Source organism: Agelaius phoeniceus, chromosome 2 (assembly GCF_051311805.1).
Source record: "Agelaius phoeniceus isolate bAgePho1 chromosome 2, bAgePho1.hap1, whole genome shotgun sequence".
Taxonomy (NCBI): domain Eukaryota; kingdom Metazoa; phylum Chordata; class Aves; order Passeriformes; family Icteridae; genus Agelaius; species Agelaius phoeniceus.
The window spans coordinates 81,470,184-81,542,272 of NC_135266.1; positions in this window are offsets into that span (position 1 = coordinate 81,470,184).

The window sequence follows — 72,089 nt, forward strand, 5'->3', positions numbered from 1 at the left end:
AGAAATTCTTTCTTTTAATGCCCTGCAGGGCTTTTCTCCAACGATAAAACACCAGGCAGAGGACAGACCCTTAATACTAAGTTGCATTGTCTGTACAAGGCCACAAGTTTGGTCATTGATGCTTTCCCAGAGATGAGCAACCATTTCTTTTAGTGTTGCTGTACATTAAATGAGCTGTTAATTTTACAATTGATTTAAAAGACATGTGTTTTGTAGCAATCATATTCTATGTCTCACCTTTACGTTAAAAACATAGCTTGGTAGCAGGTCCAAAGTTAAACTTAGGAATTTTTTCAAACTCTTTGCACTGTTGGATAATCCTTAAATTTTTACTTTATTTTCTTCACATGCTGCTTTCCTCTGAAATCCCTCCAGGCTGAAACACCCCAAACTTCTCTGCAATCTTGCACAGGAAGGGCTGGATTGGCCTAGTGGAACATTCCACTTGGAATTGAGAGCATTCATGTTTGTATATGTATCTGTGCCAGCACATGTCTGTGTGGACACATGATTTATCTTTTATCTTTGACACCTTTGTTCCAGCAATCCTTCAATACAAAACTGGTCTTGTGTTTGTACATGCATATATCTCTCCCATCACAAACATGTTACAAACTTTATTCATAACTTCTAGAGACACTTGATCTCTCCACCTCATGGGTGTGAGACAATGGCTCCGCAACAATGCAGCTACAAGAACAAATATTTTTGACAGAACTTAACAAATAATTCCTGTATTTGACATGTTTATTCATTTCTAAAGTTGTAAAAATTCATTAATCTCTTACTCCTCTAAGGAGAAGCAGAAAATAGATACCTGTCATAACAAGTTCAACTACAGATAAACTTGGAAAGGTCTCCAGCTAAATATGAGTTATTTTTGCTCCATATTTGGATTATTTTATTTTATTAGCACAAAATATTTTTAAAACTCAGGGGAAAATTGGAGCACATCACCCACATGTCTTCCTTAGAGCTGCCAGGATCCTCTCTGCAGTGGTATTCACTGATCTTTTGGATTGCTTCCTTTAACCCATATCACAGTGTCTTCACCTGTGTTAAGCTTTCAGTGATTCTCTGTTGCTCAGAACCACACTGCCCCCAAACCCTAGAAAATCCCACATTGCCTGGCTGTTAAGCAGTGTAGAGAATGAGATACAAGTCACATGCTGCCAACAGAGGATGAAGCACCCCAAAATGTTTTCCTCCACTCCTGGCAGTCTCAGAGATATTTTGGCAAACAGAGGTGACTAAGTGGGTCTAAATTCCCTGCCACAGTCCCTGGGAGTGAGAGATTAAGGAAACCATCACTTCTGAGTGCCTGGGAAATATCTTTGCCATCAGAGCACAGATAGCTTGCCACTCCCTGGGGCAGAGCACGTGCGGCATCCACCCTCTGACTTCTGCGAGGCTGAAACCCAGACCTGCCTTAACCATCTCAGTTAAGATGACTTTAAGCCAACCCAGATCTATCACAACCATCATCTCACCCCCACATTTCTGCATAAAAATTGTACAATTATAGCCAGAGGTGAGCTACAGTGTGAGAAACATGTAAATTTAGACACAGTAATGGCATGCAGGTATTTGAATCATCCTGCACATTGCATTGAGGTAGGCCATAAACAATGAACCAAAAATTCATGAAATAAAGCATGGTCACAGATCTTAATCACCATTCTCTTGATGTAAGAGAAAATTTTTAAGAAGTGGTGTGTCCTCAGAGGCAATGCATTTATTTTTGGGGCTAAGCTTAGAAGACTATGCATAGTGTTAGCACTGTTTAAACTTGCTCTGCTTGCTTACCTATGTGATCCAGTGTGCTGAAAAATATCTTTTTTTTCCAACCTCTACCCCACATAGCCTTGTCAAAACTGAGCCTAGAAAGTCCAACACAGCTAGTGGTAGTGCAATTGGGCAACCTGTTCCCATGGTATCTGGCAGCATTGCCACAGAAGAGAACAATGTATGAAGGGGAATATGACTAGAAGGACAATATATTTTATGGAAGCAGAATGCAATTATTCAGCTCAAAATTAATGAGTTATCAGCCTCAGTTGTTCCTTCATCACCAAGCTGTTCTTTACTGACAGCAAGCAGAGAGGCCTTGGGCTTATGTCATATCTTAAAGAAGCTGCTGTGTGTCTTTAAGGACCATAAAAGGCAGAACTGTGGTTTTATGTCTCAAGGCTGATGTCCATTTTCTATACATGATTAATGTGTTTTATGAACAGTACTTTAGCCACAGAAGTAGGAGGATATTTGTCAAAAAAAATCTGAAGAGCACAGAAGAATGAATGAGTCTGACTAAGATTTGGGAACAGATATTGCATCTTCCTTTGATGTTGTTTGTTCCTTTGTCTGGATTTGTCTTTCATGTGTTTGAAGACTAATGTAAAACAAATCAGGAATCATAATAAAAGTGCTTACCAACTTGCTTATGTAGAAGTCTGCAAGAGTAAATTGCTGCAGAATGACTTATACATTTCTGTGCTTTGTCCAAGTCAATTAAAAAGAACTCTTTCAAACATGTTCATTTGTTTGTATAACTCTTGTTCTGTACTATTTACTCATAATATGTCAAATCAAGCAAAAGTGGGTTATGACCTGGTCAAATGGTTTGTGAAGATAATCTTTGAATAGAAGATATAGGAATTAGAAAAAAAATGGGAATAAATTTGTTGAAGGCTTGATATATCTGACATTTGAAATTATTTAATTAATTCCTAGACACTTGTTTCAACTGACTTAAGTAACAGTGCTTTCTGAGCTGAGACTAGAAAATGTCTCCTTTTTAGCCACTCTTGTTCAGCTGTCAACATGTACAGGAACAATTGTTACTGTCAGAACTGACATGAAACATCAGCCACAATCCTGAATTAACTTCCCTTTGGATGTCTCTCAAACTGCTTTTACAAGCAGTGATCCAGTCTCTTTCTTAATTCCACAGACTTAGTTCTTGATTTTAAAAAAAAATTTAGAGATTTTTTTTGGGTGGTTTTTTTTATTAATTTTTTTTTCTTTATTTATGGCATTGTATTTGCCATTCTCTCTAGCATTTAGACTGCATGGCATCTGCAAATTCCTTTTTGAGCCTTGCAAAATGGGAAGAGAAAAGCTGTGGCTCTGCTAAATCTTTTGCAGACACCAATGCTGAGATGCTGTGAAAAGGAGGAAAGAATGGAAGCAGAATTTCTGCTTTGCTCCAGCAAGCATTAATGCCAGCCTTCTTTACTGCCTGAATTTATAGTGAACTCTTCACTGATAGTCTTATACATTACTTTGTCTGCACTCAGACAAGGGCAGGGATGATTCTTAGCCCTGACATCCTGCAGATGAGCTGTAATGAGCACCCACATCAGGCAGTGCATCCTGCATGGGACATGGTTCCTTGAAACGTTTAACTGCACCAAAAGAATCACTGAATGTGACCAAAGACAGCAAATCTTATTTTATTTGCTAATCTTGCTCTTAAAACAAATAATGCCTAAATGTGCTTCAGCAACATGTAGCCAATTAATCTGCACCTGTTGCTGAGTTGAGATCCAGTATGCATACCCCTTCTGTTCCATCTGTAGCTGGGCCTTGGAAACTGGAAATCTAAATATGAGAGCAGGTAGGGAAAGGTGGTGCAGTCCCTGGGATGCAGACAGCATGGCACAACATGCTTTCCCACAAGTTAAATGTTGCCAGAATTACCAACTTGATTGTGGGGTTAAAAAAGGCTTGGTTTAGTTTTTTTCATGATAACTTCAAGCTATCAACTCAGTCTAATGAGGTGATAACTGTATCCTTAAATCTATACACAGAAAGGTCAGGGACTCCATTTTTTACAGCAAATCATATCTGAGAATGATTGCAAAGTTGTTTCTTTTTAGTTGGATAGAATGACACATCCACAACTTGTGAGTTTAGTGGAAGTTTCTTCACAGATTTCTATGGCTTTTGGATTAAGAATGTGATATTTACCGGGCTAAATGGCATAACATTCTTATACTTTAGAAGGAATTATTGTCAGTTAAATGGTAGCAAAAATCCAACGTAAATTGGTATGTTTCTCACCCTCTTTCTGATGCCCTGATGGTTAAAGCAGGATATATATGTGTATATAAATTGCTAATGGAATTTACCTGCAGGACAAAATACATTTGCTCTTGAGAGAGATCCAGGTGCATCTCAGACAAGAAACTAAATACCAATATTGCCTAAGATGGCAAAGGAACTGGAGGAACATTTCATTCAGTCCATGTGTAACAATTTGGGGATTTTTTCCTCCCTTTCCTCACCTCTGCTGATGCTCATGCTCACTGAGAGCAAAGGGCTAGAGTTTCATAGGGAGATATTTAATAGCTCTCAGATGAGGTACCTTAGAGGAGCATGAGGCCTGATGGAACAACTGCTGTAAACTTCAGTGAGTGACAGGAGAACCAGAGCCCTTTGTGATGGTTAATACAAGTTGCTGCCAGACATTCTTTACACACATATTACATAAACACATATAAAATTAGATTTTTATATATATGCATGTTTTTTATATACATAGATCACACTTTAAATTAAACACGTACAAATCATAGGTCAAGCTCGTAAGAGGCAACACTGAAGTCAGTGGAAGAAAACTGGGATACAGAGACTTTTAAAACTTATTTCTGCTTTAACCTACTCGGATGGTTCTCAGAACAGAATTTGCTTCAGTGAGAATAGTCAGGTGACTAATGGCTGCATTCCTAAGGAAAATATTTGACAATAGAATGTTTGAATCAATAAGTGAGCAATCTTTAGATCTCTCAGTATATAACTAGAGAAAAAAGATGAAGCAACAATGATTTCTCATGCACTGCATTTTTGTTTTTCATTTGGATGAACAAGCACACATACTTTCAGAACTCTTTGCCAACAGCAATAAAAGACTTTGTGCCAGACTGTATTGCTGATATTATAATATTACATTGTGACTGGAGCTGTATTTCTTGTATTTGGTGCTTTTGTTTGTGCATTGTTAGGTTTGGCTGGCTACAGTACTAGTGTACTCAGGGCTGGCAGTTCCTTTCACTCATTTTAAAGTGAAAATATTCATTTTCACAAAGAAATTATGCTTTTTTTGGGTGTAATGAATTCAAAATCTAAGCTATGCCTTATACACAATGGTTAAAGAGAGAAAGAAGGGAGGAGACTTCTGCTAAGATTTTTTTTTTGTACCTATAGTTACTCTATGAAATGAATGAAGCTAATTAGAGGCCGACATTCAGATGTCTGTTGTAAGTACATGCCAGACACTTTTATGGAAAGAAAAACAATATTGAATAAGCAAATTTTTTCTTTTTTTAAATTAATTTCTGAGTGGAAAATGGTTTCAGCTGGCAGAAACTAACCCAGATTTATTAATGTCCATGGAATTTCCCTGAATAACAGGTTTACAACTAAGAAACCTATCCAGAACTTAAGTGTCTATTGTCTTCTTTTCATAAGACGGAAAAGCATATTTGGCCCTTTTTGTCCCTTCTGTGAAAATAACAAAAACACAAGAACAAAAAAATCTTACTAGTCTTTTGTCTAATCACCTAGATCAGAGGTATGCTGTCTTACATCTATTTCACTTCAAATATGTCTAAAACCCTAGGCACCACACCTTGGAGAGCCCTTTGCACTTCTGCAGCCCAGGGCTTGGCATTTATTATAATTTGATGTACATTTGAGGATTAAAATTGGACTCATATTTCAGGGAGTCCTACATCCCTACAGACTACCTTCCTTGCAATATGAGAATGTCTGTACTTCCTGCAGTAGCTTATCATCCTTTAGAAAGTTTCTTCACTAATAGGTTGTACCATCTGTTGGGCAATTTGCCTAGATTCCATTTTGCAAGCAGCGCTCCTGTATTTAGTCATGTTGCAATGTGCACTAATGGAGTAGATAGACACCTGTCTCTCCTTTCCCTGTGTTTGATGAGGTTGGGTGGCTTGTGTGTTTTATTTTTCTGTATTCCTTTTAATAACTTTAATCTCTTCTTTGTAAAGCACAAAGAAGGTTCTGAGACTAAGCATCTAAATATATCCTTAAAATTTTTTTTTTCCTTCAAGTTCTGTTTATTTAGAAGAGGAGAGGGAAGGTGACAGTAATTGGAATTTTAAATTTGTCCTCTTTCCCTTAAAACCATATCAGTATACTCAGAAATGTCTCTGGTTCATGCTGCTTTTTAGGGCTTTTTTCAAATGTTAGTGTTTCCTTTGCGTCTGACAGGTCTATCTAAAATCCCAAGGACTAGTCAAACAGGCCTCACAGAGAATTAAAAAAACCCCATGGGTTTCTTGCTGAAGCATTAAGACTGAGGGCAGCTACTGCCATTACATGTAGCAGCTGGTGATCCCAGATCCATCAAACCCTGCAGACTGTGAGGGCTTGGGACTGTCTGTCATTCTTCACAGTTGCAGTGCCACATGGGTGTGTGTCTTCTGGCTCTGTGATGGTTCTAGAAGCCTCTGGAGGATACCCCGTAACCCTTTAAATTGGTGTAATCTGCTATGAAATACATGTTACCCTGGGTGGTAACATCTGCAGTGAAACATGCCAAGGTGAGAATCCTGTGTCCTTGCTGAGTAGCTGGGAAAAGGGCTCTACATAGAACAGCAGGACAAACCTTGCTGGAAATTCATCCCCTTCTGTCTTTCTGGATAGTTTTTATCACACCATGCTTCTTTGATCTGGGAAAACCAACCAAAAAGATCATTTAAACACCCTGTGAAATGAAAGTATATCAGGACTTTAAGGTGCTAACAAGGAGGAGCAAGAAAGACAGAGTTGGGGCAGATGGAAGACAGAGGAGTACACACTTATGGACTCTGCTCAGGACAGATGTCCCAAACACTCTTTCTTCCATCAGCTAAAATGCTACTTTAAGTTGCAGTTCGAGCTGTAGGTTCTATAAACATAGCACTGCCCCCAGCTTTGAGAATCCAGACAGGTCAAGAGGAAGACACAGTAGTCACAGCTGACCTTTTGGAGCACTGTATGTAAAGTGATTGACAGTTTTCATTTGGCTTAAATCTTCAAGGGCTAAGAGATAGTGTAACACAAAGTCATTTCTCATTCAGTCCCTATAGGGACATTAAGTGTTTCATATTCAGTCAAAAGTCACTGAAGTTATAAAACTCATTACATTCTAGTTTAATTATATCCATTTTTTTCCTTTTCTTCACTGGGTAGCAATTATTGGTGAATATATATATATTCTAGTTAATCTGCATTTTCTTTCTAGTCTGAAATCTAATATGCAGTTGCATTAAAATTAGTCTGTTACCGTCTGTTACCAAGAGAATACTACAATAAAAACTGGTAATAATGAAATAATTCGGTTTGGATTTAATATAATTCCATATTAAATACATTAAGGGTTCTTCTGTAACCTCTTCCCTCCTTTGATATTTTTCTTTTCCCTTTTTGGTGCTGTTCACCAGTGCAGCTCATGAACATAAAATCTTATCATTGTCTTCAGGGTGTGAAGAACATTACTGCATACAGGCTTCCCAAAACGGGTTGTATTTTTGAAAATATCTATCCTGATACTTATGACCAGCCAATAAACCTCTAAAATGAAAGATGGTTGAGAGGAGATGGGTAAGAGCAATGTGCCCATGAAGCCTGGGGAACAACACAGGTTGTGACTGACCATAGCTGTAGCAAAGGATGTGAGTTTTATCTCACTAAGAAAAAGGGAGAGAAAGGTGGCCTTTGTTGTAGATAAACAACTATCAACAGCTGAGTAGATCAACTAGGTGTGTAAATATTTCTCTCTGTGGTCATTGGAGTGTTTACATCTCTCTGAGTTAGCCACACCAGCAGAGACAGAGGTAATATAAAAAGTGAGCTAATAGCAAAGCAATTTTGAAGAGAGCAATGGCCTTGAGCTGGCTTCAACTCATGTAGTCCTTTCTGGCAATTAGGAAGTGTTTGATGGTGGGTATATTACAGGGAGCACTTATGGAATCACATTACTATGTGGTTGAACTGTATAAAGCAATTAATATACATTTTGAAAAGTGTAACATATTTTTATTGTGTTAAACAACATAAATTTTACACTGTTAAATCAGGAATCCTGTACTTAAATTAGTAAATTTGATATTATACCTTAGTATTATACAGCTTTTTAATTTAAATATTTTTGTTCTTTTATAAGAGCAACAACACAGCCCTGCCTTTCCGTCTGTCCCCAGATGCTGAAGATTCATTAGGACTCATTGGGACCATGTTTTGTAATAATGTAACTTAAAGAAAAGGTTTTATTCACCTTATTCAGGGAGAAGAGCTCAGAAAAAAAAAATTGAAAAAAAGGAACACTCCAAAATATAAAGACTAATAGAGCAAGTAAGGGTAACACCAAACCTTATGAAGTTCATGGCAAAGGTTGATGGGAAAGGTGTACATCTGCCTTCCCTTCCACGTACATGTCCCTCATTCGTCTCTCTTCTTGCAAAAGCCCCAGTCATGACAAATATCTTTTGTTCCTCCTGTGCCTGTGGTGTGACTGCCCACTGGATTGGATATGTGTATGGCTTAAGGCCCCATGAAACCAGAAATTCCCACTTTTTTATTACTATTGTCTCTCTTGAAATCCAAGCTTATGAGGAACAGCTCTGAGGATAGTGTTAGAGAGTAGAATTAATTTGAAAGAGAAACTGATTAAACAATCTTCCTTTTGTTTCATGAGATTGAAAATGCTTTGTAACAAAATGTTGATTTTGACAGAGGTATATTGTTTTGGGAAAAAGTTAAAAAAATTCCCACAGTGTTGAAGTATTCCCTTTTGCTATCTGAGAAAATTCTGCTGTATTTTTTTAGAAGTCACATTGTGTTTTAATTTTTTCCTTCCATGATTGACTATGTATCCTTTTATGTTACTGTATTAGATTGATAAAATGCTATATTATGTATTTGTAAACACTTTGTACACATGATGTAGTCAAAAAGGATGAAAAGTCTTGAAATGCTTTGATCTGGGCAAAGCATTTCCAGTGAAACAAAATATAATGCCAGAGATAAGAAAATCTGCAGGGACTATACTGATAAATTGTTCACAAAAATGAAATTTCCATGCTCTGATATTCTCCTTTTTCACACTAAACTTGAGAGCTCAGTCAAAATTGGTCAGAGTAGCTTGAGTAGCTGAATAGGAAGAAATTAAATTTAAAATACTATTAAGATTATACTGGTATTTTAGGTCTCTTTTATACCTACTAATGGGATATATGGAAGATCTGTTAAACAGCATCAAGATTTTTAAGTTAAGGCTGTAGCTGCAAAACAGAACATTGTATGACACTCTCTTACTGAACCTTTTGCTAAGGTTCATTTCTTTGCACACTTCACAGCAGTTGAGAACATCTGGGTCCTTTTGTTCCCCTGCCTTCTGTGTTGTCTGTAAGCAACCTGAGGCAGGGTCTGTGCTACAATCTGCTTTTGCACACAGAGCTGGGCATGACTGGCCCTGGTTTGTGACTCAGGGCATACCTACACCAGCCCAGGCTTGGCAAGGAGAGCCTTGGGTTGACAAATCTGGTGTAGTGGTGGTCTCTCAGGTGTGGGGCCTTGAGAGCCCCAGGCTCAGCCTGCAGTGTAGATGTACTTGGTGTGTACAACTCATGAGGACTGTGCTGTGCAAGTGCTGGAAGGAGTCCCTGGCTTAAGAGGAAGCAAATATTTGTTACCACACATGGTCCCATCTCTAGTGTGGTTATAGGAAGAAGAGGCAATGGAATCACCTTACAGAATGTTTGCATCTTTGTTTTGCTCCATGAGAGGAATGCAATTACTTTGCTGGGCTTGGTGGACCTCATCTTTAGAGCCTATTGGAGCACAGTTAAAGGTGCCATCCTTGGCTCCTTTTAAGAAAAGGCAGGATAATAAATTGCCTGGCCCCAGGTCTGGCATGGTATTACCTGACATGGTAAATCACTGATGGAGACAAGGAACCCCAAAAACTGATTTCTAGATTCTTTCCTTTACTATGGAGATATTTTAGTGTGCAAGCTCTTTAACACAAAAATGGTAGAGGTAATTTTGAAGCTGTTCTCACCTGGTATAAGCCAGAGTTGTTTGTAAGTCCGTAGATACTCTAATGTAGTGCCTGAAATGCTGTCAGCTTAAATTATTTCTAAATGTGAGCTGCTATATTAAATAGCTAGCTCAATTTGTCATGAGGCTTTAAAATTAGGTACTATTCCTTTAGATATAGTACCTATTCATTGTATTTTTAATTTTTCACTTAAAAAAACCCACAGATTTTTCAAATCAGGAATAATTGGTTTTTGCTTTAGAAGAATAGTCTGAATTACTCCATAATTGCACTAATGGAAAAAAGTAGTGAAGACTGTGGAAACTGTAATTAAAGTACAACCTTAAAAGGATTGAAAGTTAATACCTCTGAATCAACGGAAAGTCTTTCAACCTATAGCCTTCACAGTCTTTACCTTACAGCCATTAACTTGAGAAGTGGTGTTAAAAAGTACCCTATGTTTTTATTCTAATGTACCTATGTCTAAATTCTTTTGAGTGCACGGTGGAGGTGCAGCTGTAAATGAACCCTGCAGCTTCCTCACCAGAGGCTGTGACTGCCTCTGCGCTCTGTGGTCAGTAGGTGAGTGATTGCAAAGCCACCTTCTGTCCAAATGACACAGCCACAAACTGAAATGCCTCCCCTGCAGCAGTGAGGTGCCACATCTGCCTTGTGAAACTCACCTATACCACTCAGGCCCTGCTACAGCCTGCCACTGGAATAATGGTGCCTTTTCACAGGGAACAGAAACCCAGAGCTTTGAGGGGCAGGAGGAAGAAGGTGCAAAAACCCCCTTTCCTTACTCCTCCCTGCCTGTACAGAACAGGTGCCAGGAGTGAGTTTAAGGAAGGGGTTTTGTAAAGGGAGAAACACAGGAACAGGATTGTAAAGCCCCCAGAGTGACTATGTTTGGTTGCTTGTTAATTTATCATCACTCTTCTCTAGCCTTTTTCTGTGAATGTCCTATTTCAATGGAAATGCTTCTGGATAATGTCAAAGCCTATCACACACCCTGTGAGCTACTGAGCACATTTCACATACTGGAAAATCAATGCCTTTGATGGGAAAACATGGAAGGACTTTACTGAAAGACCTTTCATCCAGGATATTTCTGTTGTCCTGCTGGTGTTATGATGAATGTCCCTTTTTCTCATCCTGGAACACAGTCCTAGAGCCTGCTCCTTATCCACTTTGAAAATACAATGGAGACTATTTGCTACACTCTCCAGTAGTATCAATCTCTCCATGTGTTTTCCAAGTAATTGGGTCCTTCCTACATTTCTCTATCATTCTCTGGATATCAAGCTGCTAGTTCTGATCATAGCCTTAGCTAGAGTGCACAGGGAAAAATCTGTTAGAGCATCTGAAGGGTGGACTGGAATCATACACAGAGTAGGAAATACATTATTTTGGCCACTGGAGGGCTCACCGTTTGTTCATCAGCTTTGTAGACAAAGAGGAAGAATGATGAGAAAAAGTGAGCAAAGTGTCCAGTTCCAGGGGCCCGTTACCTCTGCTCATGGACAGCAAAGTGTCTCTGAAAGTGTTTTACAAACTCAGGCTTTATTCTCATGTGATTCTCCTGCATCCATTACATGAGGATGTCAAGAGGGAGATGGGGTCATCTTGAGATAATGTGCAGTTTTAAAAAAGCTCTGTAGGAAATTACCTGCTGCTAAGTGGATCCTTCTGTGACCTGTTTCCTCATGCTGATGTTGCTTCTGGCTCAGGAGCTTGAGCTATTTCGTGTATTACACTGTGTAGACAAACTTTGTGCAGGTAGAGGGTTTCTCAAGTGTCTTGAATCACTTGGACAATGGAGTCATTGGTAATTTGGTTTAGAGGTCTCTGCAGTCACCTAGGAAATTGTCTGAGAAAGTTATTTTGGTGCAATTCTTGCAGGGAAGAGATATAATTGGTTACTATTTGGCTGGGGGAGGAACATGAGTCCCCACTACATTTTGGCTGTGGTCCATTGCTCACCACCAACACAATAGATAGTTTTCTAGTGGTCTGTCATGCCATCTTGGTTCTGCTCTGGTGTTTCACATTGCATTCCTAGAGCAATCAAAGTTTGATTTGGCTCAAACACAATTTTATGGCATCCAAGCAGAAATCCCACAGAAATATCTGACAGCTTGTATAGTGGAGGACATCCAACTAGATGCTTAAAATTACCATGAGCAGCAACAAACTCACCACAAAAATAGCAGGATGGAGAAAGCCTACTGTCATCAGGTTATTACATTTTTCTACCACTCAGAACTCCTTTCTCTTTTTAGAGATGTTCAGCTGCCAAAGACAGTGATACAGTCTCCTAGGAAGACAACTTTTTAGGCTACTTGCTGCAGTAAATTGTAGCTTATGATTCCAGTCCTCTTGAAGTCAACCCATATTTTTCCCCTGACATAAAGAAAAACAAACTTTGATTGCAGTGGTTACCATATCAACTTCCTCTTAATTTGAGTTGCACTCCCAAAATAATTTTTCTTTTTTTATGATAATGTATATATAGATGTTAATCTGTTTGTGTAAGAAGCTATTAAAATATCTCCATATTCATCTCTGTCTATCAGTCCATGACAAGCATAAATGCGTTAATACTGAGAGAGCTACAGTGGAATTCAATTAACTTATTAATAAGACATCAGGATATTTTAGAGCCTGCTAGTGCTGTGCTTTGGGATATGATCCATACTCTGATAAATCTTCTGTAGGCAGTGAGCAGAACGCATGTCCTTGTCAGTAACTTTGTGACCATGGACAGAGAAATGCTTCTCAATTAGTTACGAATGGCTGCTGCCATAGTTCTTGCCTTGCCAAGACTTCCAATGCAATCAAAGCTCATGTCCCTTCATGTACATGAGGTGACACAACACTCACGTGATCTACCCTCAATCTTTTAATGGAAGTTCTCTGAATTGTCCTTTGAAGACACCTTCCTCTCCAGTGTTTGATCAGAGCACTGGGTTAGGGCTCTCACAGACTCTCACAGACTTGTGTGGGCTGTGTCTCAGCCACAATCTTTGGTGTCACTGCTCCTATCTGGACCTAATTGAGGTAGGATTGGTCCCCTTGTCTAGTATGGAGAGCAAGGGGAAAGACACAGCTTGCACCTGGACAGCTGAGCTCCCTCCTCACCCCAAAGGATGTTGGACTCTGCCATGGAGCTTTCAGGAAAGAATTTAGTGCCTTGGTGATGTCCTGAGCCATGGCTGCGCATTCCCTGGAGGACTGCAAGCTGGAGAAAACTTCAGGAGCATGCTGATGTGGGAGGATGCTGATGTGGGAAAAAGGGATGTCATGGGGCAGGGCTTTAGGTTTCCTCTGGGCTTGTTTCATTTATTGCTGTAGAGGTAGCTCCTGAAAAGTCAGTCCTTGGAGCCATTTCCCAATACAGAATCTACCAGTTATGTTTACCTTCTTAACAGAAGTGTGGTTAACTGCTGTAGTGTGGAGAAGGATACAGTTTGGAGACTATGAGTTAGGACCAAGGATCCAAATTCTAAAGAAGGGAAAGTTCCCCTTTGTAAAGAATAAAAAGAGCCCTATACCCTCCACCTAAACTAGCAGGGAAAGATATGCACATCTGCATGAAATTAAAAAGTTTTTCTACAGGTGTGCCCTGTTAAGCACCTTAAAATATGCACTGAGACATATTCCCAGAGATAGTATGCTATCGTAATTCTAATTAAATTTGAATTCTTTACGGAACAATAAGTTTGATGTCAGAGAGAAGTTGTTTTTCTTAAAAAAAATAGTCTTACTCTTATGAGGGCACTGTGGAATGCAAGTTTCCTCACAAGATTTACTCATGAGAGGAGTAGTTCCCAGGAATTAAATCAGCATTGCTTTGCATCATGCAGGGAACCTGCCTAGGGTATTTTTGTGCAAGGACATAAATCACTTAATAGTTTCCACAAACATAATTCATATTTGACCGCTAGCCTTTGAGGTTAGAGAAAAAAAGTTCCAGGGCAAATTTGAGAAGAAAATTGAAAGAAAATGTAGTAAAAATAATACAAGATCTGCCTGGGCAGATCAGGTACTATTTAGCCATTCTCAAATGGTTCCATTTTTATGAAATTGATATTTCTTGTAGAGGGTTTAAATTATTACAGAATAACATTTTTAAGCATTTGAGAAGAGAAACACCCCACTTCTCTCTCACTTGATGCTTCTTACCAAAGCAGGGAATTTGTGTTTGTGTATCCAGAATTTCCACACAATTGCTCTAGAATTACAGACCTTAATATCTGTCAAAACTACTTACAATTACCTGTGAAAATGGAGAAGCAGTTCCTTAATTTTATAGAACCAGCAGTTTGGTACCTTGAAATAGTTCTGATGGCTTAAGCTTATAACATAACTTCTGATAAACTGCTCCCAAATGATAAACAAATCCTACTCAATCACAAGTTAGCTGTTTAGGTTATTTATAATTTCTGATGAGAACTGTAGGGTTTTTTACTAAGTTCATTAACTACACAGCAGGGAACTGGTAACTTGCTTTCTATAATTTGAAATTAATGAACTTCAGTGTAATATATGGTAAGCAGGAAATGGACATTCAGATGATGCAAATAGGGTGAGTGGTTTGAGGTTTTTTTGTTTTTTCATTATTCTCTAATGGAATGATTGCCAGCCTCGACAGACACTTCAAAAAGTCATAGGCTCATTTAGGTTGGAAAAGATCTCTAAGGTCAAGTCCAGCCTTTAATGAGCACTGCTAATTCCACCACTAAACCATGTGCATGAGCACCACATCTACATGTCTTTTAAACATCTTGAGGAATGGTGACTCCACTTCCCTGGACAGCCCATTCCAATGCTTGGAAATTCTTTTGATAAAGAAACCTTTCTTAATACCCAATCTAAACTTCCACTGGCACAACTTGAGGCCATTTCCTCTTGTCCTGTTGCTTGCTGCTTGGGAGAAGAGGCTGTCACACTCTCCTTGCTACAACCTCCTTTCAGGGAGTTGTGGAGAGCAAGGTCTCCCCTGAGTCTCCTTTTCTCCAGGCTAAATAAGTAACTCTTCTGAGCTGAATCAGTCTTTACAGCACATTAGGCATCAGTTTTAATTTATAAACATTCTTCACTGCAGGTGTAGTTTGAGTGCCAAACCTACAGATAAAAGATCATTACACTAGAAATGCACCAATCCTCCCTTATGCTTAGCCAAACTGAAACACAGGCAGATTTAAATCAATTTTACAGCAAATTCTGTATTGAATAGGATGGCATTTGCTTGGAATGGAAGATGAATTTGGCTCACAACTGTTACTATGAGAGAATCCATAACTAACGTGGAAGTTAAGGGAAAGCAAGGAATCAGGAAGATTGTTTCATTAGCTGCTCTTTTATGCTGTTTGCAAAACAGGCTGGATAATATACAGAAACCTGATGCTTTGTTTTAGCTGGTTGAATCAGAATTGCTGAAACAACCAATCCGTCTCAGGGAGTTGTGAGAGTATTTGGGGAATATTCTTTTCTTTTTGCTTGAAATACCACACAGTACATTTTGAACTCCTGTTCTGCCAGGCATGAGCCCTGAATCCATACCCTACACCCCAGGAAAAGGATCTGACTAAGGATGCCCTGAGCAGCTTAATGCCTTTCTGCTCTGCTGCTCATCTCTTTCTTTCCAGCTTCTCCACAGTACTCTTCACATGTCACTTAGTCCCTAAAACTGTTTCTGCAACATTTGAGGAATGGTGCAGTGTTAAGCTGGAACTGTCATCTAATGAGGTTTACCTCACCTCTGTCATGCCTTGATGGCAAAAGGCAAAGCTGAGTTTTAGGAATGCTGAGGCAGAGGAATGGTTTAAGTGATTCTCTGCTCTGTGAATTTAAGACAAGGACTAAAGCTCAATGTGTACCAACAAAACAGTGGAAATACCCTGTTTCCCAGCAGCCCTCCTGATGGTAGAGGTGGGTTTTGCAAACACAGTATGGTTAGAAAGTAGCTGTTATTTCCCTGATTCAGGCTGTGGGAGCTGGATGCAGACCTTCCAGAAAGGTACCTCTACAACTTGCCCCTCTTTTTATCCCAACTGTCTCTTGACAATTACTTTTGCTGCCCTCCAGGCCTCTTCCCAAATAAGTCGCTCAAAAATTAATCACTTTTCTCCACTGGTCCCAGTTTTGATACATCTATACTTCAATGGGGGTATTTCCAGCACTGTTATTGTGGTCATCCCAGTGTGGCCTGGTGTTGCTCAGGTGGTTCCCCATGCCTCGCCAGCTTCACTCTCCCTGGGGTCCCTAGGGCTCCCCTCCAGTGCTGATGTCATTTGCTGTCCCTCCTCACTTAAGCCTCTCTCACACACTAGTGATCACTGCCCGTGATTCACATCTGAAAATTTCTCTTTATATTTCATTGTATCTTGTTTTTTACATGCTGCTGAATTTGCTTAACCTCAGGCCATGATCTAGACTTTGGCCTATCTATTACCTGCTGGCCCAACACTCTCTACACACTTTCAGAACATTTTGGGGTTTGAGACATTTTCTCTCCCTTCGATCTTGCTTGGACTATGAGCTGGCAAATCTGCAACCTAAGGGACATTTCTTGGAAATACACCATCCTTTCACTAATGGTGACAAATAAGATGTATAGATGAGGGCTGTGCTTTCAATGGATCCCTACAGATGTTGCAGGAAGCAGGCAAAATGCAGGATAAAGCTGGTGCCTTCACTGCTCTCTGGCATTGCTCAAAAGATCAGCTGGTGTTGGTTAGTTATCTAGACCTGTTTTATGTACAGATATAAAATATCCTTAACTCCTGTGTGGAGATCATGACACTGACATATTGACTGTGTTTGAGCCAAACCCAACATGTTTTGTAGGCTAGAGACCTCTGAATTCAGGGTATGTCTTGATAAGGACATTTGGATCTTCCATTCAGGGGCATTTATGCACCATATGTGCAATGTCTTCTGTTATTTAGCTCCCCTGGATGCATCTGGCAGTTTCTTGTTTCCACATTCTTCATGCAAATATGTCTCAAAAAATTATCTAAGTTTTGGAAACCAGATTCAGGCGGCCAGATGGGGAATTTCTTGTAAGAACAAAATAGTCCTCATTCTGATATGGAGTGGTCATATAGTTTTGAGTCAAAAAGGAAATTTTTAGTGCATTAAAATAGGACTTTTGTTATGTTTTCCAGATTGTAATGGGTCCTCTCTTCTTCAGGAGAGAAGCAAAGATATAGCTCAGCATCCGGTGGTTGCATCTATGGATGCTGGATGATAACTGAAGAGATGATGAGTAGGACAGATTCTTAAGCAAGTTTAGAAGCTTTGATGTTTCTGCAATACTAGTCAAGCCCTGGAAAAAAAATCTGGATTATAAATCATCCATGTTGGAATTAAATACATGAGTCACTCAACAACCTCATGATTCAGTCATAGCTGGCTTCGACAGACTTTTTTTCTGGTATTTATCTCATTTGATTGCAAATTTCTTGACTTCTGGGGAAAAATGCAGTAATTTTGAACTCAAAATGGCATTGAATCTGTATGCAGAATTCCTTTAGCTGTCAGTGGGAACAGACTAAGGTTTGCAGTGGTTACTACAGTAAATTTTCTAATGAAAGATTATTACAGTCCCTTTTTAAGTATTCCGCATTTGTGATAATTCAGATATAGCTGTTCATCTGCTTGTGAAGCTCTTAAATATCTTAAAATTCATCTCTGTCAATCAATGACAAAGTGAGCTGCAGGAATACTAGGAAAATTACAATGGATTCAATTAACTTATTAATAAGACATTGAAATATTTTATAGCCCAATAGCATTGTGCTTTGGGACATGATGCATTCACTGATAAATCTTTTGGAGTGCTGAGCAGAAAATGGATTCCTTCTCAGTGATTCTGAAGTCACACTTAATCAGACAAAATCAGATACATAATTCCCAGCTGCTGCCTTGTGGAATACTGGTGGTGGAAGCCGCAGAGAAGTAGAGATGAGGTATTAGGCACTTTCAACTGAAATTTTACTTGATTAGGAGAGAATTTGAGTGTAAACCTTTCAAGACACTGACTCCATTTTGATTTGTGTCTGCAACTATCAGTTGCAGTAGGGATGCTCTTAAGGATATTCATGAGGCAGAGTTACCTAGACTTGAGTGAATCTTTGACAATACATAAATGCTTATGATGGATCTCATTATACACTGAATTCACATGGCTGAAAAAACTCATGGATGAGAAAGGTAATATTCATAACATGTAAATTCTGAGGACAGTGGACCTTTGTTAATCTGTGCATGTTCTTATACGTAGTGATGTAACCAGTAGATTTCTGTACCACATGTTAATCCTAAATGCACAGAAATGTATTAATATTATAGCATACTGATAACTGACATCTTACTCTCACTCTGCAATGTTTCTGCATAAGTAAATATTCTAATAATTACACTAGGAATTGGCCAACACTAAACCCACAACACTCATTAGTACATTAACCAAAAAATCTTAAATTAGCAAACCAAAACCACTACACTCTCTTATTCTTCAAGATCCTAAGTTTGCTATCAAAGTTTATTAGTAAGGTAGATCTGGAAGAACTATGCTAGTGCTCAAATATTGTGACTGAGTTAGCTGTTGTTTGAGAGTCTGAGCAGATTGTTTTGGCCTAAGAATGTTTTGTCAACCACCAACAACAGAAAAAGTGAAATTCAGGAAAAACATTGTTTTGAAGGACTGGGGTGGGCAAGAAGTTGGGGAAGGCTACTTATACACGCACACACACACACACACACATACAGCATATTTACATTTTATTAGTGGTATCCCTGGATTGATTGGAAATTGGCACTTATTTCCTTAGTTTGATTGTCTTAATTTGTGAGTTCTTAGAGTGTTGAGTTTGCTTTTTTATGCAAGGGTACATTGAGCTCTTGCTCCCCATTTGTTGGAAAGTATCAATGGCTACCTGTAGACTTGGAATAAAAGGAGTCAAAGTCTGTTATTTGCCAGCAGGGTAGAGAGCACATGTCCCTGTGGTTAAACTTGTTCATAGAGCAGGCTGTTCATGATCCTAATGACTTTGGGAAATAGTTCTTTATTTGTGCTGTCCTTGAATTGTACCCACATACTATCTGGGAGCGAGGTAGCTAATATGGGCAGTTTTATTCCTTTATTCTAGCTGAGTCACTGACTGTTCAGAACAGGGTAATCAATAATTCCATATAGGCTGATACATCTTTTCTGTTCTGTTTAGTTGTTGGTTTCAGTAAGAATGAAAGTAAAGATTTAAAGATGTGCTATAGAAAAGCTTACAGTTTGTCATTATGAAGGGAAACTAATTAAGGGGTGGAAATTCACTTTTTTTTTCCCTGTAGTTCAAGAAGATAATTTATTTTTGAAAGTAAACTGTGTTGACTCTAACGGAAAAAAAATATCTATGAGAAGATTTCTCAGAATTTTTGATGCAACAGTAATGATCCTATATATAAGGCTTTGGAGGCACTTGTGCAGACACAACCTAGAAAATTGGTTCTCAATTTGACAAACTTCATAATAACTTGTACAAACTCTTAGCTTGTTCTTGTGTTCCAAAGAAGAAATGCCATGTGAGCTGGGTCCAGGATCAGAAAACTGATCGTGGACCCAGCAAAAACAGTAAACCATGAAATGACATAGGGAAAAATGGTCTCCTTCTGTTTCCATCTGTGGCTGATAGACAGGAGTTATATATGTGTGTACAAATAGCTAAATTTATTAAAAAATGCATCAACTATATATATGTGCATATATTTGTGTTTATACATATATATATGCATAATTTGTACAATGTGGATCCCTCCAGCAGCTGCACTCAGGCACGTACATTTTCCTGGATTTCAGGAAGGCTTTTGACACTGTTCCTCACAGACTCCTTCTGGTTTATGGTGCTCTGGAGAAGAACTGGCTGAAGGGCTGAGCACAAAGGGTTGCAGTGAATGGGGCTAAATCTGGCTGGTGGGGAATTGAGCTGGGATACAATTCTACAGTCAGGCCTGTTTAATATACTTATGGGTTGTCTGGATGCAGGAGTTGAATGCACCATTGGCAAGTTTGCTGACAATGCCAAACTGGGAGGTGGTGGTGACTCTCTCAAGGGAGAGGAGGCCTTGTAGAAGAATCTGGTTTGATTGGTGCACTGGGCTGTGACTAATGGGATGAAATTTAATGCTGGATTCTGCACCTAGGATGGAGTAAGGCTGGCCACAAAGATAAATGGGAAAAGCAGTCCTGCAGACTGCTCCCAGGGTTCCGGGGTGCTGGTTGGGAGCAGCCCAGCATGAGCCAGCAGGGAGGCCTGGCAGCAAAGAGGGCACATTCCATCCTGGAATCTGTCAGACATAACATCACCAGCCAGAAGAGGTGATTGTCCTGCTGCATTCAGCACTGGTGTGACTCTGAGTACTGTGTGGAGTTCTGGGCCCCGCAATTTAAGAATAATGTGAAGGTCTGTGAAAACTTCTGGAGGAGGGCAACAAATTTGGTGAAAGGGCTGGGAAGAATGTCTTACGTAGAGTGCTGAGGACACTGAGTTGTCTAGTTTGAAGAGAATGAGGCTGAAGGTGACTTCATTGCTCTCTACAACTCCCTGAGGAGGGGAAGAGGAGAGGGAGGTGCTGATCTATTTTTCCTGATATCCAGTTACAGAATGCATGGGAATGGTTCAAAGCTGCACCAGGGGAGGTTCAGACTGCACATTGTGAAGGATATTTTCACCCAGAGGATAGTCAAACACTGGAACACTCTTCCTAGAGATGTGGTTGATGCCCCAAGACTGTCAGTGTTTAAGAGGCATTTGGACAGGGCCCTCAGTAACATGCTTTAACTTTTGGTCAGTCCTGCAGTGGTCAGACAGCTGGACTAGATGGTCACGATAGTTCTCTTCCGACTGAAATATTCTGTGTATTGTATGCTGTGCTGTGCCATGTTAATTTGTCTGCCCAGTAACCTCCCACCCCCTCAAACTGGTCTCAGTCCACACCCAGACCCCACAATATTTTCAGCAGTTGTTCTGGAACCTCTTGTTCCTCTTATACCCACCTTTGATTGATTACAATCTCTACCTCCTTGTACCCATCATGCCCAGACATAAAGTTCTGATTTTTTGTTGTAATTACAGAACAGTTTGCTGATGATGGAAAAGAAACAGGAAATATATTCCAAAGCCTGAAATACTTTAATGCTTGCCTGTTTTTTCCTTCTGCTAGATGTTAAATGTTTTCTTTGTTTTTCTGGAACTTGTTTCAGAGAAGGAATGAAAGGACAGGGAATGAACATGAGATTCCTGGTCCTCTAATTTCAATGGCAAGGCTTGCTAGGAGAAAGTTTTCAACCATGGAGCTTTTCCAAGTTTTCCTTATGCATTTTCTTTTGTAAAAAAGTGAACCAGTGCCAGAACTTCAGGCGCTGCAAACTGGATTAACAGCATTTAATCAATGTATCTCTTTTGTTTTTCCTTAACAGAAGACCTGGCCCCATGTGTTAAAGGCAAGAGTGATAATTTTAAAAACATAAAGTTTTATGTGTATCCATCCTCCTGTTATTAAGGAAGGTGAAAGTGTTACACAGGAGTAAAAAAAAAAAAAATAGCTTTGAAATGATTTTGCATGTAGCTACTTAGATTCCTTTCTCCTGTCTTTAGCAGAAAGAACACACTTTCTGTGCCTGTTTTAAAAAAAAAGAAAAAAAGATCTGAAGAAGACCAGAACTTGCTGTTTCACTCTGACAACTATGATGTATTCCCTGGATGCTTGATCCAAACACCACGAAGTGCCTTCATTACCTACCCCCATTCCTGTCTTTCCCATCTTCTATTACTTAAAACATAGGAACAGCGCTGGATCACCTCTGTGCTGAAGCTGTGTGCTTATTACCAGTTTCATAGCCACAGCTGGGTAACTGCTTTCCAGAAGGAAATTAAATCTGCATGAAAGAAGGGGAAAAATTAAGGTAGTTTAAATAAGGTATGTTTTCTCTATCTGGAAGTCTTAGAAGCACAGAAATTGTCAGACCGGATCACACTCCAGGTCTGTTCAGCCCAGCATCCTGTCTGTAACAGCAAGCAGGACAGGCTGCCTCAGAGGAAGACACATGAACCCCAGCATCCACAGACATGGCATAATCTGTTCCTCTGTGATGTCTCATTTTTACTCTTTAGAGACTTATGTTGGGGTAATTGCTGCAGTTATGGATCTTGTGTTACTGTGTAAACTTCCCTTTCTTTCAGTGCTTTTTTTCCTTCCTTTTTTTTTTTCTTTTGTCTGGGACAAAATAGATGTAATTATATTTCCATGCAACCACAACTGAAAGGGAAATACAATTAAAATCCTTAACTGGCTGCTGTGGGTTTTTCAAATAGATAAACAGCAAGTTTTGTGGGGAGCATTTTGTAGCCCCTGAGACACAAGTGAATCAAGTGCAGGTGTTATGGCAGCTTTCTGTCACAGGTCTGGTGCTGCGACCATACTGGCATAGGAACTTCAGGGTGGTGCTGCCTTTTAAAGGAGGTGAGACAGACGGTATATGTGAGCCTGCTCCTGAGGCAGCCTCCACAACATCCTGCCACAACCACCTCAGATGTGAGGAACCTTTCATGTGTTTCACAGGTCACAAAGTTTTGTGTCCCACCTTTAGAAAGGTTGGCACACCCATATGGAGTCACTGGTTGTAGTAGACTGTCTTGTCTTTCTAAAAACCAAAGAAACATACTATATATGATTGCTGATTTTTGATGTGTTAGAGGACTTCAGCTTTTCAGAGTAATGCCATTTTCTTTAACAGGCAGTCACAACTAACCTCCTTATTTTAAGAATGCAGAAATCACAGTTCTCTAGCTAATATTGGCTAATTAGCCAAAGCGATCTGTTGTTTTGATAAGTCCTGCCAGAAGAGATTGAATAAAACTCCAAGCCATAGAGGCAGCCTGGACATAAGAAGCACATGGGATTTTATTTCCCTTACTACAGGCTGTGAGGTTTTTTTTTAAGCTTGATGAACCGAGAGGCATATATGTATCTTAAGCTACCTAAAGCCTTCAAAAACCACTGCTCAGCTGCTGATTAACTCAAGAGGGTTAAATGACTAAATTTCCACTGTTGCACATATACAAAGCAGCTTATGTGCTGATCCTGTTCCATATTTTATGAGCTTCTTGGATCCCTCACTCAAACAGCAGTCCCAAACCTGGAGTTAATTCCCTTTGTCAGTCTCCCATAGTTCTTCTCAGAGCACTTCTCAAGTGGAGACTGTTCCCAGCATGCCAACTCATTGGCACAGCCCTCTAGGCTTGCTGAAAACTTGCTTCCTATTCAAAATTTCCACAAAGCTCTCAGTCAATAGCCCTCTAAAACCAAGAGACCTAATTTATTCTAATTAATGGGAAGGTAAGCTCCTTTTTAAATTTCAGTCAAATCCATACTCTGTTCTCCAGACTACTTTTAGGTGAAGTATGACAGGATTTAGAGCAGGTACCTGGCTTGAAGAACTACCAGGGCTCTCGTTCTCAAAAAGGAGTCGGGGAGAAAGACAGAAACATGTTCTTGGTTGTACAAAGAGCAGAGCAAAGATATTTTACTGATTATCTCAAGGAAAATCCATGTAATAGCTTATTACTTTAATTTGAATGCAGTTGATTTCACCTGCAGAGTTGTATTTTTTTGAGAACAGATTTGTAGGGAGAAAAAACCCAAATATTTGGTTTTTTCAGTTTTCCATAGCTGTTTTTGTTTTTCACAGTGTCAGTAAAATAAAAAGGTGTCTCCACCAGGTATTTCTGGCTCTATTGTGCATTTAATAGCTTCCAGGGACTCCTATCTGTACTGAGAAATAAAAGGTGAGGTACTGACTTTTGGAAACATCACCTTGTTTGTAAACCTGTATGATGGTTGCTGCACAGAGGGTGAGAATTCCCCCATGATATGTATCCTGTCTACTTCCAAAAGAGAATTTCACCATAGAACTGTCTTTTTTTTCCTCAGGGCGTCTTATAAGCTTACAAAAGAAGTAAATATATTACAAACTTCAGCACAGTTCATTTTACTTCTATTCCAGTGTCCAATGACTTAGAGCTCCTGGCCATGACAATTTATAATACAGGCTTTCTTCTATATCACCAATTTACATGCATATAACCTGTAGGCTCTCTTCTGTAAAGAAAGCTGGTGTTTCAGCAGCAATGTGGATTGCGTGCAACTGTGAGAAGCAAAAGAAGTATTTGGGGAACTATTAGGGAATAACAGTCTCCATACTTCTGTTTTCCCATAGTCTAATCCCTGTCCCTCCCCTCTTGTCTTGTTTGCCTTTTTTTTTTTTTTTTTGGTTGGTTTGTTAGGTTTTTATTTTTGGTAAGTGTTGGGTTTTTTGTTTGTTTCTTTTGTTTTGTTTTGTTTTTTTTTTTTTTGGTTTTCTTTTTGTTTTGCTGGTTGACCAAGGAAAAAGTTTAGCTGAGATTTTATGTTCATGTTCTTCTAAGGGGTAACAATTCTTGTAAGTAAATACAGTACTATGGTTGTTATAACATCTGCTGATGTGAAGTTCAGCTCTTTCAAGTAATGGTGTCTACTTTCAATTAATACTTTGTGCTTTCAGAAACAGGACAGCTAACCCTCTCCCCCTTGCAATGATTTTGCACTCACAATTACACTGCCATCACAGCAGCAAACCAACTCATATTACCCTCATAATCCCATGTAATTCATGACTTTAGAGGAAGAGAAGCTTCATGAAACCATCAGCTGGAGGCTCAAGCCTGGAAAACATTTCCAGAAGCCGTTGAACCTGTAGACAGCAGACATAATGGTGTCAATGTGGAGCTGTCTGTACAGAGGTGCCAATGGGCTTTTTTTGTACATACCTCTGCCTCAGGCTCTGTATCTCAAGCTGAATCTCCACTTGCTAATAATGTCAAAGTGTGGGTTCAATCCCTGCCTGGGCTATTCACTTGAGGTGGACTTGATGATGCATGTGGGTCCCTTCCAAGTCAGAACATTCTGTGACAGTGTGTAACCACACCATCTACCTTAGAGCACTGTCCAATATGTCTGTTACCTCTCCTGCCAGCTTTCCTTCTTTTCTCTCACTACTCCCTACTTGTATAACCCTTCTTTCCTTAATTGGTCATTTCTTTGTCTGTTCCAAATTCTCCTTGGAGGTCACCTTGTTCTCTTTACAGGCAAAGACTGTGCAATGCCCAGCAACATCAGATCTCCATGTGTCTTTTGTCCCCATGCACCACTGTGGTAGGTCTACTAGTAAAAATATGACAGGTAGAGCTAGGAATTTACTCTCAAAGCATTGCTGCAATTAAACTGAGGAGCCTCATCTTCTTGCTAATACAACAAACTGCAAATGACCAGAAATCAAATCCTTTGCTGTTCTGAGTCACTCTATAAGCATGCAACCATGTAAAATGGTTTTGACTGAATAATGATGGCACATTTCAGGGGAACCCTGTCTATCAATAACTAGTGCAAATAAGTGTTTCCAAGGGAGAACCTGGGCTAATGTTCTCACAAAGTGCCCAAAAGCTGTGAAATTACCTACAGGCACCAGTCCTTGATATTGTGTTACCAGCTTGTCACCTTTCTGACACAGGGACAGCCGGGGTGATCTTTAGCTGTGTACTGCTCGCCAGTGAGGAGCTGCTTGCTCAGTGAGGACAGCACTGGATTAAATTTTTGAAGTCTATAAGCTCCCCTGTCGTCCTCAGTGCAGAGCTACTTATTTTCTAAGGCATCCAGGTGTATGTGGGAGTTGCCAGATATGAATTAAATTTGATATAGAGCAAGAATAAACCCCCTCGTAACCTTGGACAGAACATCATCAATGCTGGAAATGTTGTGCCAATGAATCAGGTCAGCAAGAAAAGGATTGATGGGATGGCATTTAGCAGCAATGACACCAGGTTAGCCGGATAATTTTTTTGCAACATTTGAAAACTGGGACACTTTATCATCTTTCCTCTAAAAATCACTGTTTTGTGGCAGGATCAATATTTTGCTCTTGAAATGTATGAGCAGAATAAGAGCTCTATGACTTTAGAATCTGATATGTCATTGTAATCAGATGACATAAATCCTGAAAAACAGAATTATTTTGAAATTTGCAGTCCTAAGCTTGCCAGTTAAGGAATCACAGAAATTATTTGTTATGAACAATGGAATTATAACTAGAATCCTGAGGGCATTTGTTGGGGGGGGGGAGTTAGATTATAAACACTGATACCTCAAAAAATTTGGCTTTCAGTAAGTGAGGAAGGAAAACAAAACTCAGAATTCTTCAAAAATTTTGATTACCAGACTCCAAAACATTTTCAATAGAGAGATGTTGAAAATGTTCTAGATCTTCCAAAGGACTAACTCAGCTAAAAGTGAAACATTTAACCTAAATTAAAAACAAAATATGTATGCGACTAATAAATTTTTCTATTAATAAAAATGTCACATGCCTTTGAAAGACAGTCTTTCCTAATACTTATGTGAAAGTTGGTCTGAGTGGCACAGCACCATTTAAATTAGGGTATATGCTAAAGTCAGCTTCTTAGCTGCATCCTTCTCAGCTGAGGTTTTAATAGCTGTCACTGTGAGCACAACGCTGGAATACTCTGCCATGGTGCTGGCTCCAGCGCACAGAGGTGTGAGGTTAACAGTGGATTTTATTCCTGGGCCTAGTTAGCAAAGCCAGCCTTCTGTTTCTTTTCAAGATAAACTACTAGCAATTAATCTATCCAAGGTTTCTATTCATAAAGGACCACGTAAAAATTGTTAGGGTTTTGATTGGAATTTAATCTGCTTCTATTAAGAAGTTCTTAATTTGCACTCTTATATTGCAGGGAAGGGTCTCTGCAGAATTAGCCTGGTTTTGTTGTGTTTCTCTATAATTTTACTGTTGACCACTGCCAGAGGGAGGTTAATGGGCTAATTGGATGCAGCTTTGATGCAGTTCTGCTTCCTTTATGTTCCCAGAGTTCCTGTACTTGTTTTATTAACACTGTCTTCTTGTAAATACATAGTTTGTAGTCTCATAGTCCTTGGTTTTTTCAGAATCTGTGTTTCACAACAGGGAGGGTAAGATTTTGTTGCCTGCATATAGGAATTTAGCATCATCTTAAGCACAGAAGGGTATCCTTTCAGGCTTCCAGCTGCTATTCCTGTAGGCTGCAGATCTTCCAGACATATCCCACTTCATGTGTTTTTAGGACACTCTTGGGTGTCCCACATTGCACCACAAACCTGTAAAAAGGCAGCTGAATCCTGCCCAGACAGCTTTACACTCTTTTACATGTTCCACAGTCTCTAGCACAATGAATCTCATATCCTGACAAGTGGCTCTGGGTACTATAAGCAATACAACATTCTTCATGAAACAGTCATAAATATAAAATCAGCAATGACCACAGATATGTCAAATTGGTGCTATAAAATATCTTTGGAGTGGAAACATTTCTTTTGCTTGTCAGGATTTGGAAAGGGCAAATACTTCATAGGAACAAATACATTTTAATTTCATTTAATTTTGAAAACAGGATAAAAATTAGCTCAATAAAGGACATTTTGATTGTCTGACTCCAAATGGCTTTGTTTGCATTTTAAAATGTCACTTTGGATGTATGTACACAAGATGACATGTGTCCATCTGTCTATATTATATCTAAGTGTAATGTATGCCCATAATGTAAGAGGTAAAGCTGAAATGGAGACTTTGATTTCTGTGCTCAAGGAGGATTTACATCACCCTGGAGCAGATTTGCTTGCACTTCATTTTGTGGGAAATTTTACAAAAAGCTTCCCTTTTGTAACACAAAAAATTTTATTGGAGGGCTGTTACTTGAGAGAAGGTAAGGTTCAGCTTCTCATCAGCTCCATGGCTGTAGCATGAGTGATTTTTTTTTTTTTACCTAACAAAGCAACTGGTAGTGAGCTGCTAGTTTTTGTAAAGCATAAAATTTTAACATTAGACAGAGCTCTTGAAAATCTTAGGTGTTTCCTTCATTGGGTCTGGGCAATCACCAGCATAAATTCAGACTGGGCAGTGAAAGAATTGAGAGCAGCTCTGAGGAGGAGGGCTGGGTTCTCCTGGACTTATGGGTTCTTGTGGATACTAAGCTAAGTGTAAGCCAGCAATGTGTTCTTGCATCTCAGAAAGCCAACCCTATGCTGGGCTGCATCAAAAGTTGAGTGAGCAGCAGGTCAAGGCAGATGATTCTACCCCTCCACTCCTCTCTTGTGAGACTCCACCTGGAGTGCTGTGTCCAGCTCTGGGGTCCTTAACAAAGGAAAAATGTTGATCTGTTGGAGCAGGTGCAGAGGAGGCCATGAAGATAATGGGAGGGCTGGAGCCCTCTTCCATGAGGACAGGCTGAGAAAGTTGGGGCTGTTCAGCCTGAAGAAGAGAAGGATCTGTGGAGATTCTATTGCAGCCTTCCCATACTAAAGAGGCTACAAGAGAACTGAAGAGGGACATTTAACAGGGGCAGGTAGTGACAGAACACAGGGTCATAAAATGAGTAGGGGTAGATACAGATTAGATATTGAGCATCCTGGTCTAGTGGAATGAGTCCGGGTGCATAGCAGGGGTTGGAACAATAAGATTTTTAAAGTCCCTTCAAACCCAAACCTTCTATAATTTTATGAGCCCTATATGCTGTACAGTCCTGTTGGAAGAGTACAAACATTCTTGATGAAAACCCTGTCCCATAGCTTCAGCTTCTCTGCTTAACACAGATGATTGAAAAATATGGCACAAATTTTACATGATGTCACCTTGCCTACACTGAGTTACCTGCTTTGGGAATTAAATAATTTTCACTCCCATCTGATTTTGCAATGAATACTTTTGACCCATGAAAAAATAGATAATAACTACTGTCCAGATCTTAATTATGAACAGTAAGAGCATTTGCATTTACCTTTAAAAGCTTTAAAGGCAGTGACCATAACCACATACAAATAGAGCAGAGGGGCTTAACTTCAATGCAGAACTCATTAAACTATTTTCCGCATTTTTTGAGTGCAACTAATCTGTGAATACAGTTGGCAATATATATATAACTGAAGTGATTCTCCAAATGTTCCACACAGACGGCTTTCGGTTGATTCAGTCTCAAGCAGCTTTTTTTTTTTTTTTTTTGTGCTGCTGATTTTGAATGTGTTTTTTGAACAAACGTTGTTGGTTTTTAAAGGGTTGTGTTGGTGTTTCTCCCCCTGATATGCTTCTATGAAAAGCTTATAAGCAGGACAAAGGCTTAATTGGGTTGGCCGTGGTGTAAGTATTCAAAGCGCTGTAGACACTGTCATCAAGCATTTCATTGTCTGCAGAAAAGGAGCAGAAGGATAACCTTGTGATTAAACTAGTGGACTGTGACTCAGGATATCAGAGTTCAATTCCTTCATCTAAATGTATTGTAATACAAAAAATCTAAACCTCATTCTTTAGTTTCCATTTACGGTTGTCTTTACCCATCATCCAGTTGCTTGGTTCAATCCCTTTGTGCCACATGAAGGAGGACAGTGGAGGTTAACAGTGAAAGGTTAACGCATTAGGGAACATGCTTTGAAATCAAATGACCTGAATTATTGTTGCATTGATTAGTATGCAAGAGATATTGTGTGCTAGACAGCATCATCCTAAAACAGCCTCATCTAAGTAAAAGGACATAGAAATATTCACCCCCTGGGCATTCTGAAATATTTTTAGCTTCATTGGTATGGAACCAATATCCTCGGGAGCTGGAATTGAATGTTCTTAATGCGAGGCAGAAGAAAGTGCAGCACAATAACAAAATGTGACATGCCATTAGCAGAGTTCCAGTGATTCTTACTTTTCCTCGTTTTCCAAATAAATGTACATTAGTAACAGAAATTTTCCTTTTAAGACCAAATGATTGAAAAGTAGTGACTGTCAGGCCCAGACATCAATGATTTCAGGTGATATAATTGAGTCACCTGACAGAGCTGAGAAAAATTCTGTGTGTGCAGCAATCATAGATTTTCCAGTTGTAGAGTGTCACTGTTTTTTCCTATGGGTTAGTGAAAAAGTGAGAGAACAAAGACTGCCAGGGAACAGGCATGCTTGATGGCAGGGGAAGGGAAAGTCTTAGCTGAGAGAATAGGCAGAGTTCCTGATTGCAGACAGGCAAGAGAGAAGAGGAAGAAACCTGAGCAGGATGCTCGTAGTATTCATCATACTTTTTAGCTAGACAAGAACTGAAGCACTTTATAAAAGAGTGAATTTCATCTTCACTGGATAGAACACCAGTAGGCTGCCAAAGGCGAAAACAGGAAAAAAAGAAAATGGAGAAAAAATATTTAAGGAAGATAGAAGGAAAACTTGGAAAGATGGAGAACTAAATAGCAGATCTTCCCCAAAGTCTTAGGAAATCCTCTGACCTAAATTCTGACTACTTTGTCTTGTCTTCTATTTTTTTTTTTTTCTCTGTTCCCCCAGACTGATTTGTTTTATCCAGAATACTGGTCAACTCAAAGACACTAATTCCTTTCCTCCATCACCTCTTTAGATATTATGACTATAACAATGTCCCTTCAGCTTTCCAGAGAAATGAAACTTGCACAGCAGAGAGTGACAGCTTATTTCTTTCCTGCTGTTTTAACAGCTCAGTGAGCCTCAACAAAGTTGGTCTTTGCTGTACCTGACTTCCTTCCTCTGCCTTAACATGCTGAAGAGCACCAGTATAATCCACGCTCTCATGAGACTGTCATGGGGGCTGGTAACCCATCTCCAATATGTACTAGAGTTACAACTGGTTCTGCAATACACAATTAACATGAAACAAATAAGAATAACAACTTAAGAACTGAACAACAACCTAGATATAATTTATTGACATTTCTTGTTGAAAAGGTTTTAAAAATAATTTTATTCCTCAGGTCCATTTTGAAGTTGTGGTGTGCGGGGTGTTTTTGTAATTTATTTTGTAATTTTTTTTTCTTTGTAGGACTTAATTTTTTTTTTTTTAAGGTGGTGGGGTTTTTTGTTTTCTTTTTGACCAGTTCTTCTCTTGATTCTTCTCTTAGCTGATTATTTCCCAGAAGGCTTGGATGTGAAAGTGACCATAAACCATTGCTATTCTTTGACGTGTATCAGCTGTAATCCATAAAGTTTTAAGATTTTTGAACAAAATAATTTATTAATTTACAATCATGGCAAAGCAACTTGCAATTTCCTCAGCATTTGTGTGCCATGTGGTATTTTAGATGTATAAACCTATTGTGAATATTTTAAAAGATTTTGTAAAACTGTAGGAACAAAAAAAAATACATGTGCACATGTTGCTGTGCCAAATGTATTGCAGTTTCACTAAGCTAATCAAAAGTGGCACAAAACAATAATCAAATTGAGGTCACAACCAAGAATGAATCAATGAGTTCCATGATTAAACTTTCAAACTAATAGTGGAGGTAATCAAATCAAATTTTGATTTTGATACTATTTTAATTACTTTAAATTAGTTTTTTCTTGGACAGAATCAATGAGGAGCTAGATTTCTTTCATCTATGATCTATAGATGAAAATATTTATGGTGTAATGAAAAAGTTCCCACAAGATGTGAAAGTACTTAATCCAAGTGCAGCTTCCCTCTCTTAACTTTTCTCATCTGAACATTAGATGAACAAATTTAAAATAGTAATGTAGTCCTTTTGGGAGTGACAAAGAAAAGCAAAAAACAGAGATCTATTCTGCTTTTCTAATCTTAAATGTTCAATTTAGGACAAGTGAACTGCCCCTTGGAAATCTCTCAGTTTTTGTAAAGAGTATGTGCATGATCAGCTTGGTCTGGACAACTATTTCAGGTATGAAAAATCCTGCTTTATACATCTAACTTCTATTTAATTTTTATGGTTTGGTAAAATTGATTTGGGCCTGAACATCTGTTCTAGGCTTAGCCCTCTGACAAGACAATTCAGAAAATACAAGTGATGAAGTCCCTTTGTTCAGAGTGGGGCTAGATGAATGCCATTTGAATGTCTCCTCCTTAAATCTCAATGCTACACATTACTGTGGTTCTTATTCCACCCCCTAACTTTAGAACAAAAGAACCTTTTCAAAGACTTCACACAGAGGTGATGGATAAATCATACACATTAACTGCTTTTGAATAACACCATTTTAACCTGAAAAATCTATTAATTCTGTGCTGTTTACCTTAAGAAAATTATTTAAGGCATTGTTTATGCATATGCTGACACATGCACATAATTGAAAAAAAATAATAAGGAAGAAAAAATGAAGACATTTGTCATCACACACAAAGAGACTGAATTTGACTTCTTTTCTTCAGAGCTTGCACTCCAACAGATGTTGTTCTTTGTTATCTTTATGTAGAGAGTACATTTATGTTCAGGCCTGGTAAAACATTTAGGATATCTGATCAGATGGCAGGTGACTCACACTGACTTTACTAGTGTCTCAAGCCCTTTATTTTTTCCCTTTTCTGTTTAAAGAAAGATGGGCAGAATTAACTGTGGTATGCAAGAAAAGAGAAAGACCCTTCACTCTGGTGCAAAGAATTTTCTTTGCTGGGAGCCTGTCCTGTCTGCTATACCCTGTGTATACACCTGTGGCTTTGTAGCCAGTTGGGTAGACATGAATCCTCATGGCTCATTCCCATAGAAGGAAATGTTTAGAGCAGGATAAAGAACTCTGTGACTTAGTAGGCTTAATGTTTGCAAAACCAGCAATATTGATTACAGATATAAATACTCAAGAGTGGATTTATAAGGAGAAGTCATGATGTTGGCTGCCTACCTTACCATGATGGATGTTATAGAAGCAGTTGACAGAAAGTCATTGTTTACACAAATATTTAAAATCTGCACCTACAGAAAAGAATTTTCACATATTTCACACTTAGGGACTTGGGTTATTATTATTGAATCACACAGAGCAAGGCAGAATGTGGTGTTGTTTAGCACTAGACTGGTAAACATTAGGTATTTAAGATACTTTTTTAAGTACCTTCCACAATCTGTAGAGAGTGATAAACAGCTCTAGAGGGTAATTTGCCCTGCCTAACTTAGACATCTTTCTTATGTGGTATAAATTTTCCTTTGAAGGAACCCATATTTGTATACTGTGGCATTGGTCTAGGTAATTAGCTTAGGCTTGGTAGTTATTTTTAAATGGCAAATATATCCAAGAGTTTCTGGCTAAGGCTTCTTCTATTCTTTTTTCAATATGTCTTTCTCACCGTGAATTTTCCTAGGTGTAATTCAAACCTCATCTCACCTTCCTTAGCGATGAACCCAAGTCTGTTCAGGCATCTATACTGCAGACATGTAGTTTTTCAGTAGCCTAGACTCTGATTGGTAGTGCCATCTGAAATGCCCCAGGGTATTCCATGTGGCTGTGAGCAGTGCTCCTGTAGCTTGTGTCACTCCCTCAGCATTTTGTGGATGATTTGGACACTCCATAGTGTTGCAAATTGCACCATATCTTTGGGCAACCGAACAGAGCCTGTAGGGTGGAAGTCAGCTCCAGATTAAGACATTTAAACTCAGATGTCTGCATGTAAGTGTTTACCTGTGAGTTAAGTGCCTAACCTCCTGCTTTAGTCAATGAAAATTTAATCACTACACTGGAGCCTGAAAAGCAAGTCTGCTGACCCTCTGGCTTTAGCCAGACTTAGGATAAATTGAATTGCTCTAGATTGTACTTCCTATATCGACAAGGGACTTGAAGCCTGTGGCTGAAAGCCAGACAGAAAGCTTAAGGGCATCTCAGATGGCACTAGAGGCTTCTGTGAGGACAAATTAATTGAGTTAGTCTTTGCTGCTATAATAGGAGCTTGGACACTGCTACACATGGAGACACCAACATGTAGGCATATTACCTTAGTAGTAGTTTTATCTCAGGCTGAATCAACACCTTGAGGTTGGAAGACATAAATCCTGTGCTTGTGTCCTAGGGTGACACCTGGGCACATGGTTAGAAGTATTAGATATTTCACCTTTTTTCGTTATGACCACAGAATTTTGTGTGCAGCAACATAGTTTCTACAGTTTCAGACAGGATGGGCTGGTAAATTACTGGCAGAGCTGGAGTTTATGTGACTCAAGGAACAAGACACAGACTTCTGAAACAGTAGACAAAAATCTAATAGACATCAACACAAGCAGAAATGACAGTGTGGAGCTGAAGGCAATTACCGACTTGAAAAAAGATATGAATTTAGTGACTGCACTTGATGAGGCAGACCCAGCAAAGTCTGTGAGCGGCAGACAGATTGATGCAGATGAATGGTGTGATGACTCTGCGTTGGGAGGAAATACTGAACAAAGAGATTAGGAGGCGGAGAAAGAAGCTGAGTAGAAATACATCAGAAAAAGTTATTTTAAAAAGGAGAAAGGTGCCAATTTTGACAGTGTGGGCAGAGGAAGCCCACAGACCAACTCTATGAAACAAGCAACCATTTCTCATTTATAACCTTCAGTTCATGCACTGTAAAACACATTTCCTCTCCCCAAATACATAGATCCCCATGTTTACTGCCAATGGTTTTGTTACTTAAGAAAATTTTGGCAAGGGAGGTTGACAATTGCAATTAGCAAATATAGCATAGACTTCTTTATATAAAATATTTTGAGAAAATTGCCCTTGAGGTTAGTGTGGAGAGTCTTGGCTCCCACTATTAAAGCTGGCTGGGGAAGAAGGAAGGAGGTGAAAATAATGCCAGTCCACAATAACGACCCATCGGGAGTGCCGTATGCTCCATACCGCGTGCTGTCAGGGAACCTTTAATTCCAAGGAAATATGGATATTCATTTATGTCTTGCATGTGTCAGACACATTGGAGCTGACATTAAAAAAATCAAGCTAGGCAAGTGCTGTAGTGTTACATCTTACATTTAAATCATTGTGCTGGCAATAATTTTTTATTTGAGCCTATTGGGGTGTGAAAAATGTCTGGCCAGAAAACTCTTCCATGTCAAGGCTCTATTAATAAAAGGAGATGGTATGGTGACTAAGACTGACAAATTCTGTTCTTTGGTGTTTTGTTGTGGGTTTTTTTTGTAGTGGGGGGAAAGTTAGGATTTTTTGGGAACTACTTCATGGTTCTTGCCAAAGAACCTAAAAGAGAACAAATCTTTTTAACAGGTAAAGAAAGGAATTAATTCACTGATTTGTCTTACATGATAGGGTCATTACATCAATGCTGGCAGAAAGTGTAGAAAATACCTTATTCATGCTTTGTTTGAGAGCTTCCTATGCGAGGAAACCACTCGTGAGAACCTTGCACACCTTTCTAATCTCCTTCCCATGAACAGAACTGGACCAGCATAGGAGAGGGGATTATCATCCAACCCATTTACTTGTGTGCTCTCCAGAGCCATTTAGAACTCAGATTTTACAGTGCTACCTTCAGTTCTAGGCTGAAACCTCCAAAACCTTGTGCCAGATTTTGTACAGGTAAACCTAGTATGTTATAACCCAGCTCAACAATTAGTGAGAAAAAGGCAGGTTTATTACAGAAACAGTTAAGAAACTGGTATGGACAAACAATTTTCTTGGACCCTGGCATAAATCTTTGTCAAAGAAAAGAAGAAAAATGATACATCATAGTTGAGTGCGATCACTAAGATGTATTTCTCTTCATTAGGTAATATAGATGCATTGGCCAATTGGTATGTTTAAGGTACCATCAGTCAGTCATAATTACCTTACCTGTGATCTTGTCTTTACAAGGTGGTGCTACTCAGCTGTTAAAGCCTCTCCTGCTGAGAGGAGATTAGTGGTCCTTTGTAGGACACTAGCAAAGTAAGAGCCAAAGGGCAGTAGTATAACTCAAACCACATTCCTTGCAGAGACATCATGCAACCTCATTTGCCTAATTGGAACTTTTCAGTTTGCTCTTGGCTGTTGGTTTCTCTTTTTTTTCTAACCAGTCAGATGTGCACATGGGGACTCATATTTTTCTCTGACCACTGCAACAGAGGGGACTAAAAGCCACTTTGAACTGCTGCCATGGCACTTCTTTGTGTTTGGGATTTGCAGAGCCTCAAGGCCATTCCTTACAGAAGAAATACAAGCTGGGATTCCGCATGAGAACATGAGAGATGCCTTCCCACAAATTCTGCAATGCTTTGACTGTCTGAAAGTAAGAGCCTTGAAGATATTGTCTTTAATAGGCATAATTGTGTCACCAAACTCTCCATAGACTTAGCTTGTGGCAGTAAGAAAGAACTCTGCTTAAATAACTCATGTCATTATGGAGGGACTTATGCACACTGGGAAAAGAGCAACGTTTGCTTTCCTGTGCAACCAACTCAGCACCATCTTTTCCATCTAGAAATCCTCTGGGTTTGTATCAACCCAAAGGCTCATATGCACAAACTGAAGCTGAAGAACAAGGAAGGAGAAAGACTAGAGGATAAAAGAAATAAACCTAAATGCCCTCCGGGCTGTCCCATGCATAACAGCTGTATATTTACACGGTTTCATTCACCTGTTCAATTCTCTTCCCCCTACAGGCCTGCTAACTAGAAGTCCAGCACACTTCATTAGTATTTATATTCTACTGAGTGCTTCATTAGCCTGGGCATTGTATTAATGATAGCTGAGGGGAAATAACCCATAAAGTGAAGTTTTGAAATGGAGACTGCTTAGGATGTGCTCAATCAAATAAATATATAGTTTCATTTAATAGATTGCAGGAAAAATTGACCTGAATGTTACTCCCAATCAACATAATATATGGAAATGAATGGAGGTATCTCTGATAACTGCTGCCTTTGCAGTTTTGCTGATGGAATGATGCTCATGCTTATACCTCCTTTTGGTTTTCCTGATGGAGGAGATGTTCCACTGTTATCCCATTTATTGGCAGGAATAACTACCGACCTTTATATTTTCTATCAAGCAGGTGCTCATTCTTACTGTCCGTAGTGCACAGCCCTGTCTCAATGATGCCTTATGTTTTAGCTTTCATATTTTCCAGATTCTGTACTGCATTAGAACTTCATATAAAGTGTTAGAAAGTTCTCTTCACAGGGTAGTTAGACAAAACAATCCTTTTCCAGCCTGAGAACCAAGGACACCATTGCAGCTTCAGGCCCAAAAAGTGTAAACAACAGCAAATTGAGGAGAGCAATCTGGGAGGATGGGACTTCATAACCTAAAGTTGTATTTGGACCATTAACTCCAATATGTAAATGGACCAAAACTTATAAAAGTTTGAAAACTTGTGACTCAGTGTCCATCCCTGGTGGAGCTACGGCCGGGCTCTTGTACTGCCCAAGGTGTATCCTTTGAAGGCCTTTTTAATAAATACCTACTTTATTCCATTAACTCTGGCTAGCCTCTGTTCTAGGCAGCCTCTGTAGGCATCACCAGCTGTGCAGAGGCCCATGCATTATCATTTCTACTGACGGACTGGCAAAGGCAGCAGGGCATTGCACAGGCAGACTGTCCTGTGCAATGCCCTGCACACTGACACGTGGAAATCCTCTACACATGATCCATAGGTGAAGGGATCTATGTACCAGCATTGTTTGCATGTCCATGATTCCCACACTTGTGGCCCAGGAGGGGAAGTCTGCACGTCTCTGTGTGTGTGTGTGTGTGTGTGTGTGTTGATTTTAGGACATAGGCTCTGTAATGACAGAAGCCAGTACACAAGCACATTTAACTGATGGCCTAATTTACTTCAGAGCAAAATCTGAGGTCTTAGTCCCTGCCAACACAAAGAATGGAGGGGAGCAGGTCTAAGAGCACTAAACTGGGAATGGTGTAAAATGTCGTCAGCAATCTGCTGTTAAACTGGGAGTCTTTTCAACCCTTTTCCCATTCCCTCCTCCTGTTCTTTTCCAGAGGACCTCTGGGAAACAGGAATAACTCCTTCTAAACATTTATTTCATTTTGTTTTGTTTTTTAATAACATTGGTGAAATTTTTAGTGGATGTTTACAGCCTTGTAATTCTAGTAATGAGTAATAATTATAAGAATTACAGTATGCAAACAAGTGGCTGCTGAAAGGACCTGCAGTTACTGATTAGTGATCACATATGTTCAAACATGGAATATTTCCTGGAACTTACTAATACTTAGACTCTTTTTCCTCCCCTTGGACAGCTCAGCTAAATTTCATTCTGCAGGGACTTTGTAGATAGGCACGCAGTTACCTTTCAACTATTTTTTTTCTACTTTGCTTATGATGTATGGCTCAGCTGATTACTGTGAAGGAAGTGTCTCAGACTTGCACAGGCTTTTTTTTCAAGAGCATGCCTCTTTGTCACTGTTATTGACATGAATTGGTGTGTGTTTCAGCACTTAATTGGTGGCTTAATACAATTTTTAGTGTTCAGTACCATGCAATTCTGAGGTTCACTTTGGCTGTGCAGAGGAAAATGGGAATATTGGGGACTGCATGTCTTTCTTATGTCAATAATAGCTGGAAGCTACAGCGCTCAGGTCTTAAAACAAAATGATGACACACAAGACAACTTTGTTTTCTCATCATACCATTCCTTGAACTGTCATGAAATAGTGTGTTGTATGTGTATGGGAGATGTTGCAAAAGCAATGAGGTTCCTGACCCATGCACTTCCCTATTGATCTTCCTGACACAGGAAGCAGGAAGAAAATAGGGTACTGTGCCTCTCTGAAGATCCTCTGGAGGAGAAATATAAAAAGCTCACATCTTTCTCAATTAAAATCTTCTGTTTTTTTTGTAAAGATTTAGCATTAGATTTCCACTTTTGTGCTTTAAGGAAAGGTCCTAGGTGAATTCAGAGCGATTACTCTTCTCCAATGGGGTATTCCATGTACAAGTCCAATTTGACCCTTGACATAATTTTGCAAGTCAAACAGAAAGCATATACTCTGCAAGCCTTCCCTCTGCATAACACAATCAATATTCTTTAATTAAAGGATGATACTATTGATTCTAATTAAGCAAAATTGCCTACCTCATTCATTTACAGTTCATATGTGTTCCTAGAGACAAGATGATTTAGTGCTCTTAATACTGCTTTCCATATACAAGGGAAACATACTTATTTTCAAAAAAAACACCTTAACTCCAGCACTTGGTGCTGCAAATGTCATTTTTCTTTTAATGGATGGACAACCTGATGTATGTAAACATAATTTAAAAATAATAAATTACGTACATAGGCAATACAAATGTGCAAACATAGAGTTTTGGAAAATTGAATTTAAAAATGTTGAAGTCATTAGATTACTGGAAAAACCTCTGCAGCTATTAATGACATACTTTAACACATCTTGGAGATAATAATTTTCACCCCAAATAATCTGTCAGGAAATCGTTTCTGTGAGAAGTGGGCACATATTGTATTCTGAGATATGCTAAAGGGAAAGCTTTGTGAGCATATTTATAATTCCATTTGAAAAGAGGAATCTTGGTTATATTGACACAATATGAAACTTAATGTAAACCATGGATGATTGTTTATATTCTTTTATCAGGACAGGAACCAATGTGCAACCAAGGATTAATGACCTTTGATTATCTGAAAAGCTACATTTTCATTTTCATTGGGTGATAATTTAAAGAGAGGCATTTAAATTCACTATATATGTGAATATCCAAGTCTTAGCCCCTAGGATTGGTATGGCCTTAGGTTGCTTTGCTTAATTACACTTTTTTATGTTTTCTTTTTTTTCTCCTAGGAAGTGCTATTAGACAGCAATTAGAATATTATGATATAGGCTTACCTAGAGGCTCCATGTATGGTTTTGCAGAGGAGATATACTGTATATCAAAGACCTGTGAGAGTAATGGATCTGGAAGCCATTAAGAATAGAGCACTTATGAGAAAATTTAAAATTAAATAAAAACCCCAAAAGCAGTGAACAGCCTGGTGCCATTTAATGAAAGCAGTGAGCTTTGTAAGTGTTATCTGGTGTACTTGATTTATTTCTGAGATAGATCTGATCAGATTTATTTTCCTAGTAACACAACCGATAGGCTTAAAAGAATGGCTATGGTATAATCTACATGAAAAATTTTAGCAAAGCAAATGTGGAAATTCCCAACAGTGTTTTACTGATACATAATATTTTCCTGACACAGATGGAGTTGACCCTCTGAACCTTTTGCTTGTGGACAAAGAAGTACTGGTGGATCATGCGATGACTGGAATTGTCTTGGGTGCAGTGATCGTGAAATGATGGAGTTATCGATCCCTAGGGAAGGATGGGGATGTGAAGAACTGCAGCCTTGGACTTCCAAAGGGTAAATTTTGGCATATTTAGGAGACTGGTTGAGAGTGTTCTTTGGGAGGTAGCCCTGAGAGGCAAAGTCCAGGAAGGTTGAGAGCACTGGTCAGCAGTGGCTGAACCTGAGCCAGCAGAGTGCCCAGGTGGCCCAGAAGGCCAGTGGCATCCTGGCCTGGATCAGCACTGGTGTGGCCAGCAGGAGCAGGGCAGGGATTGTCCCCGTTCTCAGATTGGTGAGGCCACACCTCAAATCCTGCAAGAAGGACATTGAGGGGCTGGAGCGTGTCCAGAGAAGGGACACGGAGCTGGGGAAGGGTCTGAAGCACAAGTCTGATGGGGAGTGGCTGAGGGAGCTGGGGATGTTTCACCTGGAGAAAAGGAGCTCAGGGTGTACTTTATTGCTCTCTACAACTGCCTGGAAGGAGGGTGTGGCCAGGTGGGGGTCAGCCTCTTCTCCCAGGGAACAAGTGATGCAACAAGAGGCAATGGTCTCAGATTGTGCCATGGGAGGTTTAGATTAGATACTAGGAAAAATGCCTTCACACAAAAATGTTGTTAGGCACTGGAACAGTGGGTTGAGTTACCATCCCTGAAAGTATTTAAGAGGTGTGGTATTTAGTGATATATTTTACTGGCAACTTGGCAGTTGCTGGGTTAGTGGTTGGACTCAATGATCTTGGAAGAGTTTTTCAACCAAAATGATTCCATGATTTGGAGCAACACAGCTACTAAGGGTGGGAAATGTTATGGCAAATATTTTGGCATAGAGTTTTTTAGACAGATACATGGGATAGTGAAATCTTGCCAAAAGTTCCCATACCAGTGAAAATGGGAAATTGCTTTTATACAAGCCTGCTTGACTTACTGATTGTTTGAAATAAGCCTTGATCTTATAGCTAATTTTGCTGAGGGCAAAACTAATAGCTGTCTGGTAGTCAATGAACTACAGATGAATATGTTTCCTGGAGCTAACCATTCAGTGAGGGGGTGTGGGTGATTTTATGATTTATGCCCTCTTATTTTAAAAGAAAATGAGAGCAAATGAAAAGCTGTATAATACAGTCAGCATATTCAAGCTGCTTCTTTGTTGCAAAAAACCAACATGAGATATTGTGCATTTTCTCTTCAAACCATAAACCTGCAGGGGTAGATTTTGAAATAAGATGCTGGAAACATGCCCATATTGTCAAAAGTGATCAATCTATTTATATAGCTACTCCTGTTCTTTGGGATGTTGAAGGAATAAATAGATGAAGTAAACAAAGTTATGAATGATAAAGGATCTTTGGGCCTTAAAGTTGAAATAATACCACCCTCAGAGGTTATGATTAGTTCTGTTTGAGATTTCTGGCAGGCTAGTGAGGGACTGTTTGACTGAGCAGGGCTGACAGGAGCACTGGGTTAAACAGATGAAATAAGTCAAGCTGGCTCAGCAGCATGGTGTGACACATCCACTTCTTAATTATTTCTTCTAGAGACATGACTTTTTCCATACTTTTAAGTGAGTGAAAACTTCATTTGGTTGGTCTGTGCCAACCCTCACTCATACAAGGGATGGTCTGGGAGCATGGACTTTGGTCATGACAGTGCCAAAGCTCCTGCCAGCAGTTAGCTGGGAAGGATAATCATGCAGTAGTGCTTGAAACTGTATGCTCATCCTGGTTTTTTTTTGGTTTTTATTTATTTATTTATTTATTTTTTTAACATAGGAATAAGTTTATCATCTTCTCTTTGCAGTTTTGTCACTTACTTACATCAGGCAGTAAAGGGTTGATTCTGTTCCCTGAAGTACCTTGGGTAGATTCAAAGAACAACAGATAAAGTCAAGCCACTGAAGAGATGAAAACCAGGGAGCTATTACCAAGAGATCAAGATAAGGGGTAAGGTACCTTGTTGTGTTGTATCATGTATCTGCAAGCTTATACTTTTATATAGTCAAATTGTGTCCCCAGATAACTGAGATAAGCCCTTAGAGAGGTACAGACCAACACAGAAAATAAACTGGTACCTGAACAGTGATGCCATCCCTACAGAAAGTCAGATCATTGGTTTGGAGGAGACAGTGGTATGCAGGAAACTCAAACCCATTTGGCTGATGGATATGTTTTGCATAATATGTACCTTATCTTCAATTCCACCTATTCTTGTTATTCTGTCCTTCTGTCTCCTGGTGCTGCAGCCAGCTATCTGATTTGTGATCAAGAGCCATGAGGCACTGAATTTCAGTTGTGCATTGATCTTGCCGGGAATTAGTAAAAAAAAAAAAAAGAAAATCAATTGGAGCATCTTGGTTACCAGCCAAAAAAAGGATGTAGGTGGCTCATAGTTATGATGGGTCAGCTTAGCAGGTGCTCTGGATAACTGACATGAGTGAACAAAATTGGGGGTTTATTATGTAGAGGCAGTGATAGTATTGACATGATTGGAACATGGATGCATTTCACAATAAAAAAGGAAGAAGCAGATTGAGACATCCATGGTGATGTCAGAACCAGTGATTTTTTAACACTTTCTCAATGGGGGTCACTGGATTTTTGTCACTGGAAGGCTGGTCTGTTGAATGAATAGATACCTGATATGTTACTTTTGATAACCTGGACCAAATGCTTATATGTAACCAGATTGTGACAATTAGAGGATAATTTGGGTAGATGAAACAAAATGTTCAGTCATAAAAATAATACATCAAGCAATTGGGCTAGGAAAAAGTCTGTTATATTTCTCATTAATTCAAAAACTTAGAATTTGTTATTCGTCTGTAAATTCATTGTATTAAATCACTCTGCAGTTTATACATGGGCTTACAGGCTTGACTTGCCCCAGCAGGCATGAGGAAGAGAAAAAAACTGCCAAGGGCAATTTTATCCTCTATTTTCTGGAAGATACAGATAATGTGCATGCCTAAAGCTTAATAAGAGAGTCTAAAAGAGATCTGGTTTCAGACTTCCTTGCTTGCAGAACTGTCAGCCTATGCTGGTGAAAGTGGGCTGTGCCAATCCATTCCACCATGGGCTCATTCTGCTTTGTAACGGACTGGGCAGAACCACTGGGCTGTTTTGTGTACAATACCTGACATACAGCCTGATCTAGTCAGTGGCATCCCTGCTTGTGGCAGAGAGGTTGGAACTAGATGATCTTTAAGGCCCTCCCAACCCAGACCATTCTGTGATTCTGTGATTCTACAAATACTCAGAAATTGCATCCACCCTCACTGTACACTGAAAACAGAGCATACCAAGGACATCCCATGGAGGGTTTGGAAGTTTTATTTTGGAACTAACTATGAGGATGACCCATGAAAAATCTCTTGCTTTATGTCTCCTCCACTTCATAATAGGGCTATTTTCAGTGGTTTCTCATTTTCTGTGGGTACTGCAGTCTCCCTTACGCCTGGGTCTCTCCTCTTGTGTCTTTCATGCCTTACCCAGAAACCCAGAGGTTTCCTCTGTCTCAGGATCCTCAGGTACTCTTTGGAAGATGCCTTTGTCTTTTCTTCCCAAAGGGTAGCAAATACTCCAGGGTGAAGTATCAAGGAAAATATGCACCTAGTCTCTACACCAAGCAACAAAGTCAGCAAGTCAGAAAAACACATCCACCTTCTGTCATGATCCATAAATCCATAGATAACGTGTTTGTGCAACTCATACACAATATAAAAGATATTCTATCTCATTCCAAATTGATTGGTGTAAAGGAAAATGTACAGAAATGTGTGCCAATAATTATGAGCTATCTGACTTTCTATACAATCTCCATACATACTGATGCTTTAAATAGCAAAACTGCCTGAGGAGTCTGTAGATTTTATCTACACTTTGTATATCTCAATGTCCCTTGTCCTTTTAGGGATAACATGTAGGTGTGCACCACATCTCTGCAAACCCTGGTTTCCCTTAATCAAGTAATCAGATTTTGCAAGTGAGCTGGAATGGAAGACAATTTTGGGGAGAAACTTTTAACTACTCATAGTAGAAATCAACATTTAAACAATACGATGTTGTGGGTTTTTAGTTGCTGTTGTTGTTTCAAGCAAGAAACTTTGTGTTATTCTTGGAATATGCTGCACCATTTTGATCTGCTGTATAACTCCTTGATTTCAAGAGAATTGCAGCAGATATCAAACTGTCCTATTTTTTCCCAGCCAAATGTTGGATTCCAGCCTGTTACGATTTTTTCACTTTTTAACTAAGGGTGATTTTCTCAACTGTAGGCAGGAAATTTTCTACTTGGCTTTTCAAGAAACCACTTTGATTTCCATGCAACAGCTGATGACCTGGGATAAACTTCCAGTTATGTTCTATGTTGGCGATTGCAAGGGCTGTAAAAAACAAAACAAAACAAAAAACCAAACAAACAACTTTTTGTTTTGCATGAGATTCAGGAACTGAGTGAGACTTATACCTACATTTCACATGGCTCAGGTGAGTTGCTTCATACTCCAGTGCTTTCTCCTTTCCATGCCCACATGTAACTTGCACCATCATTCACTCACCTCTATCCCCTTTTCCCATCTCCATATTTTGGGACATGCAAAGGGAAAAATGGTTTCCTTTGCCTCAGCTTTATTGGATTGAGTGACTGCCCCATTTTTTTCCCATGTATTTCAGGGTGGAGTCGGAACTGTAGGAATATGTCCTTCTTTTATGCTTTTAAGCCACTAGATGTCTCTAATGCTGTTAAAAATTCAGGAAAAAAAAATAATTTGAACCCTGGTAAATAAGGAAAACAAAGTAGGAAGTTGATAGTTGTGGAAATTATCTCTTTTTGCCAGAGTTCATTCCTCCTTCTTGTAACAAATTATTCTTACTTTTAAAAAAAAGCCACTCATCTTTATCTCATGACAGTCACATATTTCTTTCCCTTTATTACCAAAGGCAAAATATTAATGTACTAATTTGTCAAGTGTCCTCCTTATCTACTAGATTTCCATCTAGGAAATGGGTAGTCAGGTCTCACACCTGTGCTCTTGCCTTCAATTTTGAAATGGGGCTTGTCTTTTGCAAGGGATCTGAAATTATTTCCTGTCTACGTCCAGTGGCATCCCATCGATGTTGGCACAGTGATAATGCTTAGATATAGAAGCTCCTAAGAGAATTTAAAAGGTCTGTCCATAGATTTTGTCTAGATTTTATGCCTAACTGCTTCTCCTTGAAACAGAGCCAAATTTTGTAGGCCTGGGTAATAGAAAATTGACTCCACAGAACTGAGACTATGCACAAATTGACTTGGGTTAGTTGCCAACATGGAGGTATCTGGATTACATTGGATATGTTGGTTGGCAGATATGATGCAGACGTATGTAAGACCTCTGTGCTGGAGGGGCAGCTGGTATCCAGACAGCATAACTCTAAAACATCTCAAAAGATACTACATTCTGTGAGCAACAAAATCCAGTCCAAGACACCTAAATTGTGTCAGGATTAATTTCACTCAAATGTAGCCATCTAATGTCTAGCCCAAGCTAATCATTCATCTAGGGTGAGCTCTGCTGCCCACATACAAAGTGTTTTCTGTAATTAGAGATAATTTAAGATATTCTACCTTGTCACTCTCTACTGTGTTAGAAGAACTTGCAAGTCCCAAGCCTTAACTGCCAGTTCCTTATGGACATCTTATGTACTCTAAGGTTGCTGAAATGAAAAGAAATATATACATGGGCAACTGAGCATCTTTCACTGGCTTCCTCTGTAGACAAGAGAGAGGAAAAAATGGGTAAAGTGAGCCCCAGAGACCTATCCATCTCATTTTATGGAAGGTTTCTTTGATGGTAGAAAGAATTGTCCATTTAGCAGCCTCTGATTCCCCAATAATGTAGACCAAGTATACATAAATGTTTTATAACAGGTACCTAACATTTAGAATCTAGATGGAATGAATCTGCAACAGCCTCATATTTCTAGAACCAAAAATCCTCCATTAAATATTTCTTAGTACACACTTATTGTATATATTTTGGCTATGATATTGACTATTTCCAGTCTAATTCCCATCTTATTAGCTTTTACCTATACATCAATGATTATACCCTCTTTTTTCCCCAATATATAAACACACTTACTTAAAAAGTGCCTTGGACCACAGCCAAAAGTGAGAGCTGGGTACCTTCAAAGGGCAAGCTGGAATGTCAGCATTGTAGGTGCCCCACATTACAAGGAATAAATTAAAGCCAAGAAGGCATAACTTGAAGATTCAGAGTGAGCAGTTTGGAAATGGGTTACCAAGTTAGCAGCAAAATTCTGGGACAATCTGGGACAGGGACAAGGGGGAGTTTCTCTGATATGTGCTTTCCACATGATCAAAGAGTTGTGGCTGACCTCTGGTATACTTTTAGCTGCACAAGAGCAGCTTATAGTACAGCCCATTTATACAGAGCAAACTCAAGTTAAGATAAGCAAGATCCTTGGTCTCCTTTGTCTTTGGGGCAAACTTGTCTGAAAATGGAAAACAGGGGAGCTGCAAACATCTGTATGTGGAAGTTGATTGCAGGAAAGGAAGCAGAAATAACAGCTATAAACAAATTTTTGTGAATCATAACTGTCAGGTGATATCAAAGTAAGTCCTTTGGAGGCAGGAGTGAGAACAGCTGTCCTACTGTCCTTTCCACAGTGTTCAAAGCCATAGCAGATGCTGAAGACAAGGCAGCTTATGGCTGCTGGCTGCTGAGGCTGCCTTGGCTACCCTGCTTCCTATCATAATTGTTGTTTAATGGTGTTAATTCCAACCACTATTTATTTTTTCTTTATTTAGATGGCTGTTTTCGGTAACTGACAAAGATGAACAATGATCATTCAGAGAACCCAAGAAACTTTTTCACTCTGGTTTTTGTTCTGGTTTACAAAAAAATTTCCAATAAGTACACATCATTGTAATTTGTTTTCCTTTTTCACTCTTTTTTTCCTGATTAATATCAAAGACAAGCTCAGATTTTTAGGCTTATTTTTAATTTAAAGAGAGTGCAATGAGCTAGAAAGGCTGCATGTCTCAGAAGAAGCAGATGCAATAGATCCAACCCTATGAACACAATTTTCTAAACATCTGCTATGACTGTAGAGTACTAAAACCCAAAAGTTGAATACATCAATGGCTGTGTACAGTCAATAATATAGCTTAGAATCTATTAAAAAATTGCACCAAACACCCCTACAGAAAATAGGACTTGTCTACTAGGTGGACAAGAATAGAACTAGGCCAGGTGCTTCTCCATTTAAAGTCTTTGGGAAAAGCTGAAGTGGGGCATAGAATTGACATCATGTTTTTGTTTTGTGTGATACAACTGCAGAGAATTCCTTTTGATTACACTTCTGAAAAGGTACTGCAGAATGGGGTCGTTAGCTATAAACTGCAGGATGTAAAACTACATGACCTGGAACTACCTGAGTTTCAACATCCACACACTCACATGGAGCGGGGGGGTTACATCCAGCACCTTATTCCATAGGCTGCACTGGGTAAGTAACTAGAGGAGGTTTGTGGATGGTCATGTTATTTCTCTGTGACTCAGCAGTTTCGATTTTGCCACCCAAAGGCACGTGTGTGCTTCCTCCAAATGAGGTACCACTTCTTGGTTGAACTGCCTAGAAAGAAGATATCCGAAATGGCAGGGAAATGTCCCTTTTCTATATTTTCCCTCATATCCTATGTGGGGCTTGTCAAATCTCTTGCCTTTGGCACATGTTCAGATCAAGACCTAAATTCTTCAGGCTAAATTGTCAGACATGGAGGATGACTGTCCTGCTCTGTTGTTAGTTATGTTCAAGACACACTCCAGTCCCTGTATGTGTTTCTGGTTAGCTGTGAAGGCCTCTCTAACCACCATTTGTCCATAATATATTACAAAAAAGAAAGAAAAACGCCACAGGGAGATAAATGATGCAGGAAACTCTGTGCCTGGGATTACATTTAATGGGTTTGGGTGCAATGTATATGAAATGAAGGAAGAGACTGGTGCAAAACGGATTATTGTCCTCTAGATTTTAATAAAACCCAGTAACCTTCCTGGAATTTTTGACCATATAATGTAATATTCCCTTCATACACTCCCTACACAACAGTAGAAATATTACCTGTCTTCATTAATCTCAGTACAGATTTTGAAGTAATTTGCTGATCTCACTGGACAAACTTACAGGGGTTCATTTGACATGTAAACATGTACATTGAAGCCAGTTTTCTTGGCTTCCTTCATACTCAGCTCTGAGTAACTGAAAATTATAGGGTGTGATTAATTTTGCCCCAAAACGAGCCACATGTGTCTGACTGGCACTACTTGTTCCCAATTGCTTTAACAGGAGATAGTTTGAGTTCACATGTTCATGCCAGTGTTATAGAAGTCTCAGGATAGGTGAAAAGACTACACTTTTTCTGTCAATCACTATGAGGCCTTTAGTAACATTTTACTTCTAAAAAAATCCTCCAACACATTTAGTACATTTAATGGAAAGCAGTTGAAATGTTCCCTGGAAGAATAAGTATCTGTGATTTATAAGCGATCTTTAATAGGATAAATGGCCATATTTCATTTTCTAAAAGGGAAAGATAAATAACTCAATAATACCTGCTGATCATGTTTAATCTAGAGAAGAGCAGACTGGGTGTGTGTGTGTGGGGGGGGGGTTGGCTCATCAATACATAAAAATTTCTCAAAGTCAGGTGCCAAGAGGACAGTGCCAGACTCTTTTTGGTGGTGCCCAGCAGCAGGACAAGGAGCAATAGCCATAAACTAAAAAAGAACAAGTTCTACCTCAGCCTGAGGAAGAACTTCTTTACACTGAAGATGGCAGAGCACTGGAACAGGCTGCCCAAGGAGGCTCTCTGTAGAGGATTCAAACCCACCTGGACTCATTTCTGTGTTACCTGCTGCAGGTGACCCTCCTTGACAGGCTGGTTGGACTGAAAGAACTACAGAGGTCCCTTTGAACCCTAGCAATTCTTTTACTGTGTGATATAAAACTTAGAAATTACTTGTTTTGTATTTTCCTTTTTTTCTTTTTTTTTTATTTTTTTCCCCATGCAAAGGTCTTCTTGATGCACCTTCCTTTTTCCATTTAGATTGAGTGCCAGTGTACTTCTTTTCCAGCTTAATTTCATATTTAGAAGTGAATTTGAGGCAGTATAGAGCACTACACACTTAACCATAGTACAATACATTTTTAAAAAAATTATTCTCTTACATTCCCTAAAAACTGTTAAGCCACAGGTAAAATGCTGATATCTACACATAAAATTCACTAGATGGCAAGTGATTTTCATGATTTCTGATGAGGAAGAGGTTTAGGGATTTTCTGAACGAGAAGAGTGCTAGAGTAAGGGCAATATTGGTTCATCCAATAAATAATACATTTTTGCATCTAAAATGTCTTAATTTTTCATAGAAATATTTTTAATCAGTGCTTATGTTTTACTTCTTAAAAACACTATAATTTTCCTTGACTTTGTCTCCAAAATATTTGCTGAGTGTCAGTGTTGTATAGCAAAAGATTTTCTCTGAGGGCCAGGCACAAGCAGCCAGGGGACAGAAAGTACAGAGTGATGATGCAAAGGAATGAGAGCAAAATTTTTTCAGTTATTTTCAGAATAATGTTCCTGGCTTAAAGGGCCCGAATTGCCAGAAGACAAAAAGACTCAATGCAAAACTGGTAACAATACCTTTGGGGAAAGCAAGCACATGTCTCAGGAGATAATTACATTGCTTTGGGATGGCGGTGGATTGGGCCTAAGACAATTTTTTTTATTAGGAAAAGTTTACAAGAATGTGTTCTATGATTACTTTTTCTTTTTTGCTTTCCTTTTCAGTGCTGGGTTTTTCTCTGAATAAGTCATTCTTGTGGTACTAATTTGCTAGAGTTAGGAGTATGATTTCTCCATCACCTAAAATATATGCCTATAATCAGATGGAAAGGTGAAGAAATGCAGGTGGTTTTCAAGATGACTTGTGCCCTGGGGCAACAAGGTGTCTGGAGGTATACCTGAAATCATTGGATCAGGACAGGAATGAACCCCTGCTAAGTCAAACAAACAAACAAAAAGCCCCCCAAAAAGAAAAACACACACACAAAAACAACCCCAACCAACCCCCCCACAATGCCCCTGCCCCCCCCCCCCCAAAAAAAAAAAAAAAAAACCAACCATAAATACCCCAAAGCCTAAGTGCATCTGGGAACTGTCTTCAGGGTAAAGTTCCTTTCCATAGCACTGAATTTCTCTGTCTTGTTTATATTAGCCTGCAAATCCTAATTTCAGCTTGGGTCCAGAAAAACCAGCCTTCATTGCTTCTTTCAACTAACTGCCTTATATATCATAGTACAGTAATATCCAGAAAGAGCTTTTGGTCATCTTTTTTGGGTTTGATTAGCCTTGTAGTTAAATCATAACAAATGTTGATACAAAAGGCAGCTTTGGAAGAATGAACATAAATGCATGGGGTTTTTCCACTCTCAGGAGACTGTAAGTGATCTCACTACTTTCTCAGGCTCAAAAAAGCCTGCTGGCATTCAAGATGAAAACTCTGAAGATTTTTAAAGTTACTGCTAACAGTGTCTCAAATGACCTGTTCAATATCCTTAAAAATTAAACACAAGTTGGGACCGAAGGGAGCTGTAATAGGCAACTTAGTGCCTTCATTGTGCTACACTTCAGAGAAGGGATTTCCAGGTGCATTGCTTTATAACTGGGTGACTGCTGAGAGCACAATCGGTAACAAATTTCAGCTTTTTTCCCCCCCCCTCTGTGTAACACAGTAACTAATCGTTTCACAAAATGGAAAGTCTTGCTGAGGACTGTAAGCCACTGGGAGTATTAAAGAAACCTCGTGGCTCTGATTAACAGGCTTCCAGATGCTAGATTAATGAGTGGATCTGAAAAGTTTGCATCAGCATAGCTTCACTCTTGCTGAAAGCAGTAACCTTTTTTGCTAGCATACTGCAGTAAAGAAGAGTCGAGCCATAGCATGTGAAAGACCATTTTGCAAAAAAAAACCCCGTATAACAGCTAGATACTGAAATGTGTGCTCTCCCCTCCATCAACAAAACCTCTCCAGGCTGAGATAATTCCCCTTTGACTGCTTATTTTGGTCTCAGAAGTGCAGTCTGTTGTCCTATCTATATGGCTGTTTCATTTAGGGCTGTATGGTTGAGAAGAATAGTCTCATGGAAACAAACAAACAAATGAGCAAACAAACAAAACCCCCCAAAAAGCCAAATAAGCAAAGATAATAGATTCTGCTTAGTAGTGGAGAGAAACTTTGCTCCATCTCTTTCCTTTCATGTATGAAAAGACCTCAGTAAAGCAAAATGCTGACTTTAAAAGGAAGCAAAGTACCCTACACACAGACACTTCACAATGATGTTGGATGAGATGGTTCTACAAAAGAATGACAAGAGGTGACAGCAAACAAGTCTGTGCAGGGTTGCATCAAAATTAATCTTACCCTTTCCTTTTTGATTATGCCATAGGAGAGCTCTCCTCTGAACATATGACAGTCTTATTTCTTATTTTTGTGCAGAGGCCAAGGTAATGTTTATGCTTAGGGTTCAGGGGCTGATTAGTCCAGGCCAATTAATGGCAGCCAACAATGGAGCACAAGCTTAGTGATAGGTGTCACCCCCAGTGTCATTTCTACACATTGCCAAGTAAAGAAAACTGTGTGGAAAGTACCTTGATGTTCTGGTCATTTCTGTCAGAGCAGCCTGTATGGTGCTGTGAAGGGACATTTAATGGGGGTCTACATTTCCTTGTGGATTTTGCTTCCTGTCTCTGGTCATTTATTTTGCTGGGTCCTTAAATGAACTTTAGCATTGCTGCTTGTGCTCAGGTGCATTTATCTGTCCAAAGAGGCAGCTTTGGCTGTCAACTCACACTGTATATATTGCTGCACCTGCTGCAAACTTTTATCTTTAACAGTCAAACTATTCTGTGGTGGAAATGAAAGATATACCAAAAAACAGCAAAAAATAAGACACCCTTACCCTTACAGTGATTTTTTTTCCTGTTTAAAGAGTAGATTTACTAGAAAGCAATTGACAGACTGCTATTTCTAGGTTAATTTTGATTGGATTCATAAATGTTTGGCTGATATTATTTGCACATTCTATACTGAGTGAGATTAGGTCCTGTTACTGCTTGTATGCTGTACTGTGAAGTTCTTTAGCTAACCAAGAAAATGCTGTTGTGGTACCAGCAGTGCTGTTTTTTGTAAGTCTTCAGGACAAGCGTTCAATGCTGTTTTTTCCATGTAGGATGAGAGGAAAGAACATTGCAGACAGCAAGTGATAAGAGTGGATTTTGAAGGGTACTTTGTCAATTTTGATGTCAAAGCGATTCCAAATTAAAATAGATGGGTAACAATTCTGATCATTCCTAAGGGGGAGAGCACACACAACAGCAAGACTCCTACTATGTGAACAATGGAAGAGCCTCATGACAGATAAAATGTTGTGGTTCACATTTACAGCAGCTCTTAGCATCTCCTGTCTCCCAAGGCTGTCTTTAGTCCTCTAAGGTTCCCAAGAGGATCTGTCTCCAGTGCCCCTGGGAATTCACTGTCTTATAGTTCACTGCAGCTGTGTCTTGCAAAGTGTTTATCCAATCTGCCTATCCCCAAAGAACTATCTTCTTCACCAGTAAAAGAATGAAATAATATCCTCTTTTGACCTGGACTTTAGAATGCAGCAAGCCTTCTCTCACCCCATGTTTTGAAACTAAAGCTCCCTAGGCTTTGTGCTGTGAACTTGTTTCCCCTCCTGCTGCCCGTGCCAGCTTTGAGGCAGTGGAGTTACAACAGGGTGGAGGGAGGAATGAGGAAAGGAGCGTTTCCAATAGCTCACAGGCAGTGCTTGCAGCTGATGCTGCTGCTCTGCCATCTGTGTGCTTGGTGTTTACAGCACTGACTGCGGTGAAAATGGGATCGAAGAGCAGCTCAGGAACATTTTCTGTGGGTCGATTTTGTTCCAGAGTAACTACCTCCAGGGCTGATTTAGGATTTCACCTGAACAAGTGAAGTAATCTCAGATTCTAATTTTATCTTCTCTCCTTCAACCAGTAGCTGTAAATGGAATTTTTCAGTCTCAAAAGTACCTTAGCCCTGAAGCTGACAACAGTCCTCTAAAAATAATGATATAAAGCAAGCTTCAGGGGCAGAAATCTCACATTAAATAAAAACTTATTTAGTACAATATTTGAAGGTTGTAAAACCTTGTCAGCTTGCATATATGTCAGACAATTTACCATCTGTCGATTAATCCCTCTGGTCTCCAAAGGTACTAATATGTGTAGTTGTGCGAGAGTTTGTCTAACACATTTACTCCCTGTCAAGCATTATTTGCTCTTTTCGTGTCACTTCCAGATAGATTTATTCAAATACAAATGATGTGGACATCTCTCAACAGTTACAGCACTAGAAATTTTTTTTGAAGTGGAGTCATTGCTTGATGGACTTTGGACAGTCTCTTTTTCACATACCAATCAGTTATTCCATTCCCAGAACCTACATGTAATCACTGATTTTAATGAACACAGCAAAACAAGAAAACCAGGCCATTACAAAGCAAACAAACACCTCATTGATATGAGAAAAATAGGTGATGCTACTGACTTCTGTTGAAAAGATTCCTCTAATGCTTTGCATATTTTGAAATCACTCACTCCTAGAAAATATCTGTTATTTACTACCAGACTTTGTAATGCTTCTCTCAGGGCTTGCTGAGCTTAGTTGAAGTCACCTAGAGAATAGTAGGAAACAACAGGGAGACCTAAACAGTCAGTGGTCTCTGCGTTGGAATAGGGAGCAGTTGATTCTTTTGCTTTGTTCTTGAAGCACAAAACTGAGATCCTGTCAAATGTGACAAGATAGAGCTGCCCTTAAATGAAGAAGACTTATTTTGGACATGGTTGAATTGTAGTTATGCACTCTGTGAGAAACAAGTTAAACACATCTGAGGATACAGAAGGGCCTCTGTGCCTTTTGAGGGGAAATTCTGGAGTGGTTTTTTGCCATGGCCACAGTAAACACAAATTCCAGATATACAGTTGAGCAATGGGAATCAATTTTTCTCAGGTATCAGGACAGACCTTGATAGCTGTGTGAAATCCTAATAAAACTAGACAGTATCTATTAATTGAATGCATTTTTCATGAAGAAAAGATGAAGATTTGTCAATGCTAAAATATTTTTTCAGTTGTTTGTTTTAGCAGTTCCAGATGTAAAAAGCAGCAAAAGCCATTCTGAGAATGCAAAATCACTTTGATTCAAGATGAAGTGTTCTGCTTCAGACCCACATTTCAAAAAAACTTGAATCTGAAATTAAACATTTTGCTTTAGTGTTGAATAAGCTCCTGAGTTTTAAAAAAGGAAAATTTAGACAGATAAGAATATACACATAAATGTAAATGTAAATATAAATCTAAAAATACAGAAACATAAGAAAAATATAAATTTGGCAACAGTCAATAAAGCAGAGCAATGAAAGCCTGCACAAAAACAAATACTCCTCTTCTGTGAATGTACGTGGATCATCTGATTCCCTTGCCTTTTTTGTCTTCTTGGAGCTGGTGTTTTCAAAAACTGTGTCCACATGTATGACTTCATGTTGCTGCTTGTTCTTACATCATAATCCAGTTCACTGCTGTCTTAATGGTGCTGTTAAAACTGTTGGTGAGATTGTTCCTTTCATCAGATTTATTTACTACCTGTCTCTTCATAAGATTTACAGTGATGAAGGACAGCAGAAGGGAAACACTAAAATAAGCATGTTGGATTATTAACTATATGACCAATAGGAAATACTCAAAAGAAAGTGCATGAAATTGGATTTCTAGGTTAAGACATTTTCTTTAAGCAAAATATAAAATTATGTTCATGTTGCCAGTGTAATTGAGTTTCAGAGCCTGAAAATGTTCCTTGGCTCAGGAAAATAAGTAATGGATTTGGTATTAGGTAGCTGAAGTCAAGTTTTCTGTAACTGCTAAGTGGCTGGTAGGTTGCTACTACACAGAGCCATGTAATAGCCTTGCAGTGAGGTAGCTGTGCATGAAATGGATCTGGTAGCAGGTTAGGATATAAACTTTTTCTTACTCCTCTCCTGAAGCTAAACAACCATGTTGCCAGAAATAGGCCCAGTGCAGGAGATGAAGAAGGATCCTGAACTCCGCTGATCAGTGCCATTGCCTGTCCCCTTTCTGCAGGATCTCATGTTCATTTTATATTGGACAGAGTAGCACTGGCTGAGGGAGCAGTCTTTGCCCATAATTACAGAATTCCTCTCTTTGATTTTGTTTTACCAGCTAAATAGAGAAATTGTGTAAGGGGCAAGAAGGAAAATATTAATTGGTGGCTGAGCAATAGGCTGGTGACAGGCCTGGGAATACAGCCCATATTTTCTTGTTTCCAGATCACTGGTTTGCTCATTGACCTATACTATTTTTAATTCCCAATAACCATATTCCACTGTGTTAAACTGCCATCAGTCAAGATCTGAGATAGAGATCTCACTAAACATTGTTTATATCCTTGATGTGGCTTTAACATCAGTGGGTACAAAGACGTATCTGAACATTCATCTTGACCTTATCTCTTTTTATGTAGATATCAACAATGAAAGACTCTGGGTTGATGGTTAAATTATTAAGAGATTTTATTCTGAGATCCTTGATATATTATTCAAAGACAGACATGTGCCTGGGGTTTATATATCGGAACATCTGATTTTCTTTTCCAAATTATACAGCAGCATTACTGGTTTTCAGAGCCAGAAGCTGAGGAAGAACCTTATCCAACCTTATAATCACTCTGAAAGCTTAAATATTGGATGAACACATTTTGGAAAGAGCTACAGCCTATATTAATTTTATGCAATTTTATACAAGGGGGAATTTCAGACATTAATGGCTGTGACACATTCCTGGGAGTATTTCTTTGAGCCATAGAAACTGGAAAAAATCTTGCAAACACCATTCTTCACTGTAAACCAATTCAAGGATGAAGAAAAGAGAAATAAAAGTCCAAAGGTTATCTTTTTTCTTCATGATATTCCTCTCAATTCCCAGACACTCTCTTTCCTGACTGAGACAAGAGGCAATGGGATTTTAAGGACTGAGATGAACAGACAATATGTTGGAGAAGGTTCGTCTTTTACCAACCTTTTTCCCTGTAGGCACAACAGATTTCCAAAATTTCAAAGTTCATGCTGGAGTTAATGCTTGTAAAAGCACTACTAATTGATGCAGATGTCACTGGAGCCTGTGATAGGCACGTGTCCAACAGCAGCTCTGTTTCTGAAGGAACTGGATAGGAAATAATTATCTTACAAATGTGATCAGTTAAAGTCTTCAGTGATACAGACTCCAGAGATCAGTGGATCTGTGAGGTGGTTTCCCAAGAAAACCAGTATTCCTCCAGTAATAACAAAGAGAAATGCCTCTTGTTGAGTCTACTGTTTTCTGTCTTCTCTTGGATCTCAGATTTTACTGCAGGGCATACACTGTGAAGAAGCCTAATCTTGAAGTGTAGCAGCCTGTAGCAATAAAACAGCAATGTTAAGCAAACAGTGCCTCACTGGGTCTGTTTCATTGCTCATCTTAAACAGAGTATCTATCGTCTAACAATGTGGCATGGTGTTTCAGTGATGATTCATGAAGAGTGTTTTTAACACTAATTCTGTTTGAAGCAGCTCCTGTGATCCCCAAAAGCCACCCACTCAAATACTGACCAGAATATCTTTTTTTTTGAAGATCCATTTGAAAAAAACCCCAAACCAATAAGACTATGCTGCCATCTCTCTAGATCATGTTCATCTCACTTTAGCTTCCTAAAATGTAGGTGTCTGATCTGAGCTAGCTGTACATCTTATTGCTATACCCAAAGGAGAGAGAGATATCTTCATATAGTTATTCATCCCGCAAATGGCATGAAATTGTGTCAGAGCCTCTGCTGACACAGTTGGAGTTGTATATTAAAGCTGGATATTAGGAAAAGGTTCTTCACCCAGAGGGTGGTTGGGCACTGAACAGGCTGCTCAGGTAAGTGGTCATGACACTAAACCTGCCAGAGAGAACCTGCCAGAAGTGCTTGTACAATGCTCTCAGGCACATGGTGTAATTCCTGGGGTGTCACTTTCTGTTACGAGTAGTCTGATTATCACCTAACTTGATTTATCCGCAAAGAATTGTTTTTGGCTAAAGTAAAAAAAATTGTATCTTACTGTAATCATTGTCTTTTCAAAGCACTCTGTGAAATTCTCATTCTTGTTTTCCTGAGGGCATAAGACAGATTTTTTGTTTCTACTGTCTTCCTCTAAAAACTCTTGGGTCTTTTGTTTTCAGTTCATGGTTCCTTAATAAAAAACAGCTTTAGAATTATTTTATCCACACACAGGTCAGGGACTTGAGATTCCACCATGTTGGATGTGGCATAGTAATGCAAATAGAGCACGAAAAAGTAATTCCTTTCATGTAGTGGGATGGCCTAACACTCAAATGCAGAATTTATTTTGAATTTTGTCATAGCTGTCAGTGGGTCCAGGATTTCCATTCATAGATGTCCCTATTAGAGACAAAGTGTCAGATCTCAGACAAAAATAAATACATAAAGGCAGGGGATAATAAACAAACAGATAGATAGATAGACAGATAGATCAACAAATAAATAAAGAGGAGGACAATGAAAAGACCTAATAGCAGGTACTACTTTGGCTTGTGGTGTGATTATAGAGTTCATGCCATTTGCACTTTTAGACTGATCAAATCTGTAAATGCTTTTGTTCCTGGAAAATATGGGACATGTCTCTAATGTTGAAAAATGTAACTCCAACATTAGTTTCTGGCTAATACACCAGATGGGGGTGCTGCAATTCAGAAGGATGTGGATGGGCTGGAGTAATGGGTTGACTGGCTGGGAGGATGTGCTACAGAGAAGAACCTTGGGATGCTGGTAGACAGCAAGCTGACCACGAACCTCTAAGGTACCATCCTGGTGAAGAAGACAGCAGCCTTCTAGATCTGCAGAACAGAAAACTTAGGGGAATCTTAGAAATGTGTAAAAATATCTGATGGAGGGAAAATGGAGAGGAATCCAGACTCTTCTCCATGCTGACTGCTAATGAGACAAGAGTCCAGTGGCACAAATTTAAGTATAGGACATTCCATCTGAACAACAGGAAAAGATGTTTTTACTATGAGGGTAGTTAAATTCTGGAACAAGCTGCATAGAAAAGTTGCAGAGTCTCTGTCTATGTTGGTATTGAAAATCTGATTGTCCACAATCCTGGGAACATGTGCACTTCAAAGCTGAATCTTGTTTTACAGGGGATCTTTCTTGTTACAAACCCATGTTTCGTTCTGGAGTGAAGAAAAAAAGATGTTGAAGTGCAATGAAATGGTGGTTTTCAATTTCTTACTTGGGGAAGGTGTGTAGTATTTGCAATTGAGATATTTAAAAAATAGTTGTTGGCAGACAACACAAATTTGCTATTTGCAGCATTATGAAGGTTTCTCAAAGTTGAGGAAAAAATATTGAAAACCACTATCTTTGCAGAGGCCATGTTCTTTCCATCATGAGTTACATACTATTTATATCTATTTGCTTTAGGACATGATACAAGTGTGTTGTGAGGCATAAGTGAGCTCCACACATCAGTTTGAAGTTCACATTCTCAGTTTGAAAACAGACCTTTAGAGATCAGCTAGCTGAAATAAGACATTAGTCCTCCTAAATGGCAGCTCAGAACTCCAGAGTATGAGTGCAAATCCAGAGGAAGTTACTTTGGGGATCTGCACTGGGAAAAAAGATGGATTTATTCTGGTGTGGGAGCACCATCGACATTCAGACTGATTTGGAACCATGACGTATTATTATGCCAGTAGCAGCTCTTGTCCTCTTTCAAGGGTGTTAAAAAATTGACGCAAAAATAAATTATATATGAGAGACAAGTGGAGCATCCCAGGTGTTCTTGGCAAACACTGCCATGAAAATGAAATAGAATAAAAGCCCTTTTAGGAGGATCTGAAGAAGCAATCTTTCATGTTTCATAGTGAAGCCACTTGCTCACCATCACCACCTCACTACAGATGAGGAAAGAGACATATTGAGGGCTCTTGAGCTTTTTGAATGATCACAGTGAATCAGCAGAGAGTGTTTTAGCACAGGTGTTCTGTAACTGGGCTGCACAGGAAAAATTCTGAGTTCACTCAGTGGTTCTCAATGTCACTTTTTCAGTGGGGAGTTCAAGTGAAAAGTCTGGCAGGAGAACAAAATGGCTAAATGTGGTGAATACACACAAACTCAGTATCTCCTCTCCTTATCGTGGACCCTTTTCACAGGCCTATTTTTTAAAGGTATTTATGTCATTTCTATAAAGAGCATTTAACATGTGGAATACTTTAAAAAGTCACAGCTAGTTCTGAAAATGTTACTACTGAAGCACTTCTGCTCCCTGCTTTCATTCTGAAAGGGCACTGCCCCTTTGCCTGTGCCTTGTGGCAATTCTCAGCACATTGTCAGGCATCATTAAAATTTTATATGAATTTTATGATCAAATTTCTAAGGCTAGTTTGAGGGAGAATTAGAAAAAAAAAAACAGGAAAAACAGAGGGGAGAAAAACAGACCAAGATGCATGAAAAACTGATGAATAGATCCATCAGAGAAACAAATACATTATCTTGGAGTGTTTGCTCCATGGGATATTTTTGACTGTCAGAGATGAGCAGACATTGTTTTTTTCACAAATTCAGAGTGAAACCAAAAGCAAAGTCATGAATTAAATCTGGAAAGAAAATGAAACACTTATGCTCTGCAGCACCTGGAAGAAATCCGCTGCACTTTCCACGGGAGTTTCTTTAGCCCCATTCAGCCCTGACATTAAAGTATGACTGTACTTCTAATTACCTTCAGTAATTAGAACATACTGATTTTGTGCCAAGAGAGGCAGGGGTCTGTAAAAAAACATTTTCTCTTAAGAATATTTCTCAGCTCCTTTTGAGACTCATCTCTTTTTATGTCATATTGCCAAAGCTATAAAATACTAAAGCACCCTCCCTGTTAATACATTATTCTCTCAGTGTTTCATATGTATGCAATACAATTTTCCTTTGTTGAATTTTCCCCTCAAAGCAAAGTTGCAATTAGATTATGCTCACAGCAGTGAGGTGGATGTTGTTCCTTCAAAAAAAAAAAATTGAAAGAACTAAGATGAGGGGCTCTTTGCTGCTCACACAAACTTGGTCCAAAGACCCTGCTGCACTGAAAAAGCAGTTTCCAGTCTATATCCAAGCTTGGCAAGCCCTGGCTCCTGGTCACTATGCTGGCTCCAGCCCTCCAAAGGACAGGACTGCATGCTCCAGTGTGCTTGCTGGAATACCAGTTCTCAGGTGTATTTGGGTATGCAGGATCCCAGAGCTCTGGGGAGTACATTCTGACCACAGTTAATCCATGCAGGCAAGTTTGCTGACTGAATGACATTAAACCCAGAGTATGGCATATAAATTTTCAAAGGCACAGGGAATCCCAAAACAAGACACTGACTTATTGTCCAATTCCTGTTGTTGAAAATGGCATTTTCATCCTGAAACTGACAAGTAACCAGGCACTTCTCACAGCATCCCCCCAATGGCTTTTTGACATCCACTGAGTATGCAGTATATTTAGGACTACACACAGTGTTTCTATGCTATCTCCTAATTGCCAGACTCATTAGGAAAAAAAGCTTGCTGAGGTTCAAAATAGATGTTATACCTTTTGTATATTGCTAGACTGGCTGATAGCAGGGTCTATTGGAGAGAAGCTAGAAAAGAGTTAGCTCTAAAGAGGTGAGTCCAGGAGGTTGAGAGAGGTGATTCTCCCCCTCTACTCTGCCTTCATAAGACCCCACCTTCAGTACTGCATCTATCTCTGGGGTCCTCAGCCCTGCAAAAATGACATGGACTTGTTGGAATGAGTCCAGAGGAGAGACATGAAGATGGTTAGAGGGACCTCTCCTAGGGGGAAACTCTCCTAGAGTTGGGGGGAACTCTCCTAGAGTTGGCTTTGTTCAGCCTGGAGAAGAGAAAGCTTTGGTGAGATCTCATTGTGTCCATCCAGTACTTAAAGGGGGGGTATAAAAGAAGAGAGGCTGGCTTTTTACACGTACAGATAGTGATAGGGCAGGGTCTTTAACTAAAAGAGGAGAGGGTTAGATTAGGTTTTCGGAAGATTCTTTATTGTGTGGGTGGTGAGGCACTGGTACAGGTTTTGCAGAGAAGCTGTGGATGCCATCCCTGGACATATTCAAGACAAGGTTGGCTGGGACTTTGAGCAACCTGGTCTAGTGGTGGTGTCCCTGCCCACAGCAGGGAGAATATAATTAAAATATCTTTAAGGTTCCCTCATCCCCAGGCCATACTATGATTCTATAATTATTTGGGAAAGACATCTTAGACAAAACTGTGGAATACACTGTGCTAAGAATTTATATTTTAACCTGGATAATTCGGTTAATCATGTGCAAACACTGAATTTATGCACAGGTTCTATTTAAGTTATTAGTATCGATATAAACTATGAACACATTTTATCCCTGGACAAGATTTTTTTGTGAAATTTTGTGTCTTTCTTTGTGTGAAAGAAAAGCAATATTATTTAAATATGAGTTTATTGGCACTTAACACAGTGCCAAAATAAATGACTTTGTTTAGATTTCATAGAATGATTACACAACATTGGCATTTGTTTATGAAGTAACAGACAACATTAAAAATTTTCTTCTCAAAGAAAAGTGGTTTTTTTTAATATTTCTTTTCTTCAGAGTAGAAAAGCACAGAGAAGCAAAATGTAGAGAACTAGTAAGCCTCTTTGCAGAACTGCCAGAAATGCATAACTATAACTTGTGAAATCCATATATTTAAACAAATGAACATATGCTTTTCTTTCATGCAATAGAGACAGAAGATGAAAAGTCGTCCTGCAACTTACTTGGTGTGGGAAGTAGATATGGTTGCACTAAGTAAGGTGACATATCTTTAACTTAGACATTGCAAATATTTGACCTGATCTCTTTATTTCACCCAGCACACACACACAAAACAGACTTTGAAATGGTCCTTTTGTCTGCTCAGATTTATTTATCCCAGAGAAAAGAATTTTTACTGTAGTTGTGAAAAGCTCTACGAGATAAAGGTTCCAGAAAAGGGATTTGGGATTTTCATATGTCATAAGAAAAATAGAAGAGTATTTTAACTCACCTGTCAAGTTCAGGCTCAGCATACTTTATTTTCCATTCTCCACCAGCTGGCTGGTAGAGACATCTCAGACTCTCCAGACTCTGCACTCCTTTACGAGATATTTCCGTTCTGTATGCTAGGATTAAGGCTTCAAAAATAAATCACATTTGTTTGCAGGTGTTTGGTACTGGAACTTTGAGATGATTTTCTACTGAGATATGCAGACATTTGTATCTAGATTAGCATTTCCTGCATGTTCCAGTGGAGCTTGAGGCATTACTACCTCAACAGCACTAAGGGATTTTACTGAAATACTAAAAAATCTTTCAGAAAGGATTTCCACTTATCACATCTCTATGAAAAGTATGGGAAGAAGAGTTTAAGAACAGAGATGTAGAAAATAATAAATTCCTTGACTTATGAGGAAATCAGTATGCTTAACATCCCACTATCAGGAAGCCAGTAGGCCTAACTAGTAATGGCTGGAGGTAGTTTACAGTATGACTAAATCCTCTCCATATATAGGGTTAGGCCCTGAACTGATCTGAGGTCTCAAAAGGTAATTTACCTCACTTTATTTAATCCTATAAAATACTATATCTATAAAGATTCTCCCTACTTATTCTGAAATTTCTAATTTCAGCTGCCCACTGAGATGAAAAGTAGCCTTCAAAGAGGATTAAAGGACTGGAGAATCTCTATTGTGGAAGCGCCGAAGGAGCAGGGTTTTTTAGCCTGGAATAAAAATTGAGAGGGGTTCTTACTGACATAGAAGTATATATACTGCTATATAATTATCTAAAGGGGGTGCCAAGAGAGTGGATACCGGCTCTTCTCAGTGGTGCCGAGCAATAGGACAAGAAGCAATGGGCACAAACTGGAACACAAGAAGTTCTACCTGAACATGAGGAGGAACTTTACTGTGTGGGTCACTGAGCACTGGAACAGGCTGCCCACAGAGACTGTGGATTCTCCTGTCCTGGAGACATTTGAAAGCCATCTGGACACAAGTCTGAGTAACCTGCTCTAAGGGACCCTGCTTAAGCAGGGAGGTAGGTCTAGATTACCTCCAATGGTCCCTTCCAACCTTACTCATTCTGTGATCCTGTGAAAAATACCTTCTATGGGGAGAAGGGTGAAAATTTATACTCTTTTTTATAGGCCTCCAAAAGTTGTCTTCCCTTCTGTTTTTCTGAGTTCACCAGGGTCATGTAGGTATGCCAAATTCAACAGGATGAATAGAAACAATTCTTTCTGGGATATTACTTGGCATTAGAACACATTGTGATTTATTAAGCAACATGAGTTCAGTCCCATCAGGTTGAATGGTACTGAAAGGACTAGACCTCTTGCTTCTTAGACTCAATGCTCTTCAGAAGCATCTAATTTCCCTATTTACTAAAATAAATACCTTTGATGTTTACTGTGGTATAGGATAAGTTGCCTATGGTGGTGCCAATCTCTTCCTGTTGATTAAAGAAGTATATTTCCCCTTGTAATTTATATTTGAGGCAGTTAATATGAAGTGAGATGAATAATATCCCAGGAAACCATGACTGAATAATCCCTCTTACGTTTACACATGATACATTTACACAATGGTGTTGAGTGATGATGTTCATAACCAGTACTAATTCTACAATCTCTTTTTTTAAGTTTCCTAACACTTCTAGTACTTATATTGCATATATATACACAGTTTCTTAATTTCTCTTAGAAAACACCCATTAAAATGGCATGCTGTCTGAGGAGAAAAACGTCTGCTTGAAAAGTTCTTGTTCAGCTCTGGAAGGAGGCCCATGCCTGGTGTGTGGAAAACCTAACGGCAGGAAGAAGCTGGAAGCAGTGGGAACCTGGTCAGGAGAGTTACAGTCTGTGGAGGATGCATCTGCCAAACTGAACCAAAACCCAGTCTGGAATTCTTTTGGAGGCAGAAACCTAGGGCAGTTTGCTTGCTAGTTTCTTGCTTTTCATTTTAAGTAGAAAAAACCATAGGTATATTTCTGACATTGGGGTTTTCTTCCCTTCCCTGCAAAATTTCAGGTTCTTGATGCATTAAGTCAAAGTTCCAGAAGTGTCAAATGGTCACAGGATAAATTCACTTTTTTATTCTTTTGATTATAGGGAAAATATACTTTGCACTTGGATATGGCTTGCTTATTTTAGTTAAAAATTCAAAATTATTTAACCTGTGGCAGAATCTCAGCATGAAAATTTAAGCCTTTAGTGTTAAAACTTGGCAGTTAGAACACAAAGTCTCATGATGCAAAGCGTGAAAGAAGTTTAATTCTAGACATAGTTGCCCGTGCTGCTTGATATTCAGCTTGGCTCTGAAATTGTAAAGCACAGAGAGATGGCAGCTTTTCATTTGGAGTGATATGGTCTGCAGAGTGAGTCTTGCTATCTAAAACTCTGTTGAAGGTCCTGCAATTATGTTTTTCACTTTTCCACACGGCATGGAAAATAACCCATTTTTAACATTTGAAGTTACTTACAGTGAAAAAAACCTCAGATATCTTCCAGACCAAATGACAGCCACATGCTCCCATATTTTGATTTTCTTTTTTTTCTTTCTTAACTCATGTAGTTTTATATATTCTTGTTTATATTTAAGAAAACTCAATAAATTAAAAGTTAAAATTAAACATAATTAAGACTGCACAGGTTGATCTAAGTAAAAATATGGTCTCCTTTATTTTGTCATGGCTCTTAAAAAAATACCATAAAGGCTTTTACTATTGTAACTAGGATCAGAATGAAAAATAGCCAGACTTGAGTTCAAGCAGTATCTTACCTTGCTGTTAGAGAAGAGTCTGCTTCTCTTGCCAAAAAAAAAGACATCACACCTAAGAAGATATATGAGTTCATCTATTTTACAGGCTACTCTTCTAGGAAATTCAGCTGAGATAGCTTTGTGGAATAAATTGTTGTGCATGCAGAATTCACAGACAAATGCTGATTCTTCACAGATGTGTTCAAAAGCATCTGGTCTCCCTTTCAGAAGTACCTACCACTTAAATTTTGCTGTTAAGAAGTGATGATGAAGGTTAAACCTTTAACTCTAGGCACAGGAAAAACAAGTTCTGGTTTAGCTGAAGGCATGCAGAAAAGGTAGAAAATGAGAATGTGCTACTGACTCTTCTGTAGTTAAATTTTTTCCATGTATGGAAGTGATCACTCTAGCATTGGCGAATAGCCAGGGAAGGACTTAACACTGTAGGAAAGGCATTACTGAGAAACAAGGATAGAAATAAAAACAGAGATACTTGCCTTTTGGCTCATGGTCAAAAATATCCAGTTAGTAAAATTATATAAACATGGTGGACAACCTGATCTGTGTCAAGGAAATTTCAGGAATAAATGAGGGCAACCTTGCCCTAACTAAAAAGAAGAGGCTATACTGGAAACCTCTCTTGGTCTTTTAGCAACTCCTGTCCTGTCTGTAAGTGTTGCAAAGGCTTGTCATTTTGCCAAGCCTATTAATCAGTCATTTCCCTATTGGAACTGCAGTTGTACAATTTGTTTAAAAAAAACCCCAAAACCTAAACAAACATAAATGTCAGGCACCAGCTATGTGACCCATGCTCAGAATTATTTTGTCTGAAGCATATTTCTGGTGTAAAAAATTGTATCCTTCTTAAGATCTATAAATATTCATGGGTAGTCCAGTGTGTTAAGTACAAACAACTTAGACATCAGGTTCCCTTGGCCATGGGAAAGCACACCAAGTTTTCCCAGCCAATTTCAAACCCGACAAGATGACAGAAAAGAGCACTGGGACATTTTGAGGGGTTTCAGAAAAGATGATGTTTTATGTGCTCTCTTCTCTCTGCTCTGTCCCAGGATGCCAGGGCTTAGCTCTTTGTGGTGAAAGGAGAGGTGCACAATGCAAAACCAAGCTAGATAACTAAAGAAACACTCAGAACTGAATACAGCAATTGCTGCAGTGTCTACTAGGAATTTGGGTTCAACCTACAGTTCAAATTCTGAGCATATCTCATATTTAGATCTTAATTTCATTGCTTTATCACCTGTTTTTCTCTCTGTCAAACAGGTTTGATGTCTCAACTTCTCATCTTTCAAGGCTCATCTGTCTTAACTGTAATTCAGGGATTGCTTTCTTTTCCCCTGAAAACAGTTTTGTCAGGCCTTCCTGATAACAAACAATAGTTGCTAATCCCTCTTCACCTTGAAACAGAGCTGGGTGGGTATTGACCCAAAATATGGAAAATCTAGTGGGTATTTTATTTGCTTGATGGTACGGTCTATGACCTATGGTGTGGACACACTGAAGGTCTAGGGATTTTCTTTACATTTAATTATAAGCTGCATGATTTATTCATTTTTTAGCAACCTTGCTGCATAGCAGCACTTACTGATCTTTACTGTTATTGTAAAGATCCTTTGACTTTTTCCATCACTGTAGTAAAAGTATCAATCAATTTACCAGCACCATGATCTCTTGGAGTAGTTTGCCACTTCAACTTTAAAACTCTACAGAATGAAACAAATAGTTCCACAAAAATACATAGGTTTCTAACTCTTACATGCTTACCTGACTCCTCCGAGAAGGGGGGAAAGTAAGAAGAGTTAGATGTTCAAATGTCATTCAGGATCTTTGGTTAAATAACTTGTCTGCACGAGAAAGCTGTGGCAGAACTGACCACTGAATCCAGCCATCATACACATAGAGCCTCACCTATTAGGGCATCATTTTGTTTTTTAGACTAATACAATTTCATCAAGTTAGAAGACTCTTTCTTTTAGTCAAAGATCGACTCAATGCAGAACAGGTTGCTCAGAGCCTTGTCCAGTCGGGTCCTGAAAACACTGAAAACATCCAAGGATAGAATTTTTTTGGCCAAGCTCTTCCAAACAGTAGGTTTCTCCAAAGCCTTCTCAGCTCCAGGCTGACCTAGCCCAGCTCCCTGAGCCTCTCTGCACAGGACATGCACTTCAGTCCTCACCATCTCAGTGCCCTCCCCTGAACTATCTCCAGTTTGCAAACATTTTTTTTCTGAAGAGCTGAAAGCTGAGTGGAGTATTCTGGATGTAGCATAGGAAAAGAAAAATCATCACTGTCTTCAGTCTAGTGGCCACCCTCATAGTAATATAGTCCAGTGTGTCAGGACCTTTCACATCTATCAAGGCATGCTCCTGATTCATGCTTAGCATGGTGTCCATCAGGACACCAGTGCCCTTTTCAGCCCAGTTACCCATGTATTTAAGAGTGGTAACACTGAATTTGCAGTGAGACATGCAAGGGATATAGTAGGTGTTGGGTGAGCAAGTCCCATCATCCAGGATGGTTTAGTAGCTTGGACTTACAGTGAGAAAGGATCAGCTGCTCTGAGCATCAGCCTCTCTATGCATTGCTCGTGTCTCTCTATTTCTGTTTTCAAAAGGCAGTCAATAATCACCAGCTGGATACATAGACAGCAATGGGAAGTAGAAAAAATGCCCTAAAATCTGTTTCATGGTGGAGAAAAAATTTGCTTTATGGTCCAGATTAGAGAAGACAATGACTGGACTAAGCTAGTGCTCATTCTGACTCATTCTTTTCTGGTGTTTTCTGGGTGATTTGGACTCTTGCTTGTCACTACAGATGATCCTCTGGCAGGGTGGATCAAAGCTAAACTTTCAACACTCCCTCCCTCTCCCTCCATGGCCTCTCCACAGCTGGCTGCCCTTGTCAGGAGGGAGCTGGATGTGAATGCAGATCACTACTGAGTGTATAGCTTTGTTTGTACTATAAATCAGTAGAGCTTGCCTGATTTACTGTCAAGTGCAGCAGATAGCCAATGGCTCCAGTATTCTGAGATGAACCTAATATCTTAGAGCATCAGGAAGCATCTTGACCTTCCCTTTCTGACAAATTGGCTTCCTTATAAATTAGGAAGTTTCCTTAGTGCTACTATTTTTTATCCTATTTTTTATCCTCTCCCATTATTAATTCACAGTTTGGGACTCTAAATCTTAATATTTCTGGGATTTTCTAAATTAATTTCAGCATAAGTGGGCTAGGACTCAGGAAATGTGAGACTGCTTTCTCTATGAGCTGAATTTGTGCAAATCACATCCTCATACCTCAGTTTCTCAATACATAGAATTGTGCTGATAATTCTGAGTCTCTTTAGAAGCATTTTGAAAGTTTGCAATGAACTGTTGTAGATTGGGACATTACACCTTGCTTTCAGTTCTTCAATTTATTTCAGTTTTTACTTGTTTGTGGCTGATGAGAAAGCATCAGGGAACTCATAAAGTCAATGTTTAAACTGGCAATGAATTCGAGATTCTCCTGGCAGCCCTTCCCATGCCTGTCTGGGAATTTCTGCCAGAGAATATAAAGGTTTAGATGAGGTACAGTTGTGACCATCCTGCAGGAAAGCAAAATGAGTGTTCTGGGAATCAGCCAAAGGCTACTATCCACAGATAATGCATTTAAGAAGATCTTCCCTTCCACTGAGGATTAGAAGCAGTGTTCTTTCAATCTATGAGAAAACAGTGGAAGAGTCATTCATGGGTGAAATCAGTTTCCTTCCCTAGGTCAGCAGAAGTGGACAAGAGACTGTGGTTTCCCCTTGGTGAACTGATTTTATTTCTGGCTGATTACCTTGTTCTCTCAAAAATCATTCCAAAGCAGCCATAGCAGTTGTTTGCCTCAACTGCAAGATGGTGGGCCTTCACTACCAGTTCCTGAGCTATACCTGTCAATACTGGTAATCAATTCACTCTAAGGATGGATTAAACCTCATCCATTATTGATGTTTCTCTTCAGAAAAACCAGTGAGATCAATACATTGGTAAATTGATCTCATCCTCATTCGAATCCACATCTCCTTCGGATTCCAAGATGACTGTCCATACATTGTGATTTAGGGAGAATGCTTATAGTGTCTTGCTCAAAGTAACTAAGGATTGGAATTATCCTTAATTATCAGATACTCAGGCTTCTGGGAAAGATGGTATATGTCTTAGAAAGTGTTGTGGAGAATTGACATGCAAATCTTTATCAAAATATTTCTTCCATGCCAAAACCGCAAACCACAAACTAATTTATAAAAATTTATAAATATATATTATATATTATATATTGTATATTATATATTATATATTATATAATATCTCTTCCATGCCAAAACTACAAATTAATTTATAAAAATTAATTAAATTTTCATTTTCACTTTTTAGTCCTTTAAACCATAAAAAAGAATTTTGCATTTTCCTTAATTTCATATTGAAAACCAAGATAAAACAAAACCAATGTCAAGTTGTTAAAATAAGCGGGGGAATTTTTTTTAAACATTCTCTTGCCCTTCTTAAAAAAAAAAAGATTGAATAAGAGAGAATGGAGAAAAAGCTGAGAAAGAAACATGTTAGTTATTACCTTAAGCAAAAATAAGCAATAGTAAAGCTAAGTGAATGGGCATTTTTCCTTTACACAAGTTTTAAAATATTTTTCATTAAGTATTTATTTTTCCCTATGAAACTCAAATGTCTGAATTTTCAATTAATCTTCTTCAAGATACCCCAGAATTTCAGTCCTAGACCAATACATACATAGTGTTTTCATGAAAGACTACAAAATTTTTCATCAGCTAAGTCTGAGAAGCCAAGCCCTTCCATTAAGTTAATTATCTTCTTTTTAACTGTGTTAGTACTTAGGCTATCTCCAGAACTCTCAGAAGCAACTTTATTGATGAGAAAAGCATTTTTGTTGTTAATATGGTTTGCCAAAAGTTTTCCAATTTTCTAGAAGTTCATAAAATGAGTTTTGTATAGGGCTTTATTTTTAGTTATTGTTTTCACCTTTCCCAGATAAATAAGGAGCTTTAAATATAACCTGGGACTGAACAGTGATATGACACCTGCTGAGGATGCTACAAGCATTTTCAATATTGAATGTGGAGGATGAATCTAAAAGCTGAGCTACGTCAATAGAGAATACTGCTATCTCTGATTGATTTGTTGGGAAATCTGACAGAGATGCTGGTGCCTCCAGCTCCTGCTTTTAATCCTCTACAACATGTGGAGAAGACATTGATTGTCACATTTACAAAATAAATTATTCCACCATTATTCGTGTTCGACAGGCAAAGAATACATGGGGAATAAAAACCCACAGTGGTATTTGAAATATAACAGGTTAGATCCTCAGCACCTGGAAATAGACTTCAGTAAAGTTACACCCACTTGTACCTATTTCTGTTTTTCTCCACCATACTGCAGGTTTTATAGGGGAAGCCAGCTCTAAGCTTTCCTGCTGTGTGCTTTTCTTACATTCACAGAGGTCGGGCACTGGTTCCTAAAAACTGTCATGCCAGGTTAAGCCATTGGTCTGTCTAGATCCATATCACATTTCTGAAAATGGTGAACTTTTGGCTTTATAAAAAATAAAGGTCTTTTAAAATACCTAAGCTATTATGGAATAATACACCAGGTATAGGGACACAAAAGCAATCCTTTAACTGACCATCACTCCTCAACTGACCATCAAGGCTGAGTTGTTTTTGCCTTGAAATATGACCTTTTGTTACCTATTTTTATTTTATTAAATTGCTTGATACTACTGATACTACTGTTAAGTAGTAACATCTCGCTTCCTTAAAAAATCTGGGCATAGAGGTGACTCTAAGATTTAATGTGGGAGAAAATTCTAGAAGGATGCTGTAGGCTGCATATAGTTCTTATTTTCTCTGCTTCTTCCACATGGACTGCCCTTTCATTTAATCATCTGTCCTACTGCCTTTCTGATATGTAACATTGTTAAGAGTCCCTATGATTAGTCCCTATGATCTTCTTAACATCCACCCTCCACTCAGTATCCTCCTCTCCAGGCAAATACATTTAAGCCTCTCTGGTTTTATTAATCTCATCCAAAATATTTTACTTTTTTTTATTCCCCACACAGCTCCTTATGATCTTTACTTTTCAGTGTCTAGGGGTTTAAGGCCCTGAGGAATCAAAATCTTACCAGTTCAGTTGTCCTCAAAAGTCTTCTTTAGTCCCTTCCTATCAGCTGTCAACAGCAATAAAGTTTTTCAGAGGTTTTACTTCCATCAAAGTTTCTCAGTAAGTCTTCAGAAGCTTGCTCCAGTCATAGCTGTGAGGTGCTGATTGTACCAATGACTCCAAATGGTGGCAGCACCCAGGACTCTCAGGACTTCACTCTTGACTCAGAAAGGCAGATATGTATCATTAAAAAAGAGAAATATCTTCACAGAAGATACAACATCTCTAACTTTCATCTTCTTAAATCTTAGGCAACAATTCCAACTGACAGTTCAGTTCCATCTGACAGTTCTGCTTATTTGCAAAGAGGAATCTTGATGCTCTTTCCATCAAATGTAGTTCCCATCTTTTCTTTATGACCCCTAGACTTAGCAGCCAAGATGGGCAGTGATATATTAAACATGAAGGGAAAGAGTAGAAGAATAGGAGGGGCTGTGGACACACAGGTGTGAGTCTCAGGCATAAACCAAGCATAGATGAACCCAGAGAAGTCTCAGGTCATAAAATGTAAAAAAGACTGATGAGAAATAGCTTTGTTACAACTTACCTTTTAAAGGCCCTTGCTTTTTCCAACCAAGATAACTTATTGAAGTTATCTTAGTTGGAGAAAGCAAGGGCCTTTAAAAGGGCCT